The sequence below is a fragment of the Lactuca saligna genome, chromosome 4 (genome assembly GCF_052625555.1).
Source record: "Lactuca saligna cultivar CGN05327 chromosome 4, ASM5262555v1, whole genome shotgun sequence".
NCBI lineage: Eukaryota > Viridiplantae > Streptophyta > Magnoliopsida > Asterales > Asteraceae > Lactuca > Lactuca saligna.
In genome coordinates, this window is record NC_136420.1 from 54,554,383 (window position 1) to 54,626,471 (window position 72,089).

General features: G+C 37.4%; 3 protein-coding genes across 16 annotated transcripts; all 3 read right to left on the minus strand.

Annotated features, from left to right (window-relative positions):
• Positions 1 to 21,072: 21,072 nt before the first annotated feature.
• On the minus strand, positions 21,073 to 21,558 carry LOC145039626 (uncharacterized). Its single transcript, XM_078987662.1, has 2 exons — positions 21,447 to 21,558; positions 21,073 to 21,380 (listed from the first exon to the last, which is right to left on the minus strand). Exons 1-2 carry the CDS (start codon positions 21,556 to 21,558, stop codon positions 21,073 to 21,075), a joined length of 420 nt encoding a protein of 139 aa, XP_078843788.1.
• A 5,282-nt stretch (positions 21,559 to 26,840) lies between these two features.
• LOC145041898 (uncharacterized) lies at positions 26,841 to 32,277 on the minus strand. Of its 7 annotated transcripts, none has more exons than XM_078990128.1 (5): positions 31,635 to 32,276; positions 31,360 to 31,419; positions 29,355 to 29,434; positions 28,996 to 29,195; positions 26,841 to 28,001 (listed from the first exon to the last, which is right to left on the minus strand). In XM_078990128.1, the coding sequence occupies exon 5, from the start codon at positions 27,997 to 27,999 to the stop codon at positions 26,983 to 26,985; it is 1,017 nt and encodes a 338-aa protein (XP_078846254.1). In that variant the 5' UTR covers positions 28,000 to 28,001; positions 28,996 to 29,195; positions 29,355 to 29,434; positions 31,360 to 31,419; positions 31,635 to 32,276; the 3' UTR covers positions 26,841 to 26,982. The 7 variants fall into 7 exon arrangements, with proteins under 7 accessions (XP_078846254.1, XP_078846255.1, XP_078846252.1 ...); XM_078990129.1 differs by having other exon boundaries at positions 29,348 to 29,434; XM_078990126.1 differs by having other exon boundaries at positions 30,281 to 31,419.
• Positions 32,278 to 36,564: 4,287 nt separating this feature from the next.
• Positions 36,565 to 42,681, minus strand: LOC145041900 (uncharacterized). Of its 8 annotated transcripts, none has more exons than XM_078990140.1 (5): positions 42,506 to 42,681; positions 40,613 to 40,955; positions 39,370 to 39,462; positions 38,999 to 39,068; positions 36,565 to 37,731 (listed from the first exon to the last, which is right to left on the minus strand). In XM_078990140.1, exon 5 carries the CDS (start codon positions 37,611 to 37,613, stop codon positions 36,669 to 36,671), a length of 945 nt encoding a protein of 314 aa, XP_078846266.1. In that variant the 5' UTR covers positions 37,614 to 37,731; positions 38,999 to 39,068; positions 39,370 to 39,462; positions 40,613 to 40,955; positions 42,506 to 42,681; the 3' UTR covers positions 36,565 to 36,668. The 8 variants fall into 8 exon arrangements, with proteins under 8 accessions (XP_078846266.1, XP_078846260.1, XP_078846261.1 ...); XM_078990134.1 differs by having other exon boundaries at positions 38,857 to 39,068; XM_078990135.1 differs by adding an exon at positions 38,360 to 38,532 and having other exon boundaries at positions 38,857 to 39,462.
• Positions 42,682 to 72,089: the final 29,408 nt, after the last annotated feature.

Below are 72,089 nucleotides of genomic sequence, written 5' to 3' on the forward strand. Positions count from 1 at the left end.
ATTATAAGAATAATATATTAAAGGAGAAATCATAATGTTTAATTAATATTAGTCAAGAATTAATTAAGAAATAATTTTGTGGCTAAAAGAGATTAATTAAACTTAAGGGGCTTACTGTGTAATTATAAGATAATTACATAGATGGGCTTATGGACTCCATAGAAGGTGGAGTGGATGAATTCTATGGCGAAATCCATTAGAAATCATCCATGGATTCTAAAGAAGGAGTTCATGGGCTGCGTAGGGCTTAAGCAGTCAGATTAGGGTTTCCTAGCTGTAAACCCTAATAGCTAGGATATATAAGGAACCCTTATGGCCCCAAAAACGTGGTGAATACTACCTTTAGGGTTTCCAGCCGTTTTTGGTGCCTTCCCTCTCTTCTTTTTCTTCATCCAAATTGCTTAGTGGTGTTTGTGACTCCATTAGATGTGCAAAACTTGAGGCACTAAGCTTTCTGAAGCCAAGAATTGATTGTTATTGCTATATAACAATCAAAGGTAAGATCTAAACCCTAATTCCAATTATAGTTTATTAGATCTAGGGTTTATGGTTTTGGATAATCAATTGCATGTTCATTAGACAAACTAGATCCAAAGCTATTAGGGTTTGCATGTACACCATAAGATTGATGTTTTGCTCAAAACCCATCAGTGGTATCAGAGCCGAGGGCTGTTTGTTAGTGAATTTGATGCTTATTTCATCGAATTTTGGCTGAAAATCGAATTTTTGGAGGTTTTTCGACTCGACTCGTCGAGTCAACTGGGTAACTCGCCGAGTCCATAGTGAACTCGACGAGTTCAAGCCTGACTCAACGAGTCACAGGGTTAGATGGAGGATTTTTCGGGTTTCTTGCCTATTTTTGCTGTTGGATAATTACCAAAACGTTTTTTTTATAGAAATCGATTTTTTTTTGATATTGGGTGATTATCTTTTCCAAAATAAAAGATAATTTCATATTAAGTGAATAATTACTTCCTTATGTGATTAAGTTTAATTATTTGAATTATTGGATGTATTATCTTGTAAGAAATTGGACTAAGTCAAAATTAGATAATTGCCTTATTTGAATTGTTGATCTACAATGTTCTTGACAAAGTTTAAATAGTTTCAAATTACTCCGTTTAAGTTTTATAGTTTAAATTTGAACTTAATAGTTTTGTTTTTAAAATTCAAATAGTTAAACCCTAATGTTATGAAATGTTTCAAAACTTTCTCTCAAGTTTTGGAATTTAAAATTTTGATTAATAGTTTAATTGTGTAACATTTAAATTTTAAAACCCTAGTATTTTGAAAAGTTCAAATTACACCCACATGGTTTTGTTAAGTTAATTAAAAGTTTAATTAAAAAGAGAAAGTTAATAAAACCACCTAGTATTTTAAAAGTGTAAAATACACCCTATACTATATATATGTAACATTAAAGTCTAATAATACACACACACAAACAGATATATATATATATATATATATATATATATATATATATATATATATATGAGTAAAGAGTCAGTCTTACCGTTAGTAGGCCTCATTCACAAAGCTGGTCTATAAGGGGTGTTTAAGGAAATTTCCTATAAAATGACGATTGAATGGGTATCCACTCTTACCCACCACACTCTTGACTGGTGGAGGGTCGTTAGCCGAACGGGTAGGATAGCACAAAAACCTTCCACTATAAGTATAATGAAGTACAAAGTAACTAAATGCTTTTACAAATTCCCAAATCATAGTTACCTTAGGCAAAATGTGAAATTGTATGCTAATCCATGGAATTACACTTCGTACCCTTATCAAATGTTAGTGGAGCGTGTGTGGTTAACCGGCACACTAATTTGGGGTTGACATTGGTAACGAAGGGTGAGTCGATGTTTATCATAGATCAATGGAGCGTGTGTGGTTAACCGGCACAATGATTAGGTGATAGTAGCATGAGTGCACCACGTGATTCGCATGGTTATTCACACCTTGTTTGTGATCCTCGGCATCCCATCCGCAAACTTGAAGGGCATAACCGAGATTAAAAATGCCATTGAAAAGTTCAATGAATCTCAAAAGATCTAGGAGTTTCAATTCATTTAAAACTTAAATTTTTTTTTCATGGTGGAAATTGGTAAATCATCATTTACCTACCTTCAAATTGTCTGCAACTAGATTACGACATCCCTCCTCTAGGTTGTAGAGTATTGTGTTGGATCTTAGCCTTGATGTTTCATTTGGGTGTTACATCAAGGATTCTAATCAACTTAACTTGAATTTTCTCCCGTTTTTTAGATGTCTAAATCTTACAAGGGTCTTCCCAAATCCTTTGGAATAAGCTTTCCAAATGAAGATAACGTTCCAAGATACGATCAAGGAAATGAAAGTAATACTTCACTTCCTCCACCTCCTCCAATTGTTCTCCCTGACCCACAAGTTCAAAGGCTAGAAAAGTTCATGCTCACTTAAGCCCTTTTGGCAAGTAAACACGAAGATGGGAAACCTGTGTGTGCACACATCTTAGAGATGAAGTCACACATTGATAGGTTAAGGATGTTGGGTCTCGATATCTTAGAGATGTTAGCTGGTGACTGGGTTCTTCAGTCACTTCCTGATTCGTATAGTGAGTTCATAAGAGAGTACTATATGATGGTTCGCAACGTGACCCCCATTGATTCAACCTATTTGCTTATTGCTGCTGAATCAGCGATGATTTGGCGCACTGGTCAAGCAAACTTGATTGGTCGATCAAACTCCCATACTTCATTGGACACTGGTTACATTGGAAGTCCAGAAAAGGCTGAGATTTTCCCTTGCTATGTACCAAAGGAGTCCATTTTCTTTTACTGCCAAGACAAGGGGCATTGGAGACGAAGCTGCCTTGTTTACCTGAGAGATCTAAGAGATGGGAGAGTCAAGACGTACGACTCTACTTCAGGTAAAATCAATTAACTAACTCTATAAGTTCCTATTTTTTTGGTTCTTAATACATGATGTGATAAGATTACATTTTGATGTTTTGCAGGATCGAAGAAAAGAAAGGAAACTTAAGGAAGAAGCGTGTTGAATCTGATCACGAAGAAATGGATTTCGATTGCATGGATTCAAAGATCAGATTTTTTGTTGGGTTTGAGCCATAAGAACTTTCCTATGTGCACATGCAAACCCTAATTGCTTGGATCTAGGTTTCTCTAATTGAACATGCAATATATCCAAGACTTTCATGGCTAGATCTAATGTAAACTAACAATCAAAACATATGAAAACAGATCTAGAATCATACCTTTGAATTACTTGCTTGAAACCTTCTTCTCCTTGGAGCTTAGAGTCACAATTGTCACTCCTCTAATGGCTTACAAACACCAACTAGCAAGAAGATGATTTGAGAGAGGTAAGGAAGAGTAAAATCGGCCCTAGGGTTACTCCAATAACAAAGGTGTCGATTTCTACAACCCCAAGGGTGTATTTCTACTATGAGCTCCTAGGGTTTCACCCTAAAACCCTAATTGGATAACTTAGCCTCAAAGCAATTCAATATCCCTCCTAGATAAGCCTTGGATGATTTCTAGGTTATCCACATCCCTAAAATCGTCCAACCCATATCCATAAGAATTCTAAGCTCAAAATACAACTATCACACATTTGCCAATTTATACCCCTTTATTCAATTAATCTCTTTAAGTCACCAAATTAATTCTTAATTAATATATAACTTATATTAATCAAATAATATTATTATTCCTTTAATATATTATTCTCATAATATATTAATAATATTTCTTCTCTCTTAACAAATCATCCTGTCAAGTTGCTTTGGTGAAGGCAACCCAAAAGGATCATGCATAACCGGGTCAAGTACTTACCAAATATAGTTACAGCCTTAGACACTAATCCAACATTTTTGAGCTGCTACTTTAGAGTTAGGGTAGATTGCTAAGAAATATGTAATAGCATAGTTTTTTAGTTGAATTGCATTGTAAGGACAAGTTTTTCTGCAATAAAATAAATTTTGAGTTTTATCTTATTTATTTATCCTTACAATGGTGTGTATGAAAAAATTGATGTTTGTGTATTTCTATTATTAGCAAAATGGATTTGATTCTTAATTAGGTTATTTGTGGAAGTGTCGAGAGTTTACCAAATAAGGAGAGTTCTCATCGCCCAAGTTTCAAGTGGATAGAAACTTGGAATCATGCAACGCGTATTGTATGATGAATGAAATACTTTCACATTTGGGAAATTTAGACTAATTCTTTGACAAAGCGTCGATTAAAGGACTAGGAGATCGAGTACACTAGGTCGTACGTGGATCAAGTCTACCACAAGAATGACAAAGATTCGTCATGATTTACTAAAGTTTAGTAAATATGGTTATACTTATAAGATTGAGTTTAATTCTTAGTTGATTGAAAGAGTTTCAATCAATAGCAGAACGAATAAGAAGAATCTAGTAGGTAGAAAGATAAAAGGTTCTCTATTCTAAGAAGAAGGGAGAGTAACTTTTATTGTGTTTTATGATAGATCTTGATGATTAAGAACCATGTCTCAATTGATCCTCTAAGTGAGTCTTAGTGCAATTGCATGTCTAAGAAGAGGAATCGAGAATTGTAGAAATGGTTAAATCAAGAAGCCAATCATATATCGTTCCAATATCGAGTCTTAGAGTCATACTCCAATATTACGAATAGAGTGACACATCTTTAGTAGGTTTATAACACTTAACAAACGTGGAATTGGAAAAGGTCTTCTTGTTCCTGCACATTTGAAATTGGTAAGTTGTGATGTCTTGCAGAAGACAAAGACCAACAAGAACCAAGTGAGCGAAATGTTAGTCTTGATAGGATTTCGCACTAAATCTTGAATATTTGTTTTGTCAAGAAAATTTCCTTGACAAAGAGAAACATATATGTCAAAAAGTCAGTGGGAGTCTCAATTGTCTTGAAAAGTTCAAGAGTTAATCAAGAATAAACCGATAGTTAATCACTAACACATGACTTGAGGTTGGCGACCTACCATATTGACATATTTTTGTTTTTGTACCATTCCATTTTATTTAACTATGTATGTGAGTTCTATGAGTTCTCATTTGAATGCATAAAGGCATGAACCTAGATCAATGAAAAGTACACTGATTGGTAAGGGTGAGTTGTTTAACAACTTGGAAGACATGGTGGGCATTCATGCTACCATGAGGCAAGGAATCAAAATTGAACAAGTTCAGTCCATATGAGCTTGATATTGTCGCAAACCTTGGTTTTGGCAAAATTCATATGGATAGGAACACATACACTATAAAATCTAAGTGACATAAGGTTTCCCTCCTTCATGAAAATGATTGTGAGGAAATGCTTTCACAAAGAGAGATTTTAAGGAGATAGCAGTTGTGTAAATTGTATTCTCAAATTCGATTATGATTACGACATCCCTCTTCATAGTTCGAATTGTGAGATTTGGCAATTAGTCTGAGCATTTGGGACTTAGTAACATAAGTTCTAAATTTGTTTAGACACACATATGAGCTTTCTAAAGCAAAGGTGTATAAAGTTAAGAAGCTTAGATAAAGGCTTATCAAAGCATCAAGTATTAGAAATATGAACTTAAGGAATTCAATAAGCATTGTCTTCTGAAAGTTCAATTGTTCTCTGAATATATATCAAAGCTAGTAGGAGCATAAGTGTTATGCCAATAAGGAAATAATCATCATATTAGTGGGAGCATGATTATTATGGTAAGTATTGCAAGTTAGCAATATTAATTATAGAAAACAAGAGTTATACTTTACAAAGTTGCAAGGGTTGAAAAGTTGTTTTGCTTTAATTAAGGGAGATAATATTATACTTCATTTCAAATCTAAAGGCTTAGATTGTGGAATTTTAATCAAATTTAGTCAAATATATATGAATGTTGTGTTGGAATGGTTCAACATGTTGAAATTCTATATATGGAAAGGATAATTGCATTCTCAAAAATTGGTTATGATTACGGCTTCCCTTTTTATAATAAAAAAATATGAGAACATGGCAATTAGAAATATTATAGCAAAAGACTGGTAAAGTATCGCGTCTTTATATAAGACATTATGAATCGTGTCCCATACGCTTCGGGTATAGGATCAATTGCATATGCTATAATGTTTGATCGTTCTAAAATTTTCCAAATGCTTAGTGCATTAAGAGGGAAAAGGGACTAGAACGGTTTTTGACTGAAATTGTTAAACAACTATCAAAGGACGATGTAAGGTTTGCCAATGATTTGTTGCTTGTGAGTAGTTGGAAGTATAGTGTTGGATGGACCATATCAACATTATTGTGAATAGATAAGATTCTATTAAAGATGAGTTTTCGTATGGCAAATATGGAAATGTTCCCATATTGGGAGTTGGAAATTAAGAATTTATGTCTAGATTAGAAATTTTTTTGCAAAAAGGATGTTCAAAGGAATGTACTTTGTGTGAGAGACATCACATCTATAGAATTGTATTCTAACAATTTCTGATAGAGAACCTTGTATTTTCATTGGCCAAGTCTTGGTGACTTTTGTGCTATGACTTTACGAAAGGATCGTTACATAAATGTTAGAATCTAACATATTTTAGTAGTGGCAAGAACCTTGTATTCTTACACTATCGTTGAGGATTAGGAATTGTGAAATGAGCATCATTGGAAAAGTTTTCAATTGATCTATTTCACAAAGCACGGACCATAGGAAACATAGTGTGCATGCTCGGAGCATGGGACAACTATTGTTGTAATTCAAGTAATAAGTGTATTTTCTGAAATAGTAAACAATAAATAATGAGTAAACAATATGGTGTTTAAATGAAAGTGTTTTATATACGCTCAAAATGTTTGGGACCATATAGGATTAAGTATTATTATTGTGTTTAAATTTTGCATGTTTTCACTTCCAAATTAACTGGGTTATTCAAACCTCCACAGTCGGTCATACATTGGAAGTAGGTATGAAGCAAGACTGTCATGAATCTGTCTGTAGATTGTCTAGAGTGTTTAGACATAGCACAAGTTTGTTGCAGAATTCATGAGTGCTTTGATAAGATTAGAGTATTGGATTAAACCCACACTCAATTGAATCACTTCATGGTTTTTATCACGAGTGATTGTAAGATGATAATATTTTATATTCTTGAAACCGAGACGTGTGAGTTGTAATTATGATTCGGTTCCACATTCATAATATGTAAACGCACCAATAACTTAGTGTTATAAAACATATTGTTGTGTGTGGTTTGATGAGTAAGAGCAAGCGAGCATTTGAGTCAAAGTTTATCCATTCCTTTTACCCAAAGTGTGATAAAAGCAATATCTGTGGACCCTACGATGATTTAGTGATGACACCTAAGCGCTTAGCCAAGCCAGGACTAAGTTGATTTGTTCAATTGTAGTATGTTGTCAATCGTCATAAATCGGAATTCGGGAAACAATATAAAGAGAATGATTGAAATTCATGTCTTGTGTCTATAAAATATCTTGAGAATGGAGGAATATATGATCCCTTATCTAAAGGACACGCGTATCTGATAAGATCAGAGTTGAAAGTGCTTTTGAAAGCTACGATTGTTGATCAGATTCTAAAGTTATGAAAAATAGTTATTAGACTTATCCAAGTGGGAGACTGTTGGATTAGTGTCTAAGTCCATAACTATTTTGGTATGTACTTGACCCGCTTATGAGCATGGTCCTTTTGGGTTGCCTTCACCATAGCAATATGTAGGATGGATTAAGGAGAAAGATGTTTAATTATGATTTATTAATATATTATAAGAATAATATATTAAAGGAGAAATCATAATGTTTAATTAATATTAGTCAAGAATTAATTTTGTGGCTAAAAGAGATTAATTAAACTTAAGGGACTTATTGTGTAATTATAAGATATTTACATAGACGGGCTTATGACGAATTCTATGGGAAACCCCATTAGAAATCATCCAAGGCTTCTAAAGAAGAAGTCCATGGGTTGCTTAGGGCTTAAGCAGTCAGATTAGGGTTTCCTAGCTGTAAAACCTAATAGCTAGCATATATAAGGAACCCTTACGGCCCCAAAAACGTGGTGAATACTTCCTTAAGGGTTTCCATCCATTTTTGGTGCCTCCCCTCTCTTCTTCTTCTTCATCCAAGTTGCTTAGTGGTGTTTGTGACTCCATTAGAGGTGTAACACTTGATGCACTAAGCTTTTTGAAGCCAAGGATTGATTGTTATTGCTATATAACAATCAAAGGTAAGATCTAAACCCTAATTTACGTTATAGTTTATTAGATCTATGGTTTATGGCTTTGGATAATCAATTGCATGTTCATTAGACAAACTAGATCCAAAGATATTAGGGTTTGCATGTACCGTGGGATTGATGTATTGCTCAAAACCCATCACTATCCTCTCTAGAACCAGCAACAGGGAAATAACAACAACAACAACAACAACAACAACAACAACCACAACAACAACACCAACCACAAATACAACAACAACAACAACAACAACAACAACAACGACAACAACGTCGGGGCAAGCCACACCTGTTATGGATGTGGAAAGACTGGGCATTTCCGTCGAAACTAACCCAATGTCAACAACCCTGGGAATGGAGGAGCAGGGAGAGTACTGACCATGGGTCAAGGAGAAGCGATTCAGGATCCCGCATTTGTCACTGGTATGTTTCTCCTAAACCATACATATGCATGCATCCTGTTTGATACTGGAGCATAGCGAAGTTTGGTTAGTAATAAATTCGAACACTTGCTAAAACAACAACCCCCGAAGCTTAATGAAACCTTTACGGTGGAAATGGATAACGGGAAAACAGAATCAACTGGGGAAATCTACGTAGGATGTACCTTGACCTTAAATCATCATGTCTTTCAAATAAACTTGATGCCTGTAACTATTAGGAGTTTTGATGTAATTATCGGCATGGACTGGTTGAGCCCCCACCATGCTGAAATTATGTGTCACGAGAAGGCCGTTTGCCTTCACCTCCCTAGTCACGAATCCTAATTATATACGGAGACATGCCCAATATGAACCTTTGTCTAATCTCGTGTATTAAGGCACAGAAGTATCTACAAAAGAAGGACTTGGAGTTTCTGGCTCACATAGTGAATAAGTCCAAGGAAGAGGTCAACATTCAAGACATCCTAGTGGCTTGCGATTTCCCATATGTTTTTGTTGAAGATCTCTTGGGGATACCCTAGAAAGGCAAGTCGAGTTCCGAATTGACCATGTGCTGGGAGCTACACCCATTGCCAAATCACCCTATAGGTTGGCTCCTATGGAGATGCAAGAACTGTCCAGTCAACTCAGCGAACTCTTGAATAAAGGATTCATGCTACCCAGCTTCTCACCTTGGGGAGCTCCGGTCCTCTTTGTTAAGAAAAAGGATGGATCCTTTAGGATGTTTATTGAATACAGAGAATTAATAAGCTCACTATCAAAAATCACTATCCACTCCTGCGAATCGACGATCTATTCGACTAGCTTCAAGGAGCGAGTTATTTCTCTAAGATAGACCTACGATCCGGATACCACCTACTCAAATTCTGGCTAGAGGATATCCCCAAAACTGCCTTTCGAACTCGCTATGGACACTATGAATTTGTTGTAATTCCCTTCGGTCTAACGAATGCCCCTGCCGCATTTATGGACCTGATGAATCAAATCTACCGACCATTCCTCGACAACTTTGTCATCGTTTTCATTGATGATATCCTAGTTTATTCTCAAAGCAAAGAGGAGCACATCCGACATCTCCGGCAAATCTTGGAAACCCTACGAACCAAAATTTATACGCAAAACTCTCTAAGTGTGAGTTCTGGCTCCGTAGCATGAACTTTTTAGGTCCTGTTGTTAGTTAAGAAGGGATACATATGTACCTTTCAAAGGTCAAAGCCATTAAAGGATGGGCAATCCCGACGAAACCCACTGAAATACGTCGGTTTCTAGGTCTCGCATGCTATTACAGGAGATTCATTTAGAACTTCTCCAAAACAGCCAAGCCGCTTACCATGCTTACACAGAAGGGTGTACACTTTGAATGGACAGAGAAGCAAGAAGTTTCCTTTCGAACTCTAAAGCGAGCTCTCTATAGTGTACTGGTACTATCATTACCAGAGGGAATGGAGGACTTTGTGGTTTACTACAATGCTTCAAATCAAGGGTTAGACTGTGTACTCATGCAGCGGGGGAAGGTAATTGCATATGCATCCAAACAATTAAAGATGCATGAGGTGAATTATATGATCTCAAATTGGGAGTTGTGGTATTCGCTTTGAAGATTTGGAGGCACTACCTTTATGGTACAAAGTGCACCATTTTCACCGACCACAAGAATCTCCAACACATTTTGAATTAAAAAGAGTTAAACATGAGACGACGAAGATGGGTTGAGCTGCTAAACGACTATGAGTGCGAGATCAAGTACCACCCAGACAAGGCTAACATGGTAGTTGATGCCTTGAGTCGAAAGGAATACTCAAATTGTCGCGTGAAGACTCTTTCAATAACCATTCAATCCCATATGTTCTCGCAAATCAAAGCAGCCCAGTTCGATGCCATGAAGATAAAAAACAAAACAAGCGAAGCGTTACGTGGAATGGAAAAGAACTTTGAAGTTAAGGAGGATGTAGCACATTATTTCATGAACCGAATTTGGAACCCTAAACTTTGGGGATTTAGAGAGGTAGTCATGAATGAAGCCCATAAGACACGATCCTCTATCCATCTAGGATTAGATAAAATGTACTTGGATATCAAACAACGGTATTGGCGGCCTAACATGAAGGTAGAAATTGCCACTTACGTTAGCAAATGCCTCACTTGTGCTAAAGTAAAGGTAGAATATCAGAAGCCCTCGGGACTATTACAACAACCGGTAATAACCGAGTGGAAATAGGAAAGGATTACTATAGACTTTGTGACCAAATTACCCAAGACTACAGATGGATTGGATACCATATGAGTAATAGTCGACAGGTTGACAAAATCCGCTCATTTCCTGCCAATAAAAGAATCATACAAGATGGAATGACTGACGAGAATCTACATCAAGGAAATTGTGAGACTTCATGGAGTACCAATATCTTGTTGGATTAGGTGTCTAAGCCCATAACTATTATTGGTATGTATTCGACCCGAGAGTAGCATGGTCCATTTAGGTTGCATATCATCAGGACAATTTGTTAGGATGGACTATTAAGAGAAGAGGTTATATATGATTTATTAATATATTATAAGTTCTAATATATTAATATGAAATCATATGTTTTAATTAGTATTGATCAAGAATTAATTTGGAATTAATTTAGTGATCAAAAAAGACTAATTAAAACTACGGGGACTAATTATGATAATTAGTTATATTTATATGTGTTAGGATTATGATCCATGTTGGACCAAGTTTATGTATGGATACATAAAGAGTTGGGCCACATGAACCATGGATCATAGAATCCATGGATATGAGTTTGGGTTATACCCGTGACTCTTAGAATTCAACACATATAAATACATATGTTATGACCTAAAAACCACCACTTTTAGTGTGTGTGCATGTTCTTGAAGTTCATGAAGGTTTTAGAGTGCATGGAGATTCTCTATCAAGTCCTACCTTTGTCATTGATGTGTTGTGACTTCATTTGAGGCTTCCAAACTATTATGGCTAAGTTCTTAAGGCCAAATACATCAAGACCTCTAGCCACACAAAAAGGTATGTTACACTATCTAGTATTTTATGTAGTTTGTATGACAATTGCATGCTAGCTATAGGTTCAATACCTTGGAAACCATTTGCATGTATAATTAGTGAAAACATAGATCCAAGGTATTTAGGGTTGTATGTGCACCATAGGATGTTGTATTATACCAAAACCCAACAGTGGTATCAGAGCCATGAGTTGTTTTCAATTATACTTGATGCAAATAGATGGAAAAAAAAACCGAATTTTTTGTTGTCTGGACAGCAGACTCGACGAGTCCAGTGTTTGACTCGACGAGTCCATGAACAAAAGCATCCAACTTGTCGAGTTTGTTCATGCACTCGACGAGTTGGACCCCCTGACAGCATATATTCGTGTTTTTTGGCCTGTTTTGGATTAGAATCATTACCACAAAGGGTTTTTGTTCATAAAATTTGTTTTAGGTACTATGGTAATATTTATTCTCATCCAAATAAAGTTATAATCAAAGTTTCAAGTTTTATACATGTTTATATGATGCTTGAAAATTGTTGATTATGAGTGTTCATTTTTATGAGTTTGTTTAGATTAATAGAAAAAAAATTATGTGATAGTTGTTTTTAATCCAAATTAATCTAGAAGTTGGTAATAATATGTGTTTCTTTATAACTTGTCCTCAAGTTACTTGAAAAGTCACATTTATGAATTTTAAAAACTCATAAAATTGTCATAGTTTACAAAATGAAGAGTCTTTTATCATAAATAGTTTTATGAACTCCATAACTTTTCCTCAAGTTATGGATGTTCAAGAGTCTCATCATTAAAGTTTTTTTAAGACCTTAATTAAACTCATAAGTTACGAAAATCCTATGGTTTTGAAAAGATTCAAAAACTTGCCCTCAAGTTTTGGAATTTGTAAAGTCACCCCATGTACACTTTAATTCCAAACCCTAGAATTTTAAAAGTTAAAATTCAAATTTATGGACTTCATTAAATTAATTAAAGTGTTTAATTAAAAGAGTTAATAGTTCCATAATGACATGGTTTAAGTTTAATTAAATTAAGAGTATAGTTTAATTATTAAATTAAACCACCAAGTATTTTAAATGTGTAAAATACACCCTTACACTATTATAATATTAAAAGTTAATATATATATATATATATATATATATATGTGTGTGTGTGTGTGTGTAAGATTAAAAGTTAGTCTTACCACTAGTAGGCCTCATTCACGAAGCCGGTCTACAAGGGGGGTATAAGGTTACTACCTATAAAATGGCAGTTTAATGGGTGTCCACTTTCACCCACTGTTTCCTTGACTGGTGGAGGGTCATTAGCCGAACGGGTAGGACAAGGAAAATAATTCTTCCTTCATTAAAAGTATTAATGATAAGTACTAAGTAACTAAACCTTTTATAAATACCCAATCTTAGTTACTTAGGAAAATCTGAATTTGGTGCTAACCCATGAAATTCACCGTTTGTACCTTTCCAAGTCATTAGTGGAGCATGTGTGGGTAACCGGCACACTACTTGGACTAGTAAGGATAACAAAGGGTGACTTAATGTTTTTCATTGATCGGTGGAGTGTGTGTGGGTAACCGACACATCGATTAGGTGATAATATTAAGGCTACCAATTGAATTTGCATAGTTATTCACACCTTGTTTTGTGATCCTCGGCATCCCAGTCACAAAATTTGAGAGGGCACATTCGAAATTGAAACATGCCATTGAAAAGTTCAATGAATCTCAAAAGATCTAGGAGTTTCAAATCCAATTAAAACCTAATAATTTATTTCGTTTTTCATGGTGGAAATTGGTGAGTTATCATTCCCCTACCTTCAAATATCTTATAGCTTGGATTACGGCATCCCTCTTCCAAGTTATAAAATATTGTGTTGGGTCCTAGCCTTAATATGTCATATTGGGTGTTATATTAAGGACTTAAAAATCAACTAACTTGAATATCTCCCATTGTAGATGTCTAGTTTAGACATCTATGATCTTCCCAAAATCTCTTGGAATTTCACTTCCTCTACCCCATCCAATTATTCTCACTAACCCACAAGTTCAAGGTTACTACAACAGGTATTTGTTCAATCACTAGGGGTTATTGATTCCTATTTCCATTCGTGTTCCCAACTCCACTTCGGGTTCTTGCCATTTCGATCTATACACCAAATCAGACGGTCGGTGTGTAATGACGATAATTAAGATAGGAAAGATTTTATCTATGATTGACGTATAAATCCCCTTATATCTCCAAAAAGTTACATGCCAGTTCTAATACCATAATTAAACGCTTAGAAACCTGAACACATAAAGTTTCCAGATCCGGTCGGCAAGACCATAGATTCGATCATATAATGCATATCATAAATCATTTAGCACATAAAAGCATGTTAGGCATTTTCCCTAAATAAGCTAGTGCTTGTTTCTATTCAAGTGTATTAATTAAGATACACTCCTCACAATCATTGCTTAACATTCTAAGTTTAAGTCTAGAAATAAATCCATATTCCTAGTTCTCTTAAACTAATGCTCTGATACCAACTGTGACATCCCCATTTTCACGACAGAAAAGACCGATTTTGTTTATGCTTTATAAAAATCAGAGTATCTCTTTCAATAAAAACGTTATGGAATTTGTTCCCAGAAAAACATGATAATTTCATTATCAGATCATTTCCGAAGAAATGTATTTTTATTCCTTTTAAAACATTTGGAATGTCATCGTCAATACAGAAATATAAGCATAAACAGAACTTACATTCATTTACACTAGTGATCTATATCTCCTTAATCTCTCAGTGTAATGTAACTTCACATCGTCACCTGTGATACAAGTAAATTGAATGGGTTAGGTTGGGAAACCTGGTGAGTACATAGAGTTTTCAACCCACAATAATATAATGATTATGTTTAATCATCAAACAATTAAACCAATTATCCATCCCCATTATCTTCTTTATTCCTAAGTATCTTCCCTAAGGATTTATCCTAAGGGTCATCTCCTACATCATATTTACCTCTCATCTCCTTACACCGCATTTCCTTATATGTTTGTTCATAAGGACTCTCCCTAAGGATCATCGCCTACATCGCATAGACAGTATTGATTCAGGGATTACTCCCTCAGTACGTAGTTACAACATCGCCTGAACTTGTAATTCATCACTTACATGTTATGAGCCTGCTGGTGTTTCCACGTGGTTGTCTATAATAGTCCGTGGTCGCCATCTATACTCTAGTAGATAACATACTACATCTCCAAATTGCCAGACAAGGTTATAGTATCTTTCATCCTACATCACCGATTCATCATCACCTATCTATCCTCACCTAATTATCATCACCTATCTCTCGGCATTTTATTTCATCACACATCAACTATTTCATCTACCCATGTTTTATCCCAACATATTTGTAGATATAAAATAAATATATAGTTTAAATCATTTAAAACATGTATAAAATTATTTATCCATCATAGACAACGAGTATCAAGATAATATGCACACATGGCACGTAATTTATATAAAATACTTCATATCTATGTGTAAGATGAAAGTAACTATGCATTCACAACACATAATTTATATTAAATACTTCATATTTATGTGTAAGAAGAAAGGGACCATGCACTCATTTGTTAAAGTGATGATTCCAAACTCGGACAACACTTCCCTTTTTAACAATATAATTTCCTTCGGCGAAACCTATTATTATTACCAAGCGGGTTTTTTATTAAAAAAACCGGGTTTCGCTGGAGCAGCATTTTCGAGCCGAAAGCTTTTCTTCTCGGAGCCTTCGGGTGCTCTGGGGCTTCCTTCTCATGCTAGGGAGGTTCCCTAGACTTGGGATGGGTTTAAGGAGGCTAGAGAGAAGTTATAGAGAGAAAAAGAGGTTATGGTGTGAAGAAAATACGAAGGATTCATCCTTTATTTAAAGGGATTTTATTGTAGAGTAGTCTCTAAGCTTCGTATGTATCTTCCGCGTACGAGCTTTGTTTTCTACGTTATTTATATCCACGCGTTGGTATTTATGAGTACTACAACTATCATTTAGACCCCGTTGCCTAATTCTCAATGTATCTCACATTTACAAAACTGTATTCGAATTCGCTACGCTCGAAAAGTAGAGACTAAGCTTCATCCATATATTTCGCATACAAGCTTCATTTTCAATGTTATTTATATCCACGTGTTGGTATATATGAGTACTACAACTTTCATTTAGACACCGTTGGCTAATTCTCATTCTATATCGGAATTACAAACTGTACCAAATTCACCGCGCTCGAAGAATAGAGACTAAGCTTCGTCCATATCTTTCGCATACGAGCTCCGTTTTCATCTGTCTTTTTATCGTTTAACTCCTATTAATGATATCTTCATTTCTTGTTTAGATTATTTTGGCTGAAAATCGACCGATCTAAAATTCGAATTTCGGGTTGTGCACTACTATGCTAAATCTTAGAAAAATCATAACATCCTCATACGAAGTCAGATTTGGACGTTCTTTTTATGCACGCTATCAGTTTAACACATACTACGACTTTTTTCTAGATTCCTAAGGATAGAAAGTATTTTGTCGTAAATTCACTTTTTTTTTTATTCCTGGTGTCGCGCCAGTTTTGCCGTAAAACTTCGACTTGTCATAACTTCTTCGTTTTAACTCGGATTTCGACGTTCTTTATATGTACAGAACCTTTGTGACATATACTATAACTTGGTTAAGATTGTTTATTCTAAATAATGCTCTATCAAAAAGTCATTTTTGATGCTCATTGTCTTTAAAGTGACTAGCTCAGATCTATGGGCGTTACACATATCATCTCAGCTATACAACTCTCTCTACCACATATCAAATATCACCTTAACTATAAAGCTATATCTACCATTATCCATAAAGGCTATATCTACCATTAGCTATAACAACTATCTCTACCCTTAGCCATAAAGGATATCTCTACCGTTAGTTGTAAAAGCTATCTCAACCATAGTCCTAGAGGCTATCTCTACTGTCACCCATAAAGGCTATCTCTACCGCATATTACCACATAATCATGTCACACACCTCTACACAAAAAGTACACCAACAATCATAAAATGGGTCGGCCTTGGTGCCTTAGACCCATTGCTATGGTGAGAAGACTCACCTTTTGTCTGAAGAATCCGAAGGCTACTCTCCTGATAGTCTGTAACCACCCACACTAAATAATAACATTACCCAATGTTAGAACTTCACACAGTCAAAGGGAAACCTAAACTCCAAGTCCTTGTATAAAGGCCTAAATATTCTTCATTTGTTAATGGGCCCAAAGTCCATATCTAAAAACCATTAATGGGCTTGATGGCCTAATAAGGCCTGATCATAACATCCATGGAACAAAACAGATAAACTAGCCCACCATCCCCAAAATACAACCTGGCCCAATGACCAATTGAGGCCCAACAGTTCAAAGGCCCAAAACAGATCCAAGCCCATTTGCGGTGCGTACGCTTAGCGTACCACCCTGGTACGCGCAGCGTACTGAGTCTCTGGGACTTACACGCTATGTACACTAGATTACTCCCAACGTACTAATAGATTAAGCACTTTCTCAATTAAGTGCTTAATACTCGATTCCCTCACGTCCAAAAGTCAGATCTAAGCTCATTAAGAAAACCAAGGGCATAAAGTTGGAAACCTTACGCCTTTGCATGTCTCATATGTTCCCAACATCCCCATTAAGACCTTTTTAAGGTTCTTAACCCATGCATGAGGTTAAAACACACACCAAGACTACATTTTTATGTTATAAACGGACCAAAGGACCTTAGATCTAATATTCCCATCCTCTAGATTGCTCAACTTACAAGAGAATATCCAAAATCAACAAAGGGGACAAAACTAGAAAACCCTAGCTAGATCTAGTGATTAAGGTGGAAAGGTGAAAGCTTTATACCTCCAGAAGCTCCTCAAGGTGACCTAGATGCAGATTCTTTACGCTCAATGTCACTCCAATCTTCCTTGACAACATCTCCGTATTGAATGTCACTAAAAAGGCCACCAAAACCCCTTCTAAGCTTAAAATGGTCTCACAAGCTCTCTCTGGAGTAGAAGGACGTTATAAGGCTATGGAGACTCTCTAGGGTTAAGTCCAAGGGGATTAAGGATGTTAAATATGCCTCGAGTCCAAAATTTAGGGTGTTGGACATCCGACACGTATGCCCATCGTACTTCTGGTACGCCTAACGTACGTGCGGCCCCTCCGCGATCATCCATGCATAGTACGCTAAGCGTACTTATAAGTACGCCTAACGTACTTAAGGGACTACTAAAATTTGATTTCTTCAAGGGTTTCAAAGTATACATGATTTAGAGTGTTACAACTCTCCCTCACTTGAACTAGACTTCGTCCTTAAATTCTTTGACTGTGAATATATCGGGATAATGCTCCTGCATCTCCTCCTCTGGCTCCCAAATCCATTCGGAGCCTCTTCGGTGTTGCCATTGCACCATTACCCGCTTCACCTCCTTGTTCTGAAGACCTTTTTTATTCCTATCTAAGATGGCAACCGGCCTCTCGACATAGTTCAGGCTCCCATCCACCTGAATATCATCCAACAGAATAACTGTGGACTCGTCAGTGATACACTTCCGAAGATGAGACACATGGAAGGTGTTGTGAATCTGGATAAGCTCCTCCGGTAGATCCAAGCGATATGCCACTTTGCCCATACGAGTCGTGATCCTAAATGGACCTATATACCGAGGCCCCAACTTGCCCCTCTACTGAAACCTCATAATCCCTCTCCAGGGTGACACCTTCAGCAACAAGAAATCCCCACCTGAAACTCAAGATTTTATCGTCGTCGGTCAGCATAACTTTTCTGACGGCTCTCTACGACCCGTAGCCGGTTGGACACCTACTAAATCAACCTGGTAGTCTTGAGCACTACTTTAGTGCTCCCCATGACCCGGTGCCCAACCTCGTCCCAACAAACCGAACTCCTGCACCTACGACTGTATAACATCTCGAATGGAGCTCGGTCGATACTGGCCGAAATGATAATTGTTATTGGATGAAAACTCTGCCAGTGGGAGGTACATGTCCCAACTACCTCAAAAATATAACACGCATGCTCGAAGCATTTCCTCCAATACCTAGATCGTCCTCTCGCTATGACCATCAATCTGGGATTGGTATGCCGTGCTAAAATATAGTTGAGTGCCCAGTTCCTCATGGAACCTCTTCCAGAACCTGGATGTAAACTGGATATCCCGGTCAGAGACTACCGATACTGGAACCCCGTGCCTATCCACCACCTCTCGTACATAAATATCCACCAACTTTCCTGCGGATATACTCTCGAAAATCAAAATGAAGTGGGCACTCTTCGTTAGTCTGTCCATGATCACCCATATGGCGTCCACACCTCTCATCATCCTAGGTAACTTCGTGATAAATTCCATAGTGATCTCTTCCTATTTCTACATGGGAATGGGTAGTGGTTGTACCTTGCCATGAGGTTGCTGATGCTCGGCTTGACCTTCTTGCAGGTCAAGCACCGGTCTACAAACCAGCCGATCTCCCACTTCATGCAGAGCGACTCATAACTCAGTCTCAAGTCCCTATACATTTTCATAGCCCCTGGATGTATAGAGAACTTGGACTTATGTCCCTCCTATAATATCATCTGCCTCACTCCTCCAGTCACCGATACCCACACCCGGCCACACTACATCAAAAGACCGCGACTATCCTTCACAAACAAAGGATATTGTCCTTGAACTTACTCTATCTTCCAATTCCCTTTCTTCACTCCCTCGGTCTGGGCCTCTTTGATCATACCCAACAAAGGAGAAACCATTTTCATCCTCATACAAATGTTACCAATCGGGGACCCCGCGGTCTTGCGGCTCAACGCATCGGCCACCACGTTGGCCTTCCCTGGATGGTATAGGATCTCACAATCATAATCCTTCAGCACAGCTAACCACCTCCTTTGTCGCATGTTGAGGTTATGCTGATCCATCAAATACTTTAAACTCTTGCAATCAGTATAAATGGTGCACCGCACTCCTTAAAAATAGTGCCTCAAAATCTTGAAGGCAAACACCACTACCCCCACTTCCAAGTCGTGAGTGGGGTAATACGCCTCATGAGGCTTCAACTGCCTCGAGGCATAATCTATCACATGCCCCCTCTGCATCAGAATCGCACCTAACCCTAAAATCGATGCGTCACAGTACACCACCAAATCGTCTAACCCCTCGGGCACCATTAGGACTGGAGCCTCGCATAACCTCCGCCTCAAAGTCTCAAAGGATAACTGCTGGTCCGTGCCCCCATCGAAATGTCAGATTCTTCTTGGTCAACGGCACAACTATCTTGGAGAAATCCTGGATAAATCTCTGATAATAGCCCACTAAACTTAAGAAGCTACGGATCTCTGATGCATTCTTTGGTACCTCCCACCACATCTTCACCTCAACCTTGGCTGGATCAACCGAAATACCCTCCTGATTGATGATATGCCCCAAAAACTACACTTCTTGTAGCTAGAAATCACACTTAGAGAACTTTGCATAAAGCTTCTCCACCCTCAGGGTCTCCAGTACCTCCCTCAAATGCTACTCCTTGGTCTTAGAATAGACCAAGATATCATCAATAAAAACGATCATCGACCGATCCAACATCGGTCTACATACCCTATTCATGAGATCCATGAATGTTGTCGGGACATTGGTGAGCCTAAAACGGTATCACCAAAAAATCATAATTCCCATACCGAGTCCCGAAAGCTGTCTTCGGTATATCCTCATCCCGAATCCTCATCTGATGGTACCCTGACCGAAGATCAATCTTTGAAAACCAAGACGAACCCTGCAACTAATCGAACAAATCATCGATCCTTGGCAACGAATAACGGTTCTTCACCGTTAGTTTGTTCAGCTCTTGGTAGTCATTGTACATCCTGTGTGATCCATTCTTCTTTTTCACAAACAAGATCGGTGCTCCCCACAGGGAACTGCTCGGACGGATAAACCCTCGGTCTAACAACTCCTGAAGCTGCGTAGATAACTCTTGCATCTCGGGAGGTGCCAACCGATATGGTTCGTTTACTATCAGAGTAGTACCAGACACCAAATCTATGTGAAACTCCACCCGCTTCTCCGGAGGCACCCCTGATAGTTCTTCAGGAAAGAAATCCCGAAATTCATGTACAACTGGCACACTGCCCACATCCATTGCAGTCTTAACCCTCGTATCTGCTATACAAGCTAAAAAACATGTACATCCCTACTGCAGAAATCTCCTAGCCCTAGCAGCTGAACAGAAAGTCGGCCCCTGTGAGGCCCTTTCACCATGTATCACCAGTTCTCCCCCACTTGGGGTTCGAACCCTCACCAACTAATGCTCACAATCGATCATGGTCCCGTTGGCCCCCAACCAATCCATCCCGACAATCACCTTCAACCCTCGCAATGGTATCGGGACTAGGTCGACACGAAACCTCTCACTAAGCACATTCAGGGCACATTCTCGATACACCCTCACATCACTAACGGTGCGGTCATCTACAATATCTACCTCGAGTGGGGAATCCAGAGTTCCAGGTGCGTCCCGGAACTTCTTGCTAAGCGCAGGAGACATGAACGATCCGATAGCATCCAAATCAAACAAAACATATTCCGACATACCATTGACCAAAAAGGTCCCTATACAAGCATAATGTACACATAATTCATACAAATCATAAGGAGCAGAGAATAATAGATACGTACCAGCCACAACGTCTGGTACTGCCCGAGCCTCTTCGGTGGTCAACTGAAATACGCCTCTCTTCACCGCTGGAACATCCGCCTTGGCAGGGTGGGCATCGGTAATCCTCAACATGGCGGGCGTAGGCACCACCACCGCTCCCCCTGTAACCTCGGATAGTTGAATCGCTTATGGCCGGTCTGGCTGTAGTGAAAACAAACCAAGCTCCTCATGGGGTAGTCCCTGCTCAAGTGGCCCTGCTGGCCACATGCATAGCATCTTAAGCTTGTGATACGCCAAGCTCCACTATGCACCTTACTGCACTTGGCACCCCGCCCCGACCCTGCTGACCCCTGTTGGAAGTATCTGAGGTCTTAGGCTTCTTAGCCTTACCTATCACTGCATGTGCCTGCTCTGGCTTTAGTTTGGTGTGGAAGTCCAACTCCATTTCATGTTCCCGAGCCTTCTCTACACTCTCATTCAAGGTTTTGCACCCTGTAAAGCTCACAAACTCCCGTATATCATCCCTCATCATGGAATGATATCTCATCCTCCACATATCCTCATCGGTAGCGTACTATGGGATCAACAAAGCTCATTCCCGAAACTTGGCGGTTATCTCTGCCATAGTCACGGTGGTCTACTGCAGGTCATGAAACTCTCTCACAAGCCGTTGCACCTCAATGTCTGGTGCAAACTCCAAGTCAAATCGTTGAACGAACTCGTCCCATGTCATTTAAGCCACACCGACTACTCTCACCTGGCTAGTAACCTTGCCCCACCAATCTCAGGCCTTGTCTCTCAGCATTCAAGAAGCAAATCCCACCCTTACCGCATCCGAGCAAGAACTCGTGCACTGGGCGTTCTCGATATCCATCACCTAGCGTCGGCTAACAATGGGGTCTCGTACCCTGAAAAACTTCAGCGCCCCGCACACCTTGAACTCCCGGAATGAGGGAGTTCAGCCCCAAATTGACCCGCAACAATCTCAACCCTGAATGCGCTGAGTCTTTCCTCTATAATCTCCATCATACCCTCCTTGACCGTCCCAAAGATGATTGGGGTGGCGTCAAGGATGCCCCCGTAACCTCGACTGCAATAAGCTTGCGCAGCCTCTCATCAATGTCACCGGTAGTGTCACATGATCCCGCCCCGGATCCAGATCCCGATCCTGATCCCCCTGCTCTAAATCATGTCACCACCATACTGTACTGCAATACCATAAAACATAATGATCAGGATATTTATAACATGGATCTTTCCACACCGGTCCTCCTTAGAGCTCTCAAGTCTAACATTGGTTCAGGTATGGGTCTTGTGCTTTCAGTAGTATGGACCCAATACTACCTTCCACACCTACCTGTACCTTTCCACATTGTTCTACCTGTTAACTCCAATTCGTCCCAAAATAGACCATATCCCATAGACTACTATATATCTTAAATCCTAGGCCGCCCTAAGATTTGCTCTGCTTACATCAACCAGACCAATCATAACAAATTGCCTTTATGCATGCAAATTATACACAAAAAAGGATCAAATAGACTTTTGAATAAAAGATTCTACCTTAGGACACAACCAGAAAAGGAACAGTAAATAAGGCCAAATCAATCATTCTAAGGCTATAAGTTCCTAACCATATACAATTTTAAAAGCATACACATAGCAAGTTCCATACGATCATCAAAGCTCAACTATCAGTATATCATGGCTAACACATTGGGGAACTACTTACTTGGCTCGAATGATCACACGCGTTGCACTCTTATCTTTTCCCTTCTTTCAAAAGCTTTTTATGTTATTTTTGAAAACAATTTTACCATTTCCTTAGTTTAAATCCCGACACACCCGAGAGTGTGCCCGAATCCCTCAAATCAAGGCTCTGATACCAATTTGTAACGACCCAAATTTTCAAACAAAATTTTCATTTTTGAATAATCAAACACATTGCCACAATTTAAGAAAATCCAATGGTAATTGTTTTCAAAACACAAATAAAATACAACTTTTATTTCAAACATCAGAGTGAGAGTGCACGCCGCACCATCAAGCTTTTCCGTTGCCCTTGGGCTCCGATGTACCTGAAACAAATCTACAAACTATAAGTTAACGCTTAGTGAGTTCCCCAGAGAACACCCCTACACACAAGCCACATAACACATATCATATCAGCTATAAAAGCTTCCTTTACCACATATCACATATCATCTCAGCTATACAACTATCTCTACCACATATCAAATATCACCTTAGCTATAAGGCTATCTCTACCATTAGCCATAAAGGCTATATCTACCGTTAGCTATAAAAGTTATCTCTACCGTTAGTTGTAAAAGCTATCTCAACCACAGCCCTAAAGGCTATCTCTACCGTCAACCGTAAAGGCTATCTCTACTGCATATTACCACATAATCATGCCACACACCTCTACACAACAAGTATATCAACTATCATTAAATGGGTCGGCCTTGGTGCCTTAGACCCATTGTTATGGTGAGAAGACTCACCTTTTGTCTGAAGAATCTGAAGGCTGCTCTCCTAACAGTCTGTAACCACCCGCACTGAATAATAACATTACCCAATGTTAGAACTTCACACAATCAAAGGGAAACCTAAACTCCAAGTCCTTTTATAAAGGCCCAAATATTCTTCCCTTGTTAGTGGGCCCAAATTCCATGTCTAAAAACCATTAATAGGCCTCATGGCCCAACAAGGCCCAAAGGTAACATCCATGGACCAAAACAGATAAACTGGCCCACCATCCCCAAAATACAACATGGCCAATAACCAATTGAAGCCCAACAGTTTAAAGGCCTAAAACAAATCCAAGCCCATCTGCGGTGTGTAGGCTTAGCGTACAACCCTGGTACACGCAATGTACTGAGTCTCTGGGACTTACGCACTGTGTACGCTAGGTTACACCCAACACACTAACAGATTAAGCACTTTCTCCATTAAGTGCTTAATACTTGATTCCCTCACATCTAAAAGTCAGATCTAAGCTCATTAAGACGACCTAGGGCATAAAGTGGCAACTTTACGACTTTGCATGTCTCATATGTTCCCAACACCCCCATTAAGACCTTTTTAAGGTTCTTAACCCATGCATGAGGTCAAAACACCCACCAAGACTACATTTTTATGTTATAAACGGACCAAAGGACCTCAGATCTAACATTCCCATCCTCTGGAATTGCTTAACTTACAAGAGAATATCCAAAATCAACAAAGCGGACAAAACTAGAAAACCCTAGCTAGATCTAGTGATTAAGGTGGAAAGGTGAAAGCTTTATACCTCCAGAAGCTCCTCAATATGATCTAGATGCAGATTCTTTAAGCTCAATGTCACTCCAAGCTTCCTTGACAACTTCTCCTTCTTGAATGTCACTAAAAATGGCCACCAACATCCCTTCTAAGCTTAAAATGATCTCACAAGCTTTCTCTGGAATAGAAGGATGTTCTAAGGCTATGGAGGCTTTCTAGGGTTAAGTCCAAGGGGCTTAAGGATGTTTAAATAGGCCTTAAGTCCGAAATTTAGGGTTTTGGACATTCGACACATACGCCCAACATACTTCTGGTACGCTCAGCGTACGTGCTACCCCTCCGCGATCATCCATGCATAGTACGCTTGGCGTACTCATAAGTACGTCCAGCATACTTAAGGGACTACTAAAATTTGATTTCTTCAAGGGTTTCAAAGTATACCTGATTTGGAGTGTTACAATTTATTATATAAGTATGAACATTAACATCATTGATGTATTTAAAAAAACATATATTTATAAAGATTTCAAATGTATTTTCAAATTCCATGCAACACACGGGTATTTGTCTAGTGATGATATATTTATATAGGTACCTAAATAAGGATGAACAATAATTGATCGCCTGCAAAAATTAATTAAACTGAACTAAAATCAATTGAATGAAGAAGAGATATACCTGATGCAATTAAAGAGAGGTGAACTGGACTTCCTAGTTGAAGACGATCTTAGTTGCTGCGCCTGAAAGAAATGGCAACAAGGGTTTAACGATTTGTTGGAAGTTTAGTCATATTTAATTAGGTTTAATCTCAATCTTTATTTTGGGAAGGGTATTTTCATAAAATCATATGTAATTTTGATATCTAGATAATTTTATAAATATTAAACTAATTTAAACCTAATTAAATTATAAGTTTGGATATAAATATGAGTTTTACTGTTCAAATTGGATATATACATAATTTTAAAGTTGTAAGGATATATAAGTAATATTTAAAATTTGTAAAGACATGAATGAAAATTTTCGTTTATTAAAAATGGTCATTGAATCTACTATCATGTTATAATGGTCACTTTAATTAAGTTTAATCTTAATCTTTATTTTGGTAAGCGTATTTTAGTAAAATCATATGTAGTTTTGATATCTAGACAATTTTATAAATATTAAATTAATTTAAGCCTAATTAAATTATAAGTTTGGATATACATATGTGAGTTTTACTGTTCAAATGGATATATGCGTAATTTTAAAGTTTATAAGGATGTATAAGTAATATTTAAAATTTGTAAAACACATAATAGAAAATTTTCATTTATTAAAAGTGGTCATTTAATCTACTCTCACATGTTATAATGGTCACTTTAAACCAAAAATAACAAGTTTGGTGATATTTTACAATTTAAATAAAGTTTATTGACTAGATGGACACAAATTCAATACTTTAGTGTGACATTATCCCATGTTTTTTTTTCTTTGTTCATCATGTTTAATATTTTTTTTTCTAATACATTGCAGATCACGTAAAGCGTCAAGGATCTTATTCTTGTAACGTGTATATAAGATTGATATATCTAATTAAATAGTATTGACAAATTAATAAGTAGAAATGTAGTATTAAAGTTTAATAAAAAAAGGTAAGGAGGTGTAAAAAGTGAATTATGTTCTTGGTTGTTTTGGGACATGGGTGATGATCTTATTCATATATTTTCCAAACCATATATATTCGAAAAGAAAAGATTTTGAATACTGTATATGTATTATCATCATAACTATACTATCTAATTTTTGCTCATTTAGTCACTAGTAAAAGGTTATTAGTCACTAGTAAAAGGTTACTGATCGAACATGTTATTTTTTATTCGAAGTTGTCATTAAACCTGCTATCACATGTCCTAAGGACCAGTTTCAGTCAAAATAACAAGGTTACTGAAATTCCTCCTTATATATTTAGCATCTACAAGCATGATGCATTTCACCTGTGCATCTCGCTACGAGTTGCTAGTCACAAACCCAAAGGATTTTTTATTGTATGGACGTTTAACAACTATAGTAACAGCATGTGCCAATGTGGTATACATAATGCAGTAGGCACATATTTGAAAGTAAAGGGCAGCAAATTATTAATAAAGGACATTTATAGCTAAAAGCAAAGGTTAAGTGACAACCAAAAATCTTTGAACAATAAATCGAAAACCCAAATCCATCGATGAAACATCTTGAAAATGTTGAACATATGCAAAGATAAAAACCAAGACAAGATAAAAACCAAGACAAGAGTGCAGCCTATCCAAGTCATCATTCATCTAAGCGATTCACATTCAAACAATCATTGGGGAAGTACCAGACGTAAGAAGGAAGGCACCTGCTTTTTCGACTTGTATCAACGGTGCCAAGGAAGTAAGCATCTCTCTTATAGAGTGCGCGATGATCAACCCCCAACTCTGATATTTCCGACGACTTCCACTTCATTTCCTCAAAATCTAGTTCATGAACCGTGTATGAATCTTTTAACCCGCGGTCAATCACATAAAGGTTTTCATCCAAACTTACAAACTCCGGAAATAAGAAGCCTGGCTGTGGAAGATTCTTGGTTTGGAGTGAAGTCAATTTGGGCTTTGGAGTGAGTCTCATTTGACATAAACGACAACGGATGTTTACGGTATATATCTTCCCCTTGAAAGCATGTAAATCAATCGCGAGGAAAGTGGAGGAGATACGATTCCATGCTCGTGTACCCGCTATAGAAAACCAAATTTGACGGGAGAATTTACGAAGCACCACAAACACCCAGCCAGATACTGAAGGTGAAAAGACAAGGATACCTCTGATCCTTGCTACATCACTACATGCATTATAGGGGAAACAAGGGAAATGAAGCTCGTGCTTTGTGATAGGATTTACAAGCCAGAAGTCTTTGGTTTTCCCCCCGAACAAGATGAGGTAACCACAAGTTAATCCAACACAGATCCTGCCAGCAGCATGGGGAAGGATGGTTTTGAACTTTCTACCTTCAAAGTCCTCCAGACAGCAGTAGCACTCTTTCTTCTTATAATAAGGATCACAGATGCACATCAACATCGGTGGTTTGGATGCCATAAAAATCTTCTTATTATCGAGTGCGAGTGACCTCCATTTCTTACACACACCGCTGAATGCTAAAAAATCCATTACTCCCAGTTGCATCATAACTAGAAAAAGCAAATTATGGTCAAGATCTGACCAAGGTGCCACACCACAGTTGAATCTCTTCCAGCTAGATGATGATGCACCATCACGATTCTGGTTTCTGGTCATACTCCTTCTCTTGGCCATTCCTATATGCAAATTTCATATAAGATACAAGAGTTGTAAGCGTACACATATATACAGACATTTAAAAGAGGGTTATTGATATAAAACTACATTGAAGTGTCACTTTTAGCTTTAAAAGGTCCCTAAATTTTATTTGGACCTCACCAACACTTTCCACAAAAACAACACTGACTGGAAATTAGCAAAATTGTAAATCTTCCACTTGGTAAAAGTTGTTATTGCAAATGGGTCAGTACTATTAAGTGCAAAATTATAAATCTTCCCCTTGGTAAAAGTTGGGAAAAGAATTAAGATTGCAAATAGTTAGAAGCTTCCTAAATCCATATATGTTCTTCCCAAAAAAATCATCACGAAAACACAAAAAACAGATACAAAATATACAACATTTTCTCCATCTCTGCAATGTTCCCATTTTTGCAGTTTTCATTTTATCCAGAACACATAAATGAAACACTATCATAGGTTTACATGACCCTCTACTACATTGAGAAGAGTAGGAAAGGTAAAAGCTCAAAAATTAAACGCCCTTTTCGAAGGTTGTTAGCGGAAAGTTTGCCAATATGGAAACTCGATTTTCATGTGAGAATCCAAGTATTAGATCGGAAACGTTAAATCATCATATAGAGATCCAAAAGCTCATTTAGCAAACATTATTGCTGCTTTATTAACTGTATTGTGCAAACTCAAGTGCTAATTAACCAAATCGAACTGGTTAGAACACATTGAATCAATCTAGGGCAAAACTCAAATCAGATCAAACCAAATTAAGGAAAAACAATCAAATTGGATGAAAATGACCGGATTCTAGAGTCTAGACTGAAAATCCTTAAGAAATTATATCAGATCCTAAAACAATTAAGTTAGACTTTGTAGCCTGGACTTCAAATCAAATTAGGGAAAAGGTTTGAATTATGAAAACTAGGGTGCAGAGCACACACAGAAGATAACTTGACAAGAGGAAACCATCAAATAGAGAAGCCAAGGAGAAAAATATACCTGCAATGGTAAGGATGCGGCGTTGGAGGTGGAGTTCTAGGGATTGCAAATTTGTACTTGCGACAAGCACAAATACTCGATATGAGATGGGGAATTGAGGGGTGACATTAGGGTTCTATTTGGATGAGAAATGACAATCATGCCCCTTAACAAGACGCGGTGAACGCACGTGACTTCCCATATGATCATTGTGCGTGCGCCTGTGATTCAATGCCGTATTAAAGCATATAATTTCTGGTATGCATTTGTATACTAAGAAACTAATTCATCATCCATAATAAATAGACATACAAAAAATGTATTTACAACAGCTCCTCACACAATATTTTCTTATATAGTATGAATGACTTACTCCATACCCCTTGATTAACGGCAAAATGGTTATGGAAGCCAAGTACATGATATGCAATATGAAATATATCAGATGGCTTGATTGTAACTGGAAAATCAGGATCAAAATAATTAGTCAACCATACATGATAAAGAAACTCCATCGAGGTAAAGTGTCATAGAATGCTTGCTTCCTACAAGTAAACAGATGGAAATTTTTACAGCAGCAGACACAACCCAGTCCCATAAAGAACATACAGATCAGAAATGGCAAAAATGAAACATATAAATGATTTCATATTGATTTTTATAGGAAGTAAACTAAAAAGGGTATAGCCCATATAGGCAAATTATGATAACTTGCAGAAATAGAAAGTACAATGAAATCCCATTGTTAATAATATTATTCAAAGCAAAATTAAGGAATCACGGAGATCAAACTAAGGATAAGAAATATACTTAAATGTTCATAACAAATAAGATGTTTGAATGACTCTTTATATTCTTCAAGCCAACCAAACATCGTGATGGAATGTAATATCCCATTCCATTCCTTTACAACTCCATTTCAACATACAAAGCATACCTATAGGTGTCAAAAATAATATCATCCGATCTACCGCGATTGATTTTTCAAACAATAAATTCAAAGTTTACTTTTGGGCACAGTAAATCTAAATGTCCAATCTCTCGTCCAATATAGTAAGAATGATGTTAGAGATCAACTAAAGTAATGACAAACATAAAGATATTCTATTGCTATTCTGACACAAACTAAAAGAAAATAGATTGTGCTAAATGCTAAAGATGTTAAAAAGAATATCATCCGATCAAAAGCATGAATGACATTAAAACTGCATAAACATGAAAATTGCAAAATGCAAAGCCACAAATGCTAGTTCTCAAAATCTTTAAAAAATTCCAACATATGCTAAAAAAAAGGTGAGTCAAAAACCTTTTCCTGATATAAAGTGCAATGACCTCCATGACTTGCAAACTCCGCTGAATGAAATAAAATCAACAAATCAAGCTAGATGATGATGCACATCATGGTTAAGATCACTGTTGTCAGGAATTTTTGTAGATGTATCAAACTATCACGATTCTGGTTTTTAACTCACATAATACATAATAACCACTTCATTAGTATCATATATGGAGTTGTATAGAATCCCATGTCCAGCCTGAACTACTAAAACCCAAAATGAATGAAAAAACATGCAATATATAACCAAAACTAATGGGAACATAAAACCTAAGAAATCAGAAATTATAATATTGAAAAATCAAGTTTCAGTGAGGGCACAAAATCAAGGTTTGATTGACACATAAAATTGAAGACATTTAAAATGATTAAATTCATAGATTTTTAATTGGTGGAAATCACGATTATGAACGAGCAGAAGTTGAATAAAAGTTAACATCAAAGACCAGGAAAATCGAGATGCTCTGGAGGAATAATTTATCCACAGACTAATAGGGCTTGGGCCGGTGTTTAGGCCCAGGGTTTTGAGCTGGGCCTGTGTAATGACGATGAACGAGCCTATATAAATGACCACGCTATCCTTACATTCAACAAACAATTTTCACAAATTATCAATTCACAAAACACCTTCTATTAACAATTTGGACAACACAACAATGAAAATTCATATCAACTGAAGAGTTAATAAAACGGATCGCCTACGCATATATAAACATGAATCTATAACTACAAGAATAATCTCCTTCTATAGAATTAGAATCCATTCAAAATTTGGTTATCCTCACATGGGTCCCCAGAAAACAAAAGATGTTTCATGAGCAATAATCTATTACTACAAAATTCTCCTTGAAGGGAAAGCATCATCAGGAATTTATTATGCCTCCAATTGATTAAGGCTGAACTAAATAAACGTTGAATCAAAAGCTATATCATCAAGAAACAACTAATATTTAAGAATAGTTGACAATGAAGATTTTGTAGCCAAATGTATAGGATGCCCTTAAGCAACTGATCTAATGTATATAATAGTGCTATCTTTGTTAGAATACCCGAAAAGACCAGTTAGGACCAATGCCCTTCTTTCATGGAAACTTGTATCATAATTCCACCTACAAATCAAATTTCATACGAAAAACATAAGCTATTTGAAGATATGGATAAATTGGGGGAATTCAGTGATGAAATAATAAAGGAGATTTTTCTCTGGTTTTCTAGGGTTTTAAAGCAGAAACATAAGACGATAAAGAGAAAGGAAATTAATAAATAAATAACAAGCTAGGAAGGAAAAAATCGATTAAAGAAGAAAAAAAGATTTAAATTTAACCTTGATGAAGCCAGTTTAACATAAAGTAATGAACTGCGGAGGTAATGAACTGCGGAGGTAATGAACTGCAGCGACGATGAACGGCCACCGGGGGTGAGGTTGGGAGAGAAGGGAGATGTGGGGTTAACTGATAAGCAAACCGAATAACCAGGGTGTGGCTTTTCGGCAGAGGGTGGAAGGGCGCCGGATATGAAGGGTGGTCACCGGAGAAGTGATGAAGAACTGGTATTCTGGTAACGAAGGGTATGAGCCTATAGCTCACTATTTCGTAAGACATCTCTTTCTGTGACTTTGTCGCTATTTGGCAATCATGAATACTCTTCAAACCAAAGGTCGTTCAAAGCTTCCAAGTCAGCCACCACAAACCAAAACAAACCGCCAAAAACCACTGGAATACTCTCCACTACCCAGTACCCCTAGAAGAGAGAGAGAGAGAAGAGAAAAAAACGGAGGGAAAAGAAGAAGATTATTGGTCGTGGTCAATCGTCCTCCCCACAACAATCCTCCGCGACAACGACGAAAAAGGAGACACTGGGGTGTTGTTCACGTTGGCGTCAAGTGGAGAATGAAATCTCCGTGGAAAGAAAGTACTCCGGAAGGCGGAAGGCCTTACATAAGAAACCCATCATTTTTGTCATCATTTATGTAATTTTTCAAACACATGGATCGTAAGAAAATTTTAAAGGGATTATTTCTCTAATTTTCTTAAACATAAATACCCTTACACAAAACATATCTTTGTATACATGGACCGTAGTTTTTTTTAAAAGATAAGGATCATGAGCTAATTTGGAGATTAATATATAATTAATATCCCAACAAATGTAAGGATAATAGAATTAAAATAAAAAGAAGTGGTTAAGTTTGAAATTATGTACTAGATATTTTTTTTTAATTCATCACTAAATGTTATATGAACTTGTTATCTTAGATTCTGTACACAATTAATCATTTACTTTTATTTTTGTACACATTTAATCATTTATGTTTTTTGTATATATTTACTCACTTATGTTTTTCAATTTGTACACATATGACCATTACGTTTGATGATCATATGTGTACAAAGGCATAAACATAAGTGACTACATGTGTACATAAAAATATAAATGACTAAATATGTAAAAAATAAACATAAATGATTAAATGTATACACAGCCTAAACTACGTTACCCTTTGAGTGCAATATCATTTCATTCAAAGTGGTTATTGAATCTGCTATCACATGTTATAATGGCCACTTTAAACCAAAAATAACAAGTTCGATTATATTTTACAACTTAAATAAAGTTTATCGACTAAATGGATACAAATTCAATAGTTTAGTGTCTAATTTCGATATTATCCGTTTTTCTATTCTTTTTTTGTCATGTTTAATATTTTTTTCATACATTGCAGACCGCGTCAATCTTCAAGGATCATATTCTTTTTAATGTGTATATAAGATAAATATATCTAATTAAAAAAGGTAAGGGGGGTTAAAAAGTGTATTGTTTTGTTTAGGTTGTTTATGGGACATGGGCGATGATGATATAAGAATTTTGATTTTGGGTCAAAGTTAGACTTCAAGGTTAATTGGGTGGTCAAACTACAAGAGGCTTAAGCAAATTGAATGAGTATCTTGGGCGTATGCAGTCAGGGGTCAAACCCTAATTTTTAAGGTCTAAACCCTATTTAAACATCATTAACTCTTTGATATCCCTTCATTCATCAGCCTCCATCCTCATCTTCGTCCCGAGCAAACCCTAATTCCTTTTTTGTGCCTTTTGAGCTTGAAAGTGTGCTTTGTGGTATTCTTGAAGGAAAGAGAAAGGGAGGAGACCATCTTAGAAGAGTGAAGCACTTTGGATCCAAAAAACACATCATCATTTTGCACCACTTGGAGGTAAAAATCTCTGATCCTGATGAAGTTTTGGTTAGATCATGTTAGCCATGGATTTGTGTTCATTTTGGTCCCATAAGCTTGGTTTTTGTGAGAATGGTTTACTCTGAATTATTTGAGTTGTTTCAAATGTTTTGAAGAGTTTAGAGTCATAAAAATATAATCTTGATCAATAGTTTCCCTCCATGCATGCTCTTTAGTGTTTTAGACCTTGTATTAAGTTAGGGTTTTGGTATTGGGCACTTATTAGTCATGTAAGATCATAAAATTGGAAACATTATGATTAAGGACGTTATTTGAGAACTAGATCTGGATTTTGGATGAAAGGGATTAAGGGATCAAGCTCTTAATAGAAGGAAAAGTTGGTTGGCACGTACGTTGCGTATACGTGGTCAACAACTTGTATTTTGGTTAAGACACTAGTACACCATCCATACAAGTTGAGTATGTTAGGCGTACTCAACTAAGTTGACTCTGTTGACTTGTTTGACTATTGACTTTGACCAAGATTTAACCTAAGGGTATTTTGGGTATTTTAAGTTGTAGTTGAGATTGGTCATTATTTGATGTATAAGTGACTTGTAGAGTTGATATTCAGAGTAGTGTCTTGTTTAGCTATATTTCCGGAATGAGAGGTGAGTTTTCCTCAATGTACTTGCTGATCGAAGGCACTAATGTCGGCCCATTGGAATAGATATTTTAACATCCCAAACATAAGGCACAAAAATTTTTAATTTTTAGATTAATTAAAACAACAACCCAAAACATTGTTATAAAACCAAGATTATTAAATGTATTGATACATCATCAATATCATAGTAAATGACATAGATGCAGAAACAGGTGGCGTGTGCTCTTTTTAGGTCTATAGTGTGTTGTGTCAAATGTGTGCTTGTATAGTTCGTTTATTCTGAAATGGGCTTGTCCATGTTCGGATCCACTATCTAGTCTGGTCTATATGTAGTGCATGCATGTAACATTTTAGGGTTACGTCTTTAAACCCTAAATGCCATTTTGGTACGCTCTCACAACGAAGTTCCATCTTTGAGAACTCTTCTAGAGTTGTTTGAATCTAATAATTTGACATAAGTTTGATCATTTTTTCTGGTCTTTAATTCACATCATTAATATAGCATCTATCGATCTTCTTTATTGTTTTTAACAATTGGTATCAAAATAGGAGATAGTGTAATTAATTCGCTATTCTTTTGTTGAGGATAGGGTTTTATTAGTGTTTCACGTTTATCTCAGATCCGTTCTTGTTGTCTCAATTGTCTTAATCGATTATAGACCCCAGATCTAGATCTCTAAATTACCCTTGAACTTGATTCACGTTTTACACATCTGGTTCTATATTTTGTTTCACTGAATTTTTGATAATATGCCTAATGAAGATCCTCACGCTCTTTCGTTCAATCTCTCAAGTAGTATTGGATCCACTACAAGGATTCCAATCCTATTTCTAGAAGATTATGAAGTTTGGGCACTCCACTTCGAAGACTACGTTCATGGAATCAAAGAACAAGGTTCTACTATATGGCAGACAATAGCGCAGGAAACGTTCATGTATTTAGGTACCAGGCAAGCAATCAAAACTCTGGCCGATTATAATGCAGTCGTTATTAAACATACTAATGTTACAAATGATCAGAAGAATAAGCAAATGTGTAACATAAAATTCATGAGAATCATTTAATTTGGAGGAATGTCAAGGACGAACATTAGCAACCTCATAACAAGTTGCAGCCACTAGACATTCCCGTTTGGAAATGGGAATAGATCACCATGGATTTCATCATGAAATTGCGATGGACAGCTCGCGGAGTGGATTCGATATGGGTCATATTGGATCGATTGAGCAAAAGTAGGCATTTTATTCCAATTAAGGAGATTATTCTTGCTTAGAAGTTGGTCGACATTTACATCAGCAAGGTTGTGGCACGACATGGGGTGCCGGTTTCAGTGGTTTCAAACACGGATGTCCAGTTTATTTCTAGGTTTTGGAAGAGGTTTCACGAGGAGTTGGTGTTGGAATATGTGTCTAAGCTAATAACTATAATTGGTATGTATTTGATTTGATTGTAGCATGGTTCTTTTGGGTTGTCTTCACTCATACAACTTGACAGGATGACTAGTGGAGAGAGAGAGAGAGTAGAATTTATTATGTGAAATAATAGATTGGCACTCAAAATGATTTATTAATATACTACAAGTTTAATATATTTGGAAATCATATTATTAATTAGTATTTAATCAAAAATTAATTTGGTATTAATTATGGGATTAAAGGAACTGATTAATAATGCAGGGGTTGTTTTGCAAATCATTGATAGTTGTAAAACTGGGCTAATGGACTCCTTAATTAGGAGTTGACGAAATCCTATAGGGAGGCCCTATAGATTTCATTAAAGTCTTATAGGTTGCTTAAGCCTTAAGCAGAAATTAGGGTCTCCTCCAGAAACCCTAGCAGCCCACAGTTATATAACGACCTCCATATCATGGAAATTTTGGCATATGCATAAGATACATAACCCTAACTAAAAATTCTTGTCTCTCCTTTCACCCCCTTGCATTTGGTGTTTGTGATTCCATTAGAGGTGCAACACTTGGAGCACTAAGCTTTCAAGAGTCAAGACGTTCAAGAAACTGTTGTTATTACTATATAACAAGTGATACTATTTGATTTTTGCTCATTTAGTTACTAGTAAAAGGTTACTGAACATGTTATTTTTTTTATTTGAAGTTCTCATTAAACCTGATATCACCCGTCCTAAGGACCACTTTGAGTCAAAATAACAAGGTTACTAAAATTCCTCATCCCTATATAATTAGCATCTACAAGCATGATATATACATTTCACTTGTGCATCTCGCACAAGTTGCTAGTCACAAACCCAAAGGATTTTTTAATGGCGTATGGATGTTTAACAACATGTGCCAATGTGCTACACATAATGCAGTAGGCACATATTTGCAAGCAAAGGACACCAAATTGTAAATAAAGGACATTTATAGCTAAAAAGCAAAGGTTGAGTGACAACCAAAATCTTTGAACAAAAACTGAAAATCCAAATCCATGGATGAAACATCTTGAAAATGTTCAACATATGCAAAGATAAAAACAAAGATAAGAGTGCATCCTATCCAAGTCATCATTCATCTAAGAGATTAACATTCAAACAATCATTGGGGAAGTACCAGATGTATGAAGGAAGGAACCAGCCTTTTCGACTTGTATCAATGGTGGAATGGAAGGAAGCATATCTCTCATACAGTGACCGATGATCAACCCACAAGTTTGATTTAATAGCAGCAGAATACTTGAAGTCGTTAACAAAGAATGCACATTCTTCTAATGTTTTTTCCGACAACACCCACTTCATTTCCTCAATATCTAGTTTGTGAACCGTGTATGAATCTTTGAAACCGCGGTCCATCACATAAAGGTTTTCACCCGAACTTACAAACTCCGGAAAAAAGAAGCCTGGCTGTGGAATACTCTTGGTTTGGAGTAAAGTCAATTTGGGCTCTGGAGTGGGTCTCATTTCACATAGACGACAACCAATGTTTATGGTATATATCTTCCCCTTGAAAGCATGTAAATCAATTGTCAGGAAAGTGGAGATACGACCCCATGCTCGTGTACCCGCTATAGAAAACAAAATTTGACAGGAGAATGTACACAACACCACAAACACCCACCCAGATACCGAAGGTGAAAAGACAAGGATACCTCTGATTCTTGCTAGATCAGTACGTGCATTAAAGGGGAAACAAGGGAAATGAAGTTGGTGCCTTGTGATAAGATTTACAAGCCAGAAGTCTTTAGTTTCCCCTCCGAACAAGATCAGGTAACCACAAGTTATTCCAACACAGACCCTGCCAGCAGCATGGGGAAGGATGGTTTTGAACTTTCTACCTTCAAAGTCCTCTAGACAGCAGTACAACTCTTTATTCTCATAAGAAGGATCAGAGATTGACATCAACATGGGTGGTCTGGATGCCATAAAAATCTTCTTATTATTGCGTGCGATTGACCTCCAAGACTTGCACACACCACCGAAAGCAAGAAAATCAATCACTCCCAGTTTCATCATAACCAAAAAAAGCAAATTCTGGTCAAGATCTGACCAAGGTGCCACACCACCGTTGACTCTCTTCCTGCTAGATGATTATGCACCATCACGATTCTGATTTCTGGTCATACTCCTTGTCCTGGCCATTCCAATATGCAACTTTCATATAAGATACAAGAGTTGTAAGCGTACACATATACACAGACATTTAAAAGAAGGGTTATTGACATAAAACTACATTGAAGTGTCACTTTTAGCTTTAAAAGGTCCCTAAACTTTATTCGGACCTCACCAACACTTTTCCAAATCAACACTGACTGGAAAATAGCAATTCTAGAAGAAATGGATGCATTTAACAAAAATAGTGCTTGCAAAATTGTAAATCTTCCACTTGGTAAGAGTTATTGCAAATGGGTCAGTACTATTAAGTGTACTGATTTATAACAGACATTTACCCTAAACAAATAAATCGAAAGAATTAAGATTGCAAATAGTTACAAGTAACTCAAATCCATGTATGTTCTTCCCTATAAAATCATCAGGAAAACACAGAATACAGCTACAAAATATACAACATTTTCTCCATCACTGCAATATTTCCATTTTGCAGTTTTCGTTGTACCGGAACACACAGAAGAAACAGTATCATAGGTTTACATGACCGTCTACTACATTGAGAAGAGGATCAAGTGAAACTTGCTTTCCAGAGCACATAAAAGCAACAAAATTAAATGAATTTCCTTCAACTAAGACTTGATAGTTGATACCTGAAAGGTAAGAACCCAAAAGATAAACGCTCTTTTCGAAGGTTGTTAGCGGCAATTTTGCCTATATGGAAACTCGATTTTCATGTGAGAATCCAAGTATTAGATCAGAAATGTTAAATCATCGTACAGAGATCCGAAAGCTTATTTTGCAAACATTATTGCAGCTTTATTAACTGTAAAGTACAAAATCCAGTGCTAATTAACCAAATTGAACTGATTAGAACACATTGAAACAATCTAGGGCAAAAAACTAAAATCAGGTCAAAAACCAAATTAAGGAAAAACAATCAGATTAGAGGAAAATGATCGGGTTTCTAGGATAAAATCCTCCAGAAATTATATCAGATCTTTTAACAATTAAGTTAGATTATTTAGCCTGAATTTCAAATCAAATTAGGGAAAAGGTTTTAATAATGAAAACTAGGGTGAAGAGTGCACACAGAAGATTACCCGACAAGAGAAACACTCAAATATAGAAGCCAAGGAGAAAAATATACCTGCAATGGTAAAGACACCGCGCTGAAGGTGGAGTTCTAGGGATTGCAAATTTGTACTCGAGGCAAGCACAAATACTAGAGATGAGATGGGAATTGAGATGTTACATAAGGGTTATATTTGGATGAGAAATTACAATCATACCCCTTAACAAGACGCAGCAAATGCACGTGAGTTCACATGTGATCATTGTGCTTGCGCCAGTGATTCAATCCTGTATTAGAGCATATAATTTCTGGTATGCATTTGTATACTAAGAAAATTCATCATCCATAATAAATAGACATACAAAAAATGTATTTACAACAGCTCCTCACAAAATATTTTCTTATATAGTATGAATTACTTACTCCATACGCCTTGATTAACCATCTATTCAACTCAAAAAAATAAAAAATAAATAAAGGCAAAATGGTTATGGAACCCAAGTACATGATATGCGATATGAAATATATAAGATGGCTTGATTGCAACTGGAAAATCTTAGTGAACTATATAATGATAAAGAAACGTACCTTGTAAATGATAAGATTCATTGCAGGAAATAAATAGCATAAGCACTCCATCGAGGTAAATTGTCATAGAATGCTTGCTTCCTACAAGTAAACCTGTGGAAACTTTACAGCAAGTCAGCAACATACACAAACACACACAACTCAATCCTATAAAAACCAAACAAATCAGAAATGGCAAAAATGAAACATATAAATTATTTCATATTAGATTTTTTGGGAAGTAAACTAAAAAGGGCAAATTATGATAACTTGCAGAAATAGAATGTACAACAAAATCCCAATCTTAATAATATTAGTAACAGCAAAATCAAAGGAATCACGGAGATCTGACAGATAGCTTTACTTTTGATGATGGATCATCAGGGTGATGAAGCAGTAACAATATTGGCTCAATTTGGTATGTTTGAGTTTTACCACTCAAACGCAAACTAAAAGAAAATGGATTATGCTAAATGCTAAAGGTGCTAAAAACAATCTAATCGATTAAAAGAGTGAGTGACATTGAAACTTCTTAGACATGAAAATTGCAAAATGCAAAGCAACAAATGCTAATTCACAAAATCTTAAAAATGTTTCAACATATCCTATTCTAATAAAAGAATAACTTTAATCTTCTTTTGACATGTATCATCTTATTAGGCTTTTTAAATAATTACATATTTTATTCTACTTTTGACATGTGTCACCCTATTAGTCTTCCTAATTAATGCATGTCATTTATTAACATATTAATTCTCAATTTTAAATTTTAAATTTTAAATTTCCCACTCTAATTATATTAAATTAATAACATTACAACAAAATTAAAATAAAATTAATACAAATTATAAGATGATATAATTTATATATTTATTTAAACTAACAATTATAATTTTATATAACTAAAAAAATATCTTTTAATTAATAATTTATTTAAAATATTTGATTAATAATTTTGAGTTTTCACTATAAAAGTTTAATTAATTTTGTAACTGTGGTTCCCACAGGTTATAAACTAGTACAGAATATATATATATATATATATATATATATATATATATATATATATATATTCCCCTTGATAAAGATGTAAATCCAGAATAAACAAAGTAGAGCAGACATGATCCCATGCTCCAATACCGGCTGTAGAGAACCATATTTACTCGTGGAACTATTTAAGATAGCAAACACCCACTAACTCCTATTTCAGGTGCAGCATAAACAGAAAAACAGACATTAGGCCTTAGGGAAATGAAGTTCATGCCTTCTGATGGGATTCACAAGCCAGTAGTCATGGGTTTTAAACACTCTTCCTTCAATATCCTGTAGGTAACACAACGCTAATCTTTCTAGTAAAATATGCAAAGATCCGTGTATCAACATGGGTGGTTATGTTGGAACCCATAAACCTTTTCCTGTTATATACTGTAATGAACTAGATGACTTGCAAACTCCACTGAATGACATAAAATCAACTCCAGTTGCATGATAACTAAAGAAGCACATCATGGTTAAGATATGACCATGGCACCACACCACCGTTGTCAGGAATTTTCAAGATGTATCACAATTCTGGTTTCTAGTCATACTCCAGTCTTTTACCATTCCTACATTTGCAAAAAATAAATAAATAAATTTAAGGCCTTCTTAATGCAAAAGAGACAATAGTTATAAACAAGGGACAAGTATTCACACTGATACAAACACGATCATTGATAATGGTTATACAATCTAACTCCACCTATGAATATTTAAAATGTCCAAAATGACATTCGCATTTGTTTATAGTACTTGAAAATTGTAGATGAGCCACATGGTCAAAATGTTCTTGATGAACAAAAAGGATTGCACTTGCACCTACTATGTTTCCTTCCTAAATACTCCTTTGCCTATAGCAATGCTTCTTCTAATCAAAGCCATACCAAAATTTAAACAAACCATGGATTATACAATGGAGAAAATCAGGACAATAAGCTAACATATAATAACTGCTTCATTAGTATCATATATGGAGTTGTATAGAAGCATGTGTCTAGTCTAAAGTCTAAACTATTAAAACCCAAATTGAATGAAAAAACAAGCAATATATAACAAAAATTAATCAAAGCATAAAACCTAAGAAATCAGAAATAATAATATTGAAATATTAAGTTTGAGTGAGGGCATAGAATCAAGTTACAAACAAAGACTAGCAAAATTGAGATACTCCAGAGGAATAATTTACCCACAGAATATTAGGGATTGGGCTGGTGTTTAGGCCCAGGGTTTTGAGCTGGGACTGTGTAATGACGTTGAACCAGCCTAAATGGTCACTCTAGCCTTACATTCAAAAAACAACTTTCACAAAAAATCAATTCACAAGACACCTTATATTAAAAATCCGAACAACTCAACAGCGAAATTTCATATCAATTGAAGATTTAATAAGATGATAATCACCTACACATATAACAACATGAATCTATAACTACAACAATATATAATCTCCTTCTATAGAATGCAATCCATTCAAAATTTGGTTATCCTGATATCATGGTTCCCCAGGAAAAAAAAATGTTTCACATGCAATAATCTATTACTACAAAACTCTCCTTCAAGAGAAAGCATCATCACTCATCACGAATTTATTATTCCTCCAATTGATTAAGGCTGAACTAAATAAACGTTCAATCAAAAGCTATATCATCAAGAAACAGCTAATATTGAAGAATAGTTGACGATGAAGATTTTGTAGCCAAATGTATGAGCAGAAGAAATGGAGGAAGTTTGGAAGAGGAATGATCCATATCAAGCAATTGATTTAATGTATATAATAGTGCTATCATTGTTAGAATGTACAACTTAGGCCAATGCCCTTCTTTATTATATACACACTCGTATTTTAACTAAATATGCTTACGTAGACCCATTTTCATGTCAACTTGTATCATAACTCCACCTACAAATCAAGTTTCAGGCGAAAAACATAAGCTATTTCAATATATAGATAAAACCAGGGAGTTCAGCGAAGAAATGATACAGGAGATTTTTCTCTGGTTTTCTAGGGTTTTAAAGCAGATACATAAGGCGATAAAGAGAAGGGCAATTAATTAATAAATAAATAAACAAGCGAGGAAGGAAAGAATCGATTAAGGATAGAAGAAGATTTAAATTTAACCTTTATGATGCCAATTTATCATAAAGCAATGAACTGCAGCGACGATGAACGGCAACCGGAGGTGAGGCCGGGGGAGAGGGGAGATGGGAACGAGGGCTGAGGAACCATGGGTGGGGTTAACTGATAGCAAACAGAATAAGCCGGGAGGGCGCCGATGTGTTTGGCAGTGCTTTCCAAATTGGATTTTTGGAATAGGTATCGGAAAAGGTTTTATTATTATTATTATTATTATTATTATTTAAAATCTAAGATGTTGTTTGTTTTTTGGAAAAACATCATCAAATCTCTTATTTTTTATTGCTACGCGGGTGCACCACTCGCGCAACACGTTTCATCTCGCAGCTGTTTGTTTTTCATAAGTTTTCGGAGTCAATAACCTTTGCGAGTGTTCTGTTTAGCGTAACACTTGTCCTGCCTCTTCCAACATTTTTTTTCTTGTTGTAATTTTGATTATATGTTGTCAAAATTTTATTTCACCTTTTTTTTTCGGTTTTTTTTTTTTGTTTATTCTTGTTCATTTTTTTCGTTTTTTTATATTCAATAATGATAATTTCTTAATGAAATATTATTATTTTTTACTAAAATATCTTTATTTTTTTTGTTGAAATATCATTATTTTTTTTACTAAAATATCATTATTTTTTGCTGAAATGTTATACATTATTAAATTTGACGTATTAAAAAACTATTTTCGGTTTATAAAATTAGTTTATTTTAAATTTTTAATATCTGCAGCAATATGCAGGTGTTGAAAAACAAACATGCTTCTTATTACAGTTTACAGTTGTTTGGTCCACCTCTTCTACTGCAGAGAGTTGCAGAGATGGTCAACAAACTTTATTAATTTTTGCTTCAGAAAATCAAATAGCACCTTAGACTCATTCAAATTTTCAAATATCATTTTGTAGTTATTTTGAATAAATTTTTTCCACATGTTATTTTATGAGTTTTTCTATTTTAATAAATTTCACATAATACTTTAATATAATAATTAAAATAAATATAGTAATAAAAAAATATCAATTTCATTAATACATGGGTCTTACACATAGTAAATTAATAAGTGATTAAAAAAACACTTCAGACACCTCCAACATAAGGTCGCCAAAGTAGTGATGAAGAACGCGTAACGAAGGGTATAAGCCTATAAGGTAAAATGTGATGTTATTAACCAAGGTTTTTCTTGGCACATGTTTCTGCATATACCAGTGGGAATGCCCGTTAATCTTGTATTTTTCGAACTATTTTTGTAATATTCTTTAACAAAAGAACATTTTATTTTTTAATTTCATTATTACGTTGGGATAATTTGTGTGATTTTGTCTCATATAGACGTTATTTATATAACTTTGATATCATATAGCCACTATTTCCATAAGAGATATTTTTCTTTGACTTTGCCATGATGAGGCTATCGTGAATACTCTCCAAGCCAAAGGTCGTTGAAAGCTTCCAAGTCAGTCACTACAAACCACTACCAAGCATCAGAGTACTCTCCATTGCCCCCTATAAGAGAAAGAAAAAAAAGTCTCAGTGAGAGAAAAAGAAAAATATTATTGGTTGTGGTCCGTCGCCCTCACTATAACAATCCTCCATGACAACGATGGAGATGAGACACTGGGGTTGTGTTCACGTTCATGATTGGTCATGGTTGTTGACATGTGGACGATGAAACTCTTCATAGAGAGTACTCCGAATGGTCTTACATAATTACATAGGAAACCATCATTTTTATGATTATTTCTGCAATATTCTAAAAATGATTATTATAATTTTTTCAGAAATAGTATTATTAGATAAAATATAATTTTATTATAGGAACCATTAAAAAAATTTGACTAAAACTATTTATGTACTTTTTCAAACATATGGACCTTAAGATAATTTTGAAGGAAATATTTTTATAATTTTCTTAAATGTAAATACCATTAAAAAAACATATCTTTGTATACATGGACAATTTTTGTAGTTTTTTCAAAGATAAGGATCCTGAGTTAATTTTGTTATTAATATATAACTAGGAGGTGACCATGTGCTTCACAACAGAACAAAAGATTTTTTCTACTTTCATTTCCATATGTGACAAATTTGTACTTTTAATTACCGCAACTGCACATGGATTGAAGAAGTATACATGAATAACCGACAATTTCAATGAGTAACACAGGAAATAACAATATAGTTTCGTTGTTTTGTTTATTATAACATCTTACTTCCATTTCTTCCCATTGCAGCGTTGTATTTAAAAAAAATCCACCCAATACAAAAACCTTTATATACAGTTTTCAAGTGTAATGTCGTAAGAAGAGACTTTTTTTTTTAGTCTGATGTCTTAGTTCCTAAATAATATAAAACCAAACCATTTTTCACATGCCATCACTTCAACAATTTTTTTCAAAGTACAATGTTATAATTGATTGTATGGTTTATTTTCAAAGTATAATGTCCACATCAAAAGTACAATGCTATGTTTTGTTATATTTTTCAAAATATAATGCTATATTAACAAAAAAATAGTATAATATTGTAATAGAAATAAGTCAAAATATGATGATAAAAGATACAAACAATAGAAAGTAGGTTCTTATCTCTTGTTTTAAGTTCATGTTTATAATCCACTACTTGTGGTGAAATAATGTACATGAATCACCTTTTAGCCCATGAAACCCTTTGAATGTTTTTTACGTCTTCCCGCTTAAGCCAATGATGTATTCGTCACCTTCGTAACTTACAAAAGTTGAATGTAACCAAACATTTTGGGTAAGCAATAATCATCATACTCGTTAAAATATGCAAAATTGGAAGTGCAAATGTGTAACGCCCCAAAAATATAAGGTAAAAAATTTATTTTTAATTCAATCAGAAACACCAATTACCTTTTTTTCCAATCATTCAAAAGTATTGCAAAATAAAAATAGTTATTATAGTACAATCCCAAAATCATATAGTTGCGGAAACATGGGCGGATGCGTTGTAATCAAGATAAGCCCTTCCTTTCGAACCGTAACCATAAAACGGTAAGCACAAAGCTTAGTGAATTCCCCAAAATACCACATACCATGCATATCCTTGGGCTTAGCCCTCACATTGGTCCCAACCCACAATAATGGGCCTTGTCCATCATACAATGGGCGTAACCCAACATACAATGAAAGAGTCATAGAGACAACTAACATTCTACATAACATACATTAGGCCTAGCCCTTCCTGGCCCATTGGACTAACCCAACATATAATGGGCCTAGCCCATTATACAATAGGCCTAGCCCGTTATAAAATAGGCTTAGCCCATTATACAATGGCCTAGCCCAACCTACCATGTAAGAGTCATAAAGAAACCCATCATAAAACAGATCCTAGTGGGTCGACATTGGTGCATTCGACCTAGGGATATAGTGAAGAGACTCACCTCAATCCGAGATAACCAAAACACACACATTGCTACCACCGGAATCCTCACACTGAACACAATCAAATATCCCTAATCAATAATTAAGGTTATTTCCCAAAATCCAATGTTTAATCCATATTCTATCCTTCCAAATGGGTAAAAGACCATTTTACCCTTGCCATATCTGACCCAGCATCTCATGGCCCAATTCCCAAACGACCCAAGGCCTAAAAGGACCAAAAGATACTTTCAGGAGTACGCTCTGCATGCCAGATCCGTACGCCACGCGTACTGGCTTTCATTGCACAAAGTACTACTCACCAAATCTTAAGAACGTAGGCTCCTTGCATTACGCTGAGCATACACATACGTACGCCCAACGTACTCATCAGATGGCCAAAACTTACATTACACACTTAATGCTTAAGAGAAAAACGTACAAAACTTAGATCTAACCTCTAAATAAGGTCTTAATCCATACAATTGCCAACTTTACTCCTTTTCATGTCTTAATACGACCCAAAACCCGTTATTATCCATCTAAACCCATAATATGAACACCAAATTTAGCATGATTCATCAAAACCCATCAAGATGACATTTTTATGCACCAACAACCTTATAAGTGTTATAAGATCTAACATTCTAAGCTCCTGGAGTAGCTCATACTCACAAGGATGACTCTAGGGACCATAATACACCCAAAACAAGCCCTGTATTGTAACAACCAATCCATGGTATGCTTCCTTTCAAGTATTTCTTATGTTTTTCTCTGGGACTCGAAGAGTTGGTGGACTAACTCGTCGAGTAGAGTCGTGATCCGCGGGGAGTTTAAATGACCTACTCGATGAGTTCGGAGACTGACTCGGCGAGTAGGCGTTGTTTAGGTGAGACCCTAATTTTGAGGGTTTGTGCCCTATTTAAACAACTTATCTCAGCCTCCACGGTCCCTAGTACATACAGAAAGCATTATCTCGAAACCCTAACCTTGTGTGGGTGTTATAAGGCTATTTTTGTGCATTTTGGTGGATTATGAAGCTTGAAAAGAGGAAGGAAGCTTGATAGTTCGAGTTGGGGCTTGGAGATCCAGAGACTTTGTTCCATTTCCAGCTCATTCAAGGTAAAATGCCCCTATCTTGGCCTTCCATGTGTTTATTCGTCATTAGGGCTTGGATTTTGAGTATCTTTAGGGATTTCTAAGCTATTTTCGAATTTGTGAATGGTTATATGGAGTTTTGACTTCAGATCTAGGTCATTGGAGGGGTCTCATGGCATAAAGGTGCCAACTCTATGGCCATGAGAGCCCCATGAAATTTGAAGAACAACTTTTATGGATTTTTGAGCCAAATACCCCTTGCATGTGCACCAAGCTTAGAACATTACGTGTAAAATGGACATTAGGAGGCCAGATCTATGGTTTTGATGTGTTAAGACCCATTTAACTCGACTGTATAGTAATGATCAAAGATGGACTCGACGAGTTGTTATTGGGACTCAACGAGTTGGGGTGTAATGACCACCAAATCCTTTCTATCGATGGACTAGATGATAGTGTGGAAGGTTTGTTTAGGCTTATAAGGGATCTGGGAATCATGGGACTCAATGAGTGTTCGAGCAAACTCGGCGAGACCAAGGCAATCTCCCAATCTTTGAAGATGAACTCGACGAGTTATTCATACAACTCGGTGATTCATACATTGGTCACAGTCATATGCTGAAGATGAACTTGACGAGTTCAAGGAAGAACTCGTCGAGTCGGTTGAAGATTGATTGAAGTGTTGTTGAAGGTGAACTCTTTGAGCTATTGATAGACTCGATGAGTGGGTTCGGGTTTGTAGTATTATATAGACGAAGGGACTCAACAAGTTGGCGGATCAACTCGGCGAGTCTAGTCAGCCAAAGATTTGAATTGGCCAAGGTTTGACTTTGACTTCGACTTGGATTCAAGTTGAGCATTGTAAGGGTTGTGAGCACAAATTGATAACTTAGCAGGGTTGTCGTGTAGGGATTGAGGAGTCGAGGAGAGCCGACATTCACACCAAGGACAGTTCAGACACTACACTACATCGATGTGAGTTACCTTCCAGTAGGGGTGGGTCTAAGGTCGCATTGTCGGCCCACCAACAAGAGTGATTGATAGATAATTGTCTTTGTGATAATTATCTTGGCATGCTTATGTGACATGCTTATGAGATATGCTTATGTGATATGCTTACGAGACATGCTTATGTGATGTGCTATATGAGTTAGTGGTAGTAGTAGGGAGTAGTTTTTCCCTGACTCGGTGGTTAGGAATGAAGGGTAGGTCAGTACCCTAGATACGCCTGACCGTATGATTATATTTGTTTTTGTATGATAGAGGTAGGGGTGAAATAGTCCCCGTTTCCGGTTGAGATAGACTGGAGGGTAGTTGGCACCCTAGAACGGCCCGACATGTGTAGGTCAGCACCCCAGAATGGCTTGACATGGGTAGGTCAGCACCCCAGAATTTTTTGGTAGTATTCATGATATGTGATTGTATAGTATGTGGTATGATGGGGGAACTCACTAAGCTTTGTGCTTACAGTTTCAGTTTTGGTTTCAGGTACCTCTTCGTCTAAGGGGAAAGAGTCGGCTGTGTAGCAGCGCATCACACACACACACGCATATGGTTTCCGCATGGAGTTTTCTGGGATTGTACTATGATTTTCATTACTTTGATGACATGGATTTTTAGACTCATTGTTATGTTTTATTTATAAATTGTTACGACATTGGTAATGTTTGGTAAACTATGTTATGAATCTCTTAATTAAAAATGAAATTTTTGGCCTCAAATTTTGGGATGTTACAAGTTGATATCAGAGCCTTGGTTTGAGGGATTCGAACACACCCTCGGGGGTGTCTGAACTCAAACCGAGGGCTTGAAAGATTTTTACAAGGAAATAGTTTTTTTTTAATCTAAATTAAAGGATTTCGAGAAGGAACGAGGTGTGTGATGCGTGCGACCGACCGAGCTCAAGTAAGTTTTCCCCAAGATAACCATACTTGTTATGTTATGATATATGATATGGTTATGAGAACTGCATGCTAGATTAGGGCTAAGGATCTAGGAGGATGCCTTGTATGTCTGTTATGTGCTTATGAGAACTTCATGCTAGAGTAGGGCTAAGGATCTAGGAAGGATGCCTTGTATGCCTGTTGTAGGAGCTTATTGAGTTGTATGTTAGAGCCATTAGTCGGCAGTATGGTAGCCTGAGTAGGTTATGTTAGAATAGTGTCTAAGCCCGTAACTATATTTGGTATGTACTTGACCCGGTTGTGCATGGTCCTTTTGGGTTGCTTTCACCAAAGCAACTTGACAAGGTAATTTAAGAAGATATAGAGAATATTATGGTTTATTATATATTATAAGAATAATATATTAAAGGAGAAATCATAATTATTTAATTAGTATTGGTCATAAATTAATTAGGAATTAATTTGGTGACTAAAAAAGATTAATTAAATAAAGGGGTATAAACTGTCAAATGTACGATAATTAAGTTTTAGGCTAAGGAAGCCTTATGGACTTAGGGGGAACGAAATTTTGATGGGGATCCATCATATTTTCGTCCAAGGCCTTATTCCAGAAGGTTCCTTGGGCTACTTGGTGGTTAAGCTGTCCATTAGGGTTTAGACTGAAACCCTAGCAGCCTGCAAGTATAAATAAGACCCCTAGGCTATGGAAATCGGCTACACTTCATTCCAAAAGAACCTTAGGGCCAATTTTTAGCATCTCTCACCCTCTCTTATATTTCCTTCTTGCTTGTGGGGTTTGTGAACCATTAGAGGAGTTACAATTGTGACTCTAAGCTCAAGATCAAGAAGATTACAAGGATTTCAAGCTACTTGAAAGAGGTAAAACACTTGGATTTGTTTTCTTTATGATGATTTCGAATTATATATGATAGATCTAGGTTTGTAAGTCTTGGATTCAAAGCATGTACAATAGAGAAACCTAGATCCAAGCATTAGGGTTTGTATGAGCACATAGGATTGTTTCTTATGCATAAAACTCATTAGGTTATGCTTGATTTGGTCACTTGATGCACAGATGTTGCTTGCTTTGTGCTATAGGGGTTCTGGCTAGCTTTAACTAACTGGTAAAAGAATATGTAATAGTATCCGCAAGCTAGTTAAGGAAAGGTGGTAGGGACTCATATTGCAGCTGATGGTAGAGAGTAGGTCGGAGGGTGCCCTAGGAAAGCCTAGGATGAGATCAGTTGGAAAGGTATAATGGTTAAGGGACTTGGTGAAGTTGAGGCAATCCTTGAGGAAAGTACAGATAGATGTGGAAGGTAGTATGGGCCCGTACTACTAAAAGCAGAGGATCTGTACTCGAGTCAAGGAGGGCCAAGATGGAACCAGGACTTGGGAAGTGTATGATACCTCTTAAAAGTATGTATGATCCTGACATTTATGTGTTTTATTTTCAGTATGGTGGTCACATGACGTGGAGAAGGAGGTTCATCAGGATCATGATCAGGCTCAGGCGTAGGGTCCGAGCAGGTCGATGACAGGCTACGTGAGTTCATCGCGTCTGAGATCATGAGAGGTATCCTTGAGGCGACCCTGGTTATTTTCGGGTCGATCAAGGAATGGATTGTTGAGCTGATGGAGGATTGCCTCCGAGAATTCAGGAGCGACTTGACGTCCATCCAGTCGGGTACGCGCACACTGGCCTTTAAGGACTTTCGAGGGAGTGGTGCGCCAGACTTTCAAGGGGCGAAGGATGCCATTGCAGCTAGGAGATGGATCGTGGACATCGAGTCTACACAGTTGACGAGCTTCTGTCCGGAGGGGTCGGAGGTCCACTTTGTTGTGGGTTGTTTGAGGGACAGAGCTAGGGATTGGTGGGAGTGAGTCGGTGACTCACTGGGATCCCCATCCGTGGAGGCTATTACTTGGTCAGAATTTGTGACCAGGTTCAGGGCGGAGTTTGCGCAAGCTGTGGAGCTTCAGCAGCTGGCCAGGGAGTTTCTGGATATGAGACAGACTACGGAGTCAGTGGCAGAGATCACCGCCAAGTTCAGGGAGAGGGCCTTGTTGGTACCTCAGTATGTTGGGGATGAGGAGATGCGGAAGACCCAGTACGATAACATGTTGAGGGATGACATTCGAGAGCATGTCAGCTATTCAGCTTGCCCGACCTTAGAGTCCATGATTGCCAGGGCGCGGAGAGGGAGATTGATTTGGAGCACCTCAGGAAGAGGATGGCGGAGACTGAGCAGGTTACAGGGGTTTTGGGTAAGAAACCCAAGGGATACGACGTTAGGTTGAAGGGCCATTCGGGCGAGAGCCGCTGCAGGAAATGCGCCAGGCCGCATGAGGGAGCTTGTAGGGCAGGATCGTTGGGCTGCTACAAGTGCGGAAAGACGGGACACTTTGACAGGGATTATACTGCCCCGTCCCCATGGTTTAGAGATCATACCTGATTTGCTTTCATTGCAATCAGAGGGGCCATAAAAAGGCCAATTACCCTAGATTGTCAGCAGCAACAAGAGCAGCGCCAGTGGTGGCGCGAACTTCAGCTATAATGCGGGTTGCGGATGGCCGAAAGGTCATGGTAGAGGCTTTATTGGTGCGGAGCCGAGCATTTCAGTTGACAACTGAGGAGGCATGCGCCGCACCCGATGTGGTGACGGCTATGATTTCTTCTCTTTAACCTTTTATGTTATGTCGCTATGATTTTGATATGCTATATATATGTGTGCTCTGTTTAGGATCGTTCCATGTGAACGGTATCCCAGTTCAGGTGTTGTGTTGACTCGGGTACTACTCGATCGTTTGTTTCTATTGTGCTTAGCAAGAAGTTTCCTGAGTCCTCGGGCATGTTGGATTTCCCTCTAAAGGTCGAGATTGCGGACGGCCAGTTAGTGCGAGCATCAGAGGTTTTCAGGGATTGTGTTTTGAGATTATTCGAGGAACGTTACCTGGTAGACTTGGTTCCTATACCGTTGCGGGGCAATAAGGTTATTATAGGTATGGATTGGCTAAGCCTCAATGGGGCGGTGATCGACTGTGTGCAACAGTTGGTGCGGATCAGAACCCCAAGTGGGGGAGAGTTGGTAACTCAAGGCGAGAGGCCACAACAAGGACCAGCCTTATGTTCAGCAGTGAGGGATATGCGCTACCTTCAGCATGGTTGCGTGGGATATGTCGCCAATGTAGTGGATACCCGGAAGGCGGGTAAGACGATGGTGGGCGATGTGCCAATAGTACGAGAGTTCGCAGATGTATTTCCCAAGGAGTTGCTTGGAGTACCTCCGGAGAGGCAGGTGGAGTTCAGGATCGACCTAGTCCCAGGTGCGGCTTCGATAGCCAAGGTACTGTATCAGTTGGCTCCTCCTAAGATGCAGGAGTTGTCTATACAGCTGCAGGAGCTGTTAGACAAAGGGTTCATTAGATCGAGCAGTTCACCCTGGGAATCCCCAATTTTATTTGTAAAGAAGAAGGTCGGGTCGCACCGGATGTGTATAAATTACCGGGAACTGAATAAGGTAACGGTGAAGAACCATTACCCACTCCAGAGGATTGATGACCTCTTTGACCAGCTGAAGGGAGCATCTTGGTTCTCCAAGATTGACTTGCATTCAGGATATCATCAGATGAGGGTCAGAGAGGAGGATGTGCAGAAGACTGCTTTTCGGACGCATTATGGTCACTATTAATTTGTAGTGATACCTTTCGGGCTCACCAACGTTCCTGCCACATTCATGGATCTCATGAATCGCGTGTACATGCTGATTTTGGATCGGTTTGTGATAGTTTTCATTGACGACATCTTGGTTTATTCCAAGACGCGAGAGTTGCATGAGGAGCACTTGCGGGAGGTTCTGGATACTTTGAGGATGGAGATCTTGTATGCTAATTTCTCCAAGTGTGAGTTCTAGTTGCGCGAGGTGCAGTTTCTTGGGCACCTTGTCAACCAGAACGAGATTTTGGTTGACCCGGCCAAGGTGGAGGTCGTGATGAGATGGGAGGTTCCGAGGTCTCCATCCGAGATTCAGAGCTTCTCGGGACTGGCAGGATACTATCGGAGATTCATTCAGGACTTCTCCAAGATAGTCGTGCCCCTGACCAGGCTCACGAGGAAAGTCGTGGTTTTTCGCTGGGTACCTGAGCAACAGGCTACGTTTAAGACTTTGAGATAGAGATTGTACAAGACGACAATCTTAGCCCTGCCAGAGGGAATGGTGGATTTTGTAGTGTATTGCGATGCGTTCATCTCGGGTTTGGGTGCGGTATTGACGCAAAGAGGGCATGTGATCGCTTACGCCTCGAGGCAGTTGAAGCCTCACAAGGGGAATTATCCGACGCATGATTTGGAGCTAGGGGTTGTCGTTTTCGCCCTCAAGATTTGGCGTCATTACCTCTATAGGGTTCGTTATAGTATTTACACGGACCACAAGAGCCTGAGGTATCTTATGGACCAAAAAAATCTAAATATGAGGCATCGTCGGTGGTTGGATGTGGTAAAGGATTATGATTGTGAGATCCTCTACCACCCCGGGAAGGCCAATGTCGTGGCCGACGCGCTTAGCTGCAAGGCAGCACCGATCATGGACGTCTATATGAGGATGATAGTTGTGACTCCGTTATTGGAGCAGATTCGAGAGGCCCAACAGGAGGACAGGAAGGAGGAACATCAGAAGAGCGAGCGAATTGTGGGTCAGGTTTCCTCCTTTAATTATAATAGCCGGGGATTTTTGACTCTTCACCGTAGGGTGTGGGTCCTATATCATGGGGGTGTACGCCAGATATTGATGGGGGAGGTGCACAGATCCATGTTTTCTATCCATCCTGGGGTGACGAAGATGTACAGGGATCTTCATCTTGATTATTGGTGGCCTTGTATGAAGAGGGATGTAGCTTGGTTTATGGAGAGGTGCCTGACCTACAGGAAGGTCAAGGCTGAGCACCAGAAACCTCACAGCAAGGTCCAACCGTTGGATATCCCGCTGTGGAAATGGGAGGATATTACTATGTATTTCATCACAAAGCTTCCCAGGACCGTACGGGGACTGAATTCGATTTTGGTCATCGTTGATCGATTGACCAAGAGCGCCCATTTTATTCCGATTCAGGAGAGCATTTCGGCCGAAAAGTTGGCCGAGATCTATATCAGGGAGGTAGTGGCACAACACGGGGTGCCGGTTTCAGTGATTTCCGACAGGGACGAGCGGTTCACTTCCAGGTTTTGGAAGAAGTTTCATGACGATCTGGATACTCGTCTACATTTTAGCACCACCTTTCACCCACAGACGGATGGTCAGAGCGAGCGAACCATCCAGACTCTCCAGGATACGCTGCAAGCGTGTGTTTTAGACTTCGGAGGTAGTTGGGATACTTACCTTCCTCTGGCAGAGTTCTACAATAATAGCTATCATGAGAGTATCGACCGTCCTCTTTTTGAGATGTTGTATGGGAGGAAGTGCAGGAGCCCGATATGCTGGGGTGAGGTTGGTCAGAGGGTTATAGGGAGTACTGAAGTGGTACTCAAGAAAACGGAGAGGATCCAACAGGTGCAAAGCAGGCTTCAGATAGCCCAGAGACGACAAAAAACTTATTTCGACAAGCGTCGATCAGATCTGGAGTTCCTGGTTGGAGATATGGTGCTCCTGAAGGTGTCGCCTTGGAAAGGCGTCATTTTGTGGTTATTTTGAATTAATTTTTATTCCATATGTAATTTTGTGGTTTTCTTGTTTTATTAAATTCCATATGGTATTTAAATTTAATAATAAATGTATATCAATTTGATTAATGGACTTTCCTTATAATTTCAAATTTTTAAAATAAAATATCATTAATTTGCTTTGATTATTTTATCTAAATAATTTATTTAAATTTAAAAAAGAAAAAAAACACTTTAATATTAATAATTCAATATTTTTCTTATAAATTCAAATTTTCAAATGTTTATATATATTTAATTGTTTTAAATACACCCATATAATACATGGGGCTCACACCTAGTATATTATATTGCTAACCAAAGAGAGGACCAGAAGCATCAAGGTCCACATCAAGGGTAATTTTGTCAACTCCAAAAAAAAGTAGGTTTTCAGTATAGTTAGATAAGGCATCATCGCCAACCATAAGAAAAGCTTAGGAGCATACAAAAACCATTACAGATTTACCATACCTCACCGTTTGAGAAATCAATAAATAGCAATAGTAACAAAAAAAATAGAATAACTTGCAAGGAAAAATTCACAACTTGGCAACCTCAATTATTTGAACACAGCCAACCCACATTTCTGATGGGTTTTAGTAATAAGAACTTTCCTATGTGCGCATGCAAAACCCTAATGCTCGGATCTAAGCTTTCTAATCAAACATGCTTTGAATCCAAGACTTCTAATGACCATTTAGGTGTAATAACAATATTGAAACAGAACTAGAATCATACCTTTGAATTCCTTGTTGATCTTGTTGTCTTGGAGCTTCTAGAGTCACAATTGTCACTCCTCTAATGGCTTACAAACACCAACTAGCAAAGAGGATGATTTGAGAGAGAGGAGAGGGGAGGAATTCGGCCAGAGTATCTTTACTTTATATGGGTACCGAATTCTCTATCCCATAGGGTCTATTTATACTGTAGACTCCTTAAGGGTTACAGCTTAAACCCTAATTGGATAAATTAGACTTTAAGTTAATTCATATCCTTACCTTAGATATCCTTTGGACGATTTTGGCTTATCCAAGCCCCTAGAAATCGTCCAACCTATCTCCCATAAGGATTTACAGTCTAAAGTGTAACTATCAAACAATTGACAGTTTATACCCTCTTATTTAATTAATCTCTTTAAGTCACCAAATTAATTCCAATTAATTCTATGACTTATATTAATCAAATAACAATATATTATTCATTATATTATTCTCATAATATACTAATAATATTTACTCTCTCTTAATAAATCATCCTATCAAGTTGCTATGGTGAAGGCAACCCAAAAGGACCATGCACAATTGGGTCAAATACTTGCCTAATATAATTGCAGCCTTAGACATTATTCCAATAGTCTCCCACTTGGATAAGTCTAGTAACTATATGCGCAGGTACACTCCGATTTGCAATCGTAGCTCTCAAAGACGCTGTCAAACTCTGATCTAATCAATACTGTCCTTTAGATAAGGGATCGTACAGTCCTCTGTTAGATATCATGCTGACAATACTATGGAATAGTTAGTCTAGCATTTGGTTTCTCAATTTCCGATTTATTTGACATAGAACTTAATCGAACACATCAATTCAGTTCTGACCGGGCCCGTCACATAAGTCAAATCAAATCATCGAGCGGCCGAGATATCAGTTTTTCCCTCTTAGGATAAAAGTTACAGATAAACTTCGACTTATATGCATTTACTTATTCATTAACCAACTACACACAACAATGCGTTTTATAACATCGAGTTACCAATGCGTTTTCGCATTATCAATGTACAATCAATTAACCAATAACAAACCATATATCTAGGTTTTAAGACTATATGATATTATCGTCTTGCGATCATCCATTTACTATCACATTCCATAAGGTGTTTCCAGCAAGCGCGGGTTTGTTCTAATGCTCAAATCTAGTTCATAAGCACTCATGAACGTTGCAACAATCTTTTGCTATGTCTAACACCATTTAGACACTCTACACACCTATTCATGACAATCTTCATTCATGTCTACTTCCGACATATGAACGATTGTGGACTATTTGAACAATTCGATTATTCTTAATAAACTCAATTATTCTGGAAGTCAAAACATGCAAAGTGAAACAATAGTTAAATAATTAACATAAGACAGTAACATTACTTATAAATAAAACTCCTTTATTTAATCATCAAATGTTATCTATTACACGTTTCTAATACTATCTAATCTATGCTAATATCATCTTTCAGCCCAATACTCCTAGCATGCTGCAAATGCTTAACCCTACTCAGTCCCTTCGTAAGCGGATCTCCTGGGTTATCTTCCGATGATATTCTCTTCACTACGAGTTGTCCTTCTTCTACACGATGTCTAATGAAGTGATATTTTCTATCGATATGTCATGATCTACCATGATCTCTCGGTTCCTTGGTCAAGGCAACCGCTCCTTCATTATCACAGAAAATCTCCATGGGCTCCTTTATGGCAGGTACAACTCCAAGATCACCGATGAAGTTCTTTAGCCATATTGCGTCCTTCGACGCTTCGCTCGCTGCGATGTACTCTGATTCGCACGTTGAATCAGCTACGGTTTCCTGCTTGGAACTCTTCCAAGTTACTGCTCCTCCATTCAGGGTAAAGACCCAGCCCGACTGCGAACGGTAGTTGTCCCTGTCGGTCTGAAAACTGGCATCACTATACCCTCGCAACTTCAAGTCATCACTCCCTCCAAGGACTAAGAGCCATTCTTCATCCTCCGAAGGTACTTAAGGATATTCTTCACCGCAACCCAATGGGCTCTGCCTGGATTCCCTTGATATCTACTAACCATGCTCAAAGCAAAGGCTACATCAGGGCGAGTACAAGTCATAGCGTACATGATTGAGCCAACTGCGGAAGCGTATGGAACTCAGCTCATTTCAGCTATCTCGGCTTCGGTACTCGGACTTTGAGTCTTACTCAACTTGGCATTTCTTTGTATCGGTAATTCTCCCTTCTTCGAGTTTTCCATACTAAAACGTTTTAGTACCTTCTCTAAGTAAGTATTCTGACTAAGTCCTATTAGTCTCTTACTTCTTTCTCTTACTATCCTTATTCCTAAAATGTAGGAAGCCTCTCCGAGGTCCTTCATAGCGAAGCATTTCCCGAGCCAGGACTTAACCTCCTGCAGAGTCGAGACTTCGTTTCCTATGAGTAATATGTCATCGACATATAGAACAAGAAAGCTTACTATACTCCCACTGGCTTTGACATATACACACGATTCATCTTCACTTAGTACAAATCCAAACTCTTTGACTTTCTCCTCGAAGCAAAGATTCCATCTGCGAGACGCTTGCTTTAGTCCATAAATGGACTTCTCAAGCTTACACACTCTATTCGGATGCTTCGGATCCACAAACCCTTCTGGCTGAGCCATGTAAACATCATCAGCCAAATTCCCGTTAAGGAAAGCGGTCTTGACATCCATTTGCCAAATCTCATAATCATCAAAATCCGGCTATTGCTAGCATCACTCTAATAGATTTTATCTTCGCAACTGGTGAGAAGGTCTCTTCATAGTCAACTCCGGGAGTTTGAGTAAAGCCCTTTGCAACTAATCGCGCTTTAAACATGTGTACCTTTCCATCCACGTCGATCTTCTTCTTGAAGATCCATTTGCACCCAACGGTCTTACGTCCAGGTACATTATCAACCAAATTCCAAACTTGGTTATCATACATGGATTGGATCTCGCTATCCATTGCCTCTTTCCATTTCACAGACTCCGGGCCTGCCATGGCTTCCCCATAGCTATTAGGTTCATCAAGATTTATTAGTGTACTATCACTAATATACGTGTCCCCTTCGGTAGTAATATGAAAGCCATACAACTGGGGTTGAAACCTAACTCTCTTGGAACGTCTAAGAGGTAATGATATGTCAATTGGTTCAACCGGAGTTTCCTCCCTGGGTTGAGTGCCAGCGGTAGAGGTTCCTTCATCCATCGACTCTTGAATCTCTTCAAGATCGATTTGCCTCCCACTGTCTCCTTGGCCTATGAGTTCTTGCTCTTGGAAAACTCCTCTCCTCGCAACAAAGACAACATTGTCCTTCGGTCCATAGAAGAGATATCCAAAGGATTTCTGCGGGTAGCCGATGAAAATACATCGCTCACTACGAGGTTCGAGCTTGTCATGAGTATCTCGTCTTACGAAAGCCTCGCAACCCCAAACCTTGATATGTGCCAACGAAGGAGCTTTCCCCTTCCAGATCTCGTGAGGTGTTTTGGAAACCTTCTTTGTAGGGACTCGGTTAAGGATATGGGCGGTAGTCTCTAAGGCATACCTCCAAAAAGAGATAGATAGCAAAGCATGACTCATCATAGAGCAAACCATGTCCAACAAGGTTCAATTACGCCTTTCTGCCACACCATTCAATTGTAGTGTCCTAGGTGGTGTCAATTGTGAAACTATTCCACACTCCTTGAGATAATCGTGGAAATCAAGACTTAGGTACTCTCCTCCTCGATCGGATCGAAGCATCTTGATCTTCCTGCCCAATTGATTCTCCACTTCATTCTTGAACTCTTTGAACTTTTCGAAAGTTTCTGACTTTTGCTTGATTAAGTAGATATACCCATATCTACTATAGTCATCGGTAAAAGTCACGTAGAAGCGGTTACCATCCTTCGTGGTAGATCTAAACGGTCCACACCCATATCCAATAGACCCTCACCCCTTTCGCACGTACCAACGAAGGGTGACTTAGTCATCTTTCCAAGTAAACAAGAATCGCATGTGTCATCTTCCCTAAGGTCGAATGACTCCAACACTCCATCCTTTTGGAGTTGGGCTATGCGTTTCTTATTGACATGTCCAAGACGACAATGCCATAAGGATGCTTTATCCATACTATTGGAAGAATCCAAGTACAAAACATCATTTCCTAAGTTATCAACAATCATAACAGTTTCATAAATTCCAACATGGTATAGCTTCAAAGTAAAGACACCATTTAGATAGGCTAAAATAGAACTATTCTCATTATTAAAAGAAAATCTAAAGTCTTGTCTAAACAAACCATGAAAAGATATGATGTTTCTAGCCATTTCTGGCGAATAGCAACAATTGTTCAAATCTAAAGATAAACTATTCCTAAGCACTAAAGAATACACTCCAATCTTGGTCACAGGCGACGATCTTCTGTTCCCCATGATTAGATTTATTCTTCCAAGCTCCACGTCTCTACTTCTTCTTAGTCCCTGCACATTAGAACAAATGTGGTAACCACAACCGGTATCAAGAACCCAAGATGTATTGTGGGAATCATTAGATTTAATTGTATATATACCTGTGAAAGATGGCTTGATCTTTCCTTCCTTGATGGCTTGCAGGTACTCTGGGCAGTTTCTTTTCCAATGTCCAATCTTGTGGCAGTGGTGGCACTCTGCCTCTTTCGGATTAGAGCAGGGCTTAGCGGGATCAACTTTGGTCCCACTAGAAGAGGCACCATCTCGGGCTTTCACCTTGCGATGGTTCTTTGACGAAGCCTTCCGCTTCTTTCCATTTCCTTGTCCAATTGCCAAGACAGGAGCAGCGGGCGGATTAGGAGTTGGTGCAACAGACTTGTCCTTGAAGTTGCTCTCAGCGACCCTCAAGAGACCTTGGAGTTTGCTTAGGGTGACCTCTTCTTTGTTCATGTGATAGGTCATCCTAAATTGATTGTAGTTTGGAGGCAAAGAGTGAAGCACCATGTCGATCGCCAAGTCTTCCCCAAAGTCAACATTTAACTTGCGAAGGCGGTCGACATACCTTTGCATCTTTTGCAAGTGCACGGTAAGAGATTCTCCATGACCCATCTTAGCGGAAATCATGTTCGTGAAAATCTCATAATGCTCTTGTCTCACGTTTTGATGGTATCGCTCCAATAAGTCTTGATGCATTTCGTACGGATACATGTTCTCGTAGGACTTTTGGAATTCAGAGTTCATAGTCGCGATCATGATGCAATGTACTTTCATTGCATCACGCTCGTGAGTTTCGAAAGCGGTGATTTCGGCGGGAGTAGCAATTTTGGGGTTGATTTTCTCGAGCTTCTCATCGAGGACATACTCCTTATCCTCATAGCGAGCAATCGTGCAAATGTATCTTATCCATTCGCTAAAGTTCGTTCCATCAAAGGTGACCTTTTGACAAAGGCTCATCAAAGTGAAAGAACTCGTAGCACCATTGTTAGCGTTCGACATCTACAAATAGAAAGGACAAAGATAGATTAGAATATGAATCCCTAATAATCACCCAATAAGAAATTAGGGCTAGGATCCAACAACAATATTTACACATTAGAAAAGGGATGCCGTAATCTAACATGCAAACAATTTGAAGGTAAGTGAATGACGATTCACTAATTCTCCACCATGAAAAACATATACTTTAAGTCCTAAATGTATTGAGAATTCCTAGGTTCGGATGAGATTCATTGAAACTTTTCAATGGCATGTTTAAATCTCGATATGCTCCTCTTGTTTGTGATTGGGATACCGAGGATCACAAAGCGGGTGTGAATTACCATGCAAATTAACATGGTGCCTTCATTGTAACGATCACCTATTCGATGTGCCGGTAAACCACACACGCTCCATCGAACTATGATAAATAATGAATCACCCTTTGCCACCTTCGCTTAGAACCAATTAGTGTGCCAGTAAACCACACACGCACACTAACTTCTTAGCAAGGTGCAAAGTGTAATTTCATGGGATTGCATCTATTCACTTTTCCTAAAGTAACTAAGATTGGGAAATTTTAAGAAAATATGTAGTTACTTTGTATTTCTTATTATACTTTTAATGAGAGGATGAGGTTGTCCTATCCTACCCGTTCGGCTAATGACCCTCCACCAATCAAGCGAGCGGTGGGTGTGAGTGTACACCCATTAAGCGCCATTTTATAGGCTACAACCTTATACCCACCTTATAGACCGGCTTCGTGAATGAGACCTACTAACGGTAAGACTAGCATTTAAGTTATACATATATATATATATATATATATATATATATATATATATATATATATATATATATATATATATTAATCTTGTAATATTATACTAGTATAGGGTTGCATTTTAAACTTGTAAAATTCTAGGGTTTGAAATTTAAATTGTCTAAATTAAACTTTTAATCACAAAACATAAATTTCAACACTTGAGGACTAGTTTTAAACATTTAAAACATAAAGGATCAAATAACAAATAATCTAATCACATAATTATCCATATTTGATTAATAATTATCATATAAGGAAATCAAATATTTTATTAATTGATAATTATCTTCAATTAGATCAAAAATATAGTCATATATATATCACAAAATCGGATTAGGGTTGATCTAATATGATTAAGGTACGTTTCCATAAGATAAATATGAAAAAAATCCCGTTTTTGGCTAATCCTGACGTTCGGACTCGCCGAGTACACAAAGGGACTCGCCGAGTCAGGCCAACTCGCCGAGTCCACTTTGGAACTCACCGAGTCCATGACTCAAAAACATGAAAATTGAATTTTTCAGTTTAGTTTCATACAATCAAGCAACAATTCAATGAAAACCAAGCTAGTCTCTGATACCACTGATGGGTTTTAGTAATAAGAACTTTCCTATGTGCGCATGCAAAACCCTAATGCTCGGATCTAGGCTTTCTAATCAAACATGGTTTGAATCCAAGACTTCTAATGAATATTTAGGTGTAATAATAATATTGAAACAGATCTAGAATCATACCTTTGAATTCCTTGTTGATCTTGTTGTCTTGGAGCTTCTAGAGTCACAATTGTCACTCCTCTTGTAGTGACAAAGAACATGGTTTGGCATGAGGAATTAAAGCTTACACAATTGAACATGGTGATTTGGCTGTTTAAGAGATATATTGAATGTATATGGTGTTACACAAAAAGGATCTAGATCTAGACTACATAATTAACACACACTTACACACTCACTTTTACATCTCTCAAGCACACCTCTACAAGTGGTATGAACCCACTATTTATAGAGGTGTTTACATATCTGTCTCTCACTCTAACTAACAAATGGGTCTAAAGGCTAAAGCACCACATGCAAGTGGGTTTTACAAAAGTCAAACATTTACAAAGTCATGAATGAATAACTTTGCACCCCAACATTCTCCACCTCAAAGTTAGGAATGAATGACCCACTTCAAATCTTCCAAAATCAAGCACTACGCGGTTCGAGCCTCAAAGGTGACACATGTCCAAACGAACTTCAATCTTCAATTCTTCCATGAGTCTTCAATTTTGGCTCTAGGATGTGAGACCATACAATCCGAGAAGCAACGAATGATTAAGAGTATTCCAAACTCCAAATAATCACCCAAACTTGCGCATAAAAACACACCCCAAAAATCTTCAATAATTCCAAACCCATTTCGAACACATTACTTCCGAACTTCCAATTGCATCATCTCGTAGACTTCAAAACTCCAAGATCACTTCGGTCTTCAAAACCGCATAATATGAAAAATTCAAGTTCGAATTTCCATATAAAACTTCTCCCCCTTTTTATAATCGAAATTTGGTTATAAAATTCCATGGAAAAAGAACGTGCTTTATTCGGAATTTTTCATGTCAAAACTCCCCCTTAACATGTGGCATAAACTTTGTACTTCGATCCGGAAAACCCAAAAAATATTCAATTTTTATTGCCGTTCACGGATCGCCTTTGACAAAATTTCTCAAAAATGGGGAGAAATTGTCAATTTCAAAATTCTGCAGTGACCCGTTGCGCCAAAAACAGCCAAATATGCGAAACACACTCCCATTTGCGAAACTGGGTAAAATGTGTAAATTCGCAAAAACTGCAGGGACCAGATTTGAAAATTCTGCAATTTCAGCATTTTATGACCCCATTTGCGAAGTTGGGTATAAACTGTCAAAAATGCGAAACTACAGGTATTCGTTTTTACAATTTCTGCATGTTCTTAAAACTTGCGAAGTTGGGGTACTTGAGTTATTTCTTGAAAAGAGCAGGGACCAAATGCGAAACTCTTGGCTTTCTTCCCTAATTCGCATTTTCCTGTAACAACTTTCGCATTTTCATTCACATTCCTTCGCATACCTTCGCATTAAACAAATGCGAACTTCTTCAAATCAAAACATAATGCGAATACCCATCCCAATTGCGAATCCAATTTTGATATAGGAACTGAAACCCAGATGCGAACTTACACCAACCAAATTCGCACTCATCGACATCAAAATATGCGAATCTAAAAACGATTAGTCCAAATTGACTTCGCATTGATCATCTGTTCTCTATCTCTTCTTTCACAACTCAAGGACGTTCATCAAATCGACTCCACACATCGATCATTCACAAGTATCGACCATCACCAGTTCGACTATCAAAATTCATTGATTAATCGCAAATCATCGATTATCCATTCCAAGCATACCCTTCAAACATCTAATCAATCGAGCCATCTGTTCTTGGTTCGTTCCCATCTATTATTCGTTAACAGTATCACAAATCCAACCAATTTCGAAATTAATCTCCTAATTAAACCCGATTTTGATTTTCACAAGCCAAATATGATTCGTATCAATTAATTTCAACTATCAATTCACCAAATCAACCCATAGAAGTCGAGTTTGAATTTTTCTGGGATTGACTTTTCGAAGTCAAAGATCAAGAAACACGAAATTGATGAATCAAACCACAAATTTCAGATCAAAACTTGTTCAACCAACTGTTCTTCAAATGTTCTTCACAAAAATTACAACGTTCTTGATCAATTTTGTCAAACTTAAAAATCAATTGTCGACTTCACAGTTTGAACTAAATCGATTTCTTAGTCGTATCTTGATCATCATCGATCTTTTGAGATTAAACTCAATATAACATATCGATTCACAATCACATCTTTCACAATCGAAATAATCAATCGATGTGAACGATGAAAGAAAAACGAGAGTCCAGAACAAGAATGAAGGATAAGCTGAATCGTCGATACTAACTATCAAAATTGATTTCAATTCCAATTCAGCATCAAAAAGTTCGACATCTAAACCAACATAATGATTCGACTTCAAATAAATTGTTTCAAACAGATTTATTATTCAAAATCGCCTTTGACTCTCAAACTCGATATCATATATGAGCAATCAACACACGAATTCGATTTTCACAAATCAGAGAAAAGAACAACTGATTTTGAAATCGATACCAACTAATTTTGGAGTATACGATCTTTTGTTGAATTGATTAACTGCGATTTGATCTTATATCAATTAATCGATGATTTCGATAAAATCGATTTGGATGAAAATCAATAAAAAGAACGATGAATATAAAGTGAATTTATATGATCGATCATGAACAGTGATCGTTAAAAGACTTTAGGCCCAATTGAATGAATAGTGACAGACTATGATCATTTGGACTTTCAAGAATATTATATGAACATATATTGGATTGATGTATAGTAACGAGATTTTGTTATTAGGCTTGATCTTTTAAAAAAAATGATTGGATCAACGATGAGATTTGAAACGAATTAGATCCAATGAATCAAAATGATCAAAAATCAAGAACGCAAAGCACGAATCAAAAATTACGAGAGATCATAGAGAGAGACTCACCAAAATTGATAAAATTGCGACAAAATTTGTCAAACCGAGAATTGTTCTTCAAAAGTCACGTTGATCGTGAAAACCAAGCTCTGATACCAATTTTAGTGACAAAGAACATGGTTTGGCATGCGAAATTAAAGCTTACACAATTGAACATGGTGATTTGGGTGTTTAAGAGATATATTGAATGTATATGGTGTTACACAAAAAGGATCTAGATCTAGACTACATAATTAACACACACTTACACACTCACTTTTACATCTCTCAAGCACACCTCTACAAGTGGTATGAACCCACTATTTATAGAGGTGTTTACATGTCTCTCTCTCACTCTAACTGACAAATGGGTCTAAAGGCTAAAGCACCACATGCAAGTGGGTTTTACAAAAGTCAAACATTTACAAAGTCATGAATGAATAACTTTGCACCCCAAGACCTCTAATGACTTACAAACACCAACTAGCAAAGAGGATGATTTGAGAGAGAGGAGAAGGGAGGAATTCGGCCAGAGTATCTTTACTTTAGATGGGTACTGAATTCTCTATCCCATAAGGTCTATTTATACTTGTAGACCCCTTAAGGGTTACAGCTTAAACCCTAATTGGATAACTTAGACTTTAAGTTAATCCATATCCTTACCTTAGATATCCTTTGGACGATTTTGGCTTATCCAAGCCCCTAGAAATCGTCCAACCTATCTCCCATAAGGATTTACAGTCTAAAGTGTAACTATCAAACAATTGACAGTTTATACCCTCTTATTTAATTAATCTCTTTAAGTCGCCAAATTAATTCCAATTAATTCTATGACTTATATTAATCAAATAACAATATATTATTCATTATATTATTCTCATAATATACTAATAATATTTACTCTCTCTCTTAATAAATCATCCTATCAAGTTGCTATGGTGAAGGCAACTCAAAAGGACCATGCACAATCGGGTTAAATACTTGCCTAATATAGTTGCAGCCTTAGACACTATTCCAACAATTTCTTCCTAAATTGCATCCTACCCTTCACACCGAATAAAAACCCACAGGTAAGTCAAAAATCAAAAATATGGAAAACACAAAATAAAAAATAAATAAAATCGGAAGGTACGAACTAATGTACCTGAAAAATTAACCACAACATCCCTTGAGGAAATAGAAAAGGAGGTGGGAATCGAGAGGAAACAAAAGAGGAGGTGGGCATCGAAAGTGATAATAACCACTATAAGAACCACCGATAGTAACAAAGGAGACCTACTCTCTAGCCCTTTAACCAATGAATTAAGATCCAAGTCTCCATTACATAAAGATTAACAATAGGGGGGGTTAAATCACCATGTCACATTAACTATTGACAAAAATTTATGGTCTTGCAAAATAGAAATAAATAACCAAGCCATATGACAATAAAATCTGGAGTATTGGTTTACATATCAGATATCGAAAGTTAAAAAATATATATAAAAATTTATGGAATCTTATGAAATTACAGAAAAGTTTAATACATTTCAACACCCACAAGCCTTTTTATCCTATTTAGATACAATTCAACAACATATGCTTGTCTTTCTACACAATATTACCATTTAGTCTATTTAAATAATATAATTACAAAGATACAGAACTCGAAATGTATCTATTGTGAGTTGGTGTTCTTAATTTTGTTTGAACCTGGAAGTCATAAAATAAACCAAAATCAAAAACCATAATAAACACAAATTATTAAACAAAAAGTACATGTTTAATGGTTACTTCTCATTTCTACAACAGAAAGAGTGAGAAAGAGGAAATCCAGTTCCATATCTATCCATAGAGTGTGTATGTGAGAGACAAAGAGAAACCATGGTAAGATCTGAAATAATTAGCCCAAAACTACCGTTTATATGAACTTGTGTGTGTTTGAAAAGCAAGTCTGAATGAAAAAGCATACTTAATTACATACAAACCCTGGATTGAGGCATACCTCAAAGATGGTGGCTGTTAAGAGTGATAATTTAGGGTTCGATGGATGGGTTAGTGGCAGCAGCAGAGGTGGGTTGTGACGTTGGAGAGCGACGATAGAGGTGACATCAGCTGGTAGAAACCACGTGCGATCCATCAGGAAGAAAAAAAACCTTTCAAATCGACCAATAAAACCAAAAAAACCTTAAAGTTCACTAAAATTAACCTGAATTTTAACAAATGCGTGTAAATATGTAGTGTTTGCTCTTGTTTCTGCAAGAGAGAGAGAGAGAGAGAGTGCTAGATGAAGACATGTGAGGTAGGTGAGTATGGGTAGATTGAGCAGGGGAGGCAGTGGCGGTCGTCGTTTAGGGTTTCTAGGCGAGGCAAGGGATAGGGTTTTTGGTGGTGAAGTGGTGGTACGATTGCAGAGCCATGGTGGTTCGGTGGTAACAGGCAGTTTGTGCCAATGTTGGTATTTCAAGGGTTTTTCAAGAGCTAGAGAGAGATTGGGTTGTAGAGAGGGGGTTTATGTCTAACAATGGGGGAGACATTCAAATTTTGAAATAGGTTTTATGTGTCTCAATATGAGAGCATGTTTGAAATTGATATTAAGATAGGTACAACCTGTCATTGACCGGAGAGCATAGACTTGTATAAAAGTCAATTAGGGTTTGATTGGGCCCATTAGGGTTTTAGTCCTTTTGTCCAAACATCCCAAACGAGTCATAATACAACTAGGCACACCGCCACCCGACATGGCGGCCGATGGCAGCAACAGCTGCTTCACGATGGCAGCGATGTAGAAAAGTGGAAGGAATGGCAGCAGGCAACGGGATTTGCGATGACAACCAACACCTCACAGTGGTGGCGAGTTCCTTGAGGCTCGGACTAGTAACACACGACCACCCAAACATGTTAATCACGAACCCAACACCAAAGCACACCCCTACCTCAGCCACACTCGTGGTGGTGCACGATAGTTGGAGAAGAACACCAACCACAACAGCCGCCCGTAATGGTTGCTACGGCGACAGATCAATGGTAGAAGAAGACAGAGGAGGGCATGGTTGTTTGACCGGTCCACGAGAGCAGTAGGTCGTTGGTCTTTGCGGTTCATAGATTTGTTGGTGGAACATGGCAGAAGAAAAAGAAGAAGAGACAGAGAGGCGGCACAGCAGCGGCACGACGGTGACAACAACTCTATCGGTTGGAGTTGGCAGCTCAGTGGTAGGAGGCTTAAGGGGAGATGACGGTTGATTCTCTCTTTTAGGGTTAGGGTTCCTTAAGTCTATATACCCGATGCCCTACTAAATTCATTACCATAATGGCAGAAATGGTCCCTCACCAGAAATATCCTTTCAAAATAACTCCCATATTTACCCTTTAAACCCCAACATCAAAAATCCATTACAACCTAGGTACAATATTTACCAAACAGACCCTGCCCTTAGAAATATTTTCATACTAAGTCCATAATTTACCAAACGACCCCTTAGCCTCCATAATTTCTTCAAATGAAGTCCCAGAAGTTATCATTTAGTCCCTACCTTCATAAATACTTACAAAGTCAATCGAAACTTACACTTTTAACCCCCAACATCTAAAACTACGACAATTAGCCATACGAGACCATCCCTTGATATATAATTATTATTTTAGGGTTACTATTTGTTCATTTATTTATTTATTTATTTATCAAATAAACGAGGTGTTATAGAACCCAAATGCACCAGTTCCACACATCATGGCTAATCATGCTGAGAGACCTAAATTTTTTTTTGGTATGAACTTCAAGAGGTAGCAATACAAGATGCTATTCTACCTGACCACTTTGAACCTGGCTCGGTTCCTAATAGAAATTGCTTCTATAATTGTTGAGGGGCAGGCTGATGCTCAAACTATGAATGTAGTGGATGCATGGAAACATTCAGAATGTATGTGCCACAACAATGTGTTGAATAGGCTAACTGACACACTTTACATTGTATATTATAAAGTTGCAACTACTAAGGAACTATAGTAGTCTTTGGAAAGGAAGTATAATACAGAAGATGCCGATACCAAGAAGCATGTTGTTGCTAAGTTCTTGGAATAAAAAATGGTTGACTCAAAATCCGTTATGAGTCAAGTCCAAGATCTTCAGGTCATCATACATGATAACAATGTAAACTGGATGGATCTTGATGAGTCATTCCAAGTTGCATCAATGGTTGAAAAGCTTCCTCCCGGTTGGATAGACTTCAAAAACTACCTTAAGCATAAGTAAAAGGAGAAGTTTGTGGAGGAACTGGTGGTGCGTCTTCGCTTTGAAGAAGACAATCAAATGGCCTTGAAAAAGGATAGAGAAGTTGAATCTTCTAAGGTTCATATGGTGGAAGCTGGTCAAACTTCCAAGAGCAAAAGCAAGGGACCTCACAAAGGGAAAGCAAAGCGAAAAAACCTAGGCACCAAGGCAAGAAATTTCAAGAAGAAGTTTAAGTGCTACAACTATGGCCAACCGGGTCACAAGGCTTCAGAGTGCCCACAACCTAAGTGGGTAAATTGTTAAGCAAACATGGTGAATGATAACATGGAGTTGGTGGCCATGATAATGGATCTCACGGTTATGTTTTCTTAAGTGAATCTCATGAATACAAATTCAAAGGAGGTGGATTGACACGGGGGCTACTCGTCATGTGTGTCATGATAAGAGTGTTTTCAACACCTACAAGGAAGTTGAAGATGGTGAAAAGCTCCAAATGAGAAATGCAGCTACCACAGATATCAAAGGTGTTGGTGATGTCCTTCTAAAAAATGACTTCGGGGAAATATGTTTAGCTTAGGGATGTTTTGTATGTTCCTGAACTTCGTAAGAATCTAGTGTCGGGTGGTTTGTTGAACCAATTTGGTTTTAAGCTAGTGTTTGAGTCGGATAAGTTCCTTTTGTCCAAAAATGGTATTCTTGTGGGAAAAGGATATGCCTTGAATGGCATGTTCAAATTGAATGTAATGGTGTGAAAAAAATGAATAATGCAAGTTCTGGTTCTTCTTATTTGCTTGAGTGTTCAAATGTTTGGCATGGTCGCTTAGGACAATTGAATTACAATTCTGTTAAGTGATTAATTAAACTAGACTATATACCAAAACTTAATATTGAATCAAATAAAAAATGTCCTACATGTGTTGAAGCCAAACAAACTAGATTATCTTTCCAAACAATCAAAAGAAACAACAAACCTCTTGTTTTAATTCATATCGATGTGTGAGATTTAAAGTCAATTCCTACTCAAGGTGGGAACAAATACTTCATTACATTAATCGATGATAGCACAAAATATTGTTACATATATTTACTTAAGAGTAAAGATGAAGCAATATACAAGTTTGTCTTGTACAAAGATGAAGTTGAGAATCAACTCAATAAAAGAATTAAAGTAGTCAGAAGTGATAGGGGTGGAGAATATGTTTCTCCTTATGCTGAATTTTGTGCGAAAATGGAATTCTTCACGAATTCACATGGCCGTATTCACCTCAATCAAATGGAATTGTTGAAAGAAAGAACCGTACCTTGAAAGAAATGGTCATCCCTATGATAATTAGTTCCGGTGTAAACCAGTCAATGTGGGGGGAAGTTATTTTATCGGATAACTATCTTTTAAGTAAGATACTTCGCAAATAAAAGAATGAAACACCGTATGAACTTTGGATGGGAAGAAAGCCATCGTATAAGTAGTTACGAGTGTGGGGGTGCCTAGCTAAGGTTGTTGTACCACCGCCTAAGGTACAAAATTTAGGACCTAAAACAGTTGATTGAGTATTCATTGGGTATGCACAAAGTAGCAGTGCTTATCGTTTCCTTGTGCATGATTATAAGAATCCTGAAATACACAAGAATACCATAATGGAATCAAGGAATGCTTCATTCTTTAAAGATGTATTTCCTTATTTGAAAAAGGAGATTGGAAGCCCATCTTTACGAAACAACGAAGCTGTTCGAGAGGAAGAACAAGATCATTCTGAAGAAGAAAAGATAGAACTCAGAAGAAGTTAGAGGGCTAGAGTCGAAAAATCATTTGGTGAAGATTTTTACACCTATGTGGTGGAAAGTGAACCTAAAACCTACCAAGAAGCTGTTACTTCTTCTGAGGGACCTTAATGGAAAGAAACCATAAAAAATGAGGTAGAGTCTATCTTACAAAATCACACGTGGGAACTAATGGACCTACCTCCATGTAGCAAGCCACTGGGTTACCACTGGGTTTTAAGAGAAATATGAAACCTGATAGCAATATTGATAAATACAAGGCAAGACTAGTATTAAAAGGTTATAAAAAAAAGAAAGGTCTAGATTACTTTGATACGTATTCACCAGTAATGCGGATAGCATCCATTATATTAGTTCTTGCCATTGCAACAATTAGAAACCTGCAAGTTCATCAAATGGATATGAAAACTGCTTTCCTAAATGGGGAGTTGGAAGAAGAAATTTATATGGAGAAACCTGAGAGCTTCATTGGCTCGGGACAGGAGAACAAGGTTTGTAAACTTGTTAAGTCTCTATATAGATTAAAACAAGCTCCAAAACAGTGGCATAAAAAGTTTGATGAAGTCATGATGGAAAGCGACTTTAGAATCAATGAGTGTGATAAGTGTATCAATTTGAAAAGCACCACTCATGGTTATGTCATCTTGTGTTTATGTATTGATGATATGTTTATCGTTGGTAGTGATGATAAGATAATAAGATCTACGAAGGATATGTTGAAATCCAGGTTTGACATGAAAGATATGAGTTTGGCAGATGTGATTCTTGGAGTCAAGATCACAAGAACTCACAGTGGTTTGATTTTAATTCAAACACACTATGTGGAATGATGAATTGGTCACCACTTTTGCAATCAAATAGTGTTGTTCCTTTCCTTTTGATAGGAACCTTGGAGACAACTCCAAATCGTACCTAC

Coding starts and splice junctions, on each gene's coding strand:
- LOC145039626 (XM_078987662.1), bottom strand. CDS start 21,558: ATGTTGAGGATTACCGATGCCCACCCTGCCAAGGCGGATGTTCCAGCG. Junction 21,381..21,446: donor AGTACCAGACGTTGTGGCTG/GTACGTATCTAT, acceptor ATGCTTGTATAG/GGACCTTTTTGGTCAATGGT.
- LOC145041898 (XM_078990132.1), bottom strand. CDS start 27,999: ATGGCCAAGAGAAGGAGTATGACCAGAAACCAGAATCGTGATGGTGCA.
- LOC145041900 (XM_078990138.1), bottom strand. CDS start 37,613: ATGATGAAACTGGGAGTGATTGATTTTCTTGCTTTCGGTGGTGTGTGC.